The 72,089-nt window shown below is 35.7% G+C and overlaps 1 protein-coding gene across 2 annotated transcripts; it reads left to right on the top strand.

The window, feature by feature from the left end:
- The first annotated feature begins 43,746 nt into the window (after window positions 1–43,746).
- On the top strand, window positions 43,747–49,981 carry LOC121419000 (homeobox protein Nkx-2.2a-like). 2 transcript variants are annotated; one of them, XM_041613260.1, is made up of 3 exons: window positions 43,748–43,947; window positions 44,266–44,735; window positions 48,041–49,981. In XM_041613260.1, the coding sequence occupies exons 2-3, from the start codon at window positions 44,279–44,281 to the stop codon at window positions 48,814–48,816; spliced, it is 1,233 nt and encodes a 410-aa protein (XP_041469194.1). In that variant the 5' UTR covers window positions 43,748–43,947; window positions 44,266–44,278; the 3' UTR covers window positions 48,817–49,981. The 2 variants fall into 2 exon arrangements, with proteins under 2 accessions (XP_041469193.1, XP_041469194.1); XM_041613259.1 differs by having other exon boundaries at window positions 43,747–44,735.
- Window positions 49,982–72,089: the final 22,108 nt, after the last annotated feature.

Raw genomic sequence — 72,089 nt, 5'->3', positions numbered from 1 at the left:
GGATATGATGGATTAGGAATCTAATTACAATAGATAAACAGCAGAATAATGAGATATATATCTTTGATTCTCGGAGTATACCAATCATGTATCTATATATATTTTATTTTAAATATCTATTGTAAAATAAGATTATACCCGACTCTTGTCAATCACTGTGGTTTTGGGAATTTCCCCCAGCTTTCCGTGGTTTAACTGGTTATTGGTTGGGGGGGGGTCCCAAACTGCAATACATAAACCACTAATAAAGACAGTGAACATGGTGAGGGAAAGTTAATGAAACAGATATCTAAAATAAGAGAGAATTTCCAGAGGAAAAGCCGTGCCCACGATATTCTCATGAAGACCTGAGTTGGTTAAAGAGTTTAAAGGTTAAACAAAAGTTTTAGCATCTATTTTACACCGCCATAATGGAACACAGATGGTCTTCGAGCATGACTTTTAACCCATGTCATATGCATGTGTTTCTGATTTGCTGTTAATCATAAACGCTCATTTGAAAATGGTCACGATGACTATCTCGACTATTTAAAAATTCATAGAGATTGACGTTTGAAACAAGTGATTAATAGAACATAACATTCTATTTCGATCCGATTCAAACTATGTATGTAGTTTATTATCAATTACAACTTTTTACTCACTTTCAACTCCAATTTTAACAAGCAGTGGCATACAGATGGAAGGGGGCTTGAGGAGCAAGAGCCCTTTACCAATTTTTCTAGACCAAGCAAAAGAGAAAAGAAAAGGATAGAGAGAAGGGTGAAAATTAAATTATTTTCTACATATTATGTAAAAATTTATCAGAAAATTTGGTTTTTGTAATATATATATATTTTTTATTTTTTCCTCGCTCGCTTCGCTCACTCGCAACTTATTAATTTTACGCGATACGCCATATGGCCCTCTCATTTTTTGGCCTATTACGTCACTGTTAACATTTTATAATTTTATTCCAATAAGGTGAAAATAATGTGGTAATGTGGTTAATTTATTGTCTTTACAAATGTGTCGTAAAGTTGAGGAAATTAATTCGTCGTGTGTAAAGGCGGTTTTCCACTAGGGCGCGGACAAGACCAGGAAGGGTTGCGGAAGCTACTTTTGTCATTTCGGCATGCTGTCCGCAACCAAATTCCGTAAAAGATTATGCAAATGATCTTGTCCTAGGACACAACCAGGACTGTCTGCGTATTGTCGTAGGTCACTCCTGGGACTGTCCTAGGACAAGATTATCTAAATAAATTTGTCGGCGTTCGGTGCGGACAGCATGCAGATCGTATTAGGACAGAACCGGAGACATTTAGGACAACGTCACGAGTGGTAAATTCAAGGACTAGGACAATCGGACAACTTGCGAATACTCCATGAAAATTAACATCCATATATTTTTTTAATGAATTTAGGGGTGTTATTTTGGTTTTCTTCGACTACAAAGACTATATAGGATTTTCTTTTATTTCAAATCAAATTGCATACATTGGTGGACATCCCAGGGGGACAGGGGCGACGCGTTCCCCTCACTTTCTGGAAGGGGGGCATTTGATATCAAATGCCCCCCTCCCCAATATTTGGAACGAGAAAAAAAAATGGAAAGAGAGGGAAAAGAACCAGAAGGGAAAAGAGAAGAGAAAACGAAGAGGAAAAACAAGAGGAGAAAGACGAGTGAATTATATAAGATGGGGGGGGGGGATTTCATGTCACTATGTTAAATTTTCGCTCACGCTTTGTGCCCGCATTGCCTAATCTATGAGATGTATAACTTGCTCAATAGACTTATATTGAGCTTAAAAGATCAAGTTTTGAAGTAAATATACAAAACATTTCTCGGAAATTAAGTTTTCAATTTGTTTGATTTACAAATAGATTTTATAGTTTTCTATAAGATGACTATATTTTATGGTCTAAATATGAACATTTTCCGCTCGCGCTGCGCGCTAGCATTATTTGATTTGTCAAAAAACTATTCTCTTCGTGTATTCCATATTTTTTTTAAATATCCCTTTTTAGGATGGTCTGATTGTGAATAGTATCAGCTAAAGCTGCTCGCTTGCATTTTGATTGGGGAGTTATGTATACCTGTATCAATTGTAACAAATTATTTTAAATTCCTCTTTTATGATAGTTTATTAAAATTTTCGGCTCACAGTTTGCGCTCGCATTATTTTTGTTAAAAATATATCAACCCATGTATCCTATTCATGATTACAAAATGTCCAGTTATCTGACCTTAATATCAATTTCGAGCCCTCATTTGATTAATAAGTCATGTAACAATATTTTCATGATTTCCTAATAATCATTGTCCGATTTTTTTCAGAATGGAATATCGACAAGTTTCATATCTCGCTTAGGAAGATAGTCATCATAGTCATTTGAAGACAAAAAATGACCTTAAAATGTCCCGGTTGCTACTCAAAATATATGTAATGATAAAAATATAAACTTGAGCTTCGCACTCGCATCATTTATTAAGCGAGATCAATATCCAATTCGTAACTGCGCTTAAATTCTTTTTTTTTAGATCTGAAAATCAAATATATTTAGCTCGATCATCGCGCTCTTATTATTGATATTATAATAAAGAATGTAATTGGAAGTTCCTGATTCTAGGTCCGGATCTAAACACACGCACGCATGTTTATTTAGATACGAATCTTGTGCCAGTTTCAGATCAGATTACCAAATATTATTATTAATGTAGGAATATTATCCATCTATCCAATTATCCATCCTTTTTCTGATTTACAAAACGTGATATGTCGAATTTCGTTTCGGCTCGCGCTTCGCGCTCACATCAAGTGTATAGTCATACCCCTTTCCTGTTCATGCTTTTAAAAGGTGCTTAGAATGCCCAGTATTTAGGTAGAAATGTAAAAATGTTCAGCTCGCGCTTCGCGCTCGCATTATTTGATTGAAATGTGGAGGATAAAGGAAAGTGTGTTAGCGGTGTAATGTAGTATTCACTTTTTGAAAGCAGATTTTGTGCATTTTTATACATAACAATAAATTATCTCGGATCTTGATTTTTTTTCAACTAAGGTAACTTTAAAAAGACTGCATATGTTCATAGCAAAGTCGGTGCTCTCTTTATAACATTACTTTCTTATAATTTTTTTACAATTTAATACATAATCATATATTACAACAGAGGAAGAAAACAGGAAGTTAGGATGCAAATTGCATTCGACAGGCACATACGGATCAAGGGGTGAGATGGTCTTGCTCCCCCTTTATAAAAATACAAACAGAAGAAAAATAAGTGAAATGGAAAGGGACACTTAAAAAAAATGATATGTCGGAAAAGAAAAAGGGGGTGCCGTGCTGATGCGGCCTTCCTCTCCCTGCTGCTGGCTTACCCCTCCCAGTATTAAATAGATATACAAACAGCACAAAAGAAATAGAAATAAACGAAGGAGATGAATGAAATAAGGTGAAATAGAATCGAGGAAAAAAATTCGCGATAATGAACAGAAAATAATTGGTCGAGATTATGAAAGTGTAAGATTAGAAATATCAGTTTTAATTTATAGACGAAAATGTGAATCCAGTGTCTAATCGCCTTTGCCTCCTCTTGTACCAATTGAAATAGACTAAGTAAGAAAATGTAAATGGGCAATTCCAGGAGGCCGAATGCGAACGCTACGCCCTATTGACTGCGTAAAATAGGAAAAATGGAGTAACCAAAGAAGAGGGGGAAAAAGGAAGAAGAGTGAAGAAATTGACAGACCTGCAGACGGGGGGAATATCTGCGTTTCAGCTAGTTCAATTTGTAGAAAATAATGGTCCATTTCACGCTTCATACTTTCAATAGTTTAATCATAAGAAGATTGTACACGCTGTTCATTTTTTACGAAAAATACTTAGGTCTTTTCTTTTTCGTCCTTGATGTTTGAAAGAAGTGAGTTCGCGCTTCGCGCTCATATTTTATGTTAATGAGAAACATGCTCTGTGCACGACTTTTTTCAGGAAGGCCTATTTTTTGTAAAGAGTCGTGGTGTAGTGGTTCTGACTCCCGCCTTGTAAACGGAGAGTCGTGTGTTCGATTCTCACCGCGGTCTAAACCGTCCTTTGGCAAGACGTATTGCATACATTGCCACTCTCCACCCAGGTGCTAAATGGGTACCCGGTTGGAAGCGAAAGTTATTGTATGCTTGAATTTGCCAGCGCAATTTTTAGACCGGGATAAATGCAAGGAATGCTTCCCAGGGTGTGGAAATTGTGCACTTTTCATGCGGGATTGAAATGAATCCTGGGTAAATCGTTTTGCCCCTGCTGTAAATCGTTTTGAGCCGTTCTGATAAAAGCGATATTTATAAACTTGCTACCATTTATTATTATTTCTTATTAATGACACCTCATTCATGATCGAACAAAGTGCTTAAAATGTAATAGGAATATACACTTGAATTTCAGTTTGGAATCTACACCTGTATTATTAATTTTGTTATGATATTTGTCCTATTTGTAAAGTCAGCGCTGCCTATAAGGTCCTTTTTTCAGTCGAGTACATTAAAATAATCTAGTTCATAATCAAACGTTGCATGAAACATCTTTTTATGTTCAGTACAGAATAAAATAATCTGCTCACATCATTGCCAGTTTCACTATTGAAAGAAATATTTTAAAAGTCCACTTTTCAGATCAGTAGAAAATGCTTGAAATATTCCTTCTTCAAGTCTGTAGCCCCCCCCCAAAAAAAAAAAAATCAACTCGTGCTTTGCGCTCGCGTAATTATGTTTAAAACACTGCTTGAAATACTAGGTTCTCAGGTTTGTTTAGTATATACTAATTAGGCCCCTTGACCCCGTATTTCTTTACTTTTTGTAATTTTCTTGTCTTGTATTATCCCGTTGCCCCATCTAGTGCTTTTGCAAATGGTTTTTGCTACTTGTGTACTCGTTCCATACATATTAGCATTGGATCAACACATTCCTGAATCACTCCGCTTGCCTTCCTATTCCAGTCCGAACGTTCCTGAAACAGTCCGCTTGCCTTCTTATTCCTGTCCGCACGTTCCTGAAACTGTCCGCTTGCCTTCCTATTCCAATCCGCATGTTCCTGATAAAATCCGCATGGCTTCTTCTTTCCTTCTTGAAGCTGACCTGATTGCGGATGGTTTCCGGAAGACGCGGAAGGGTTTAGGAAGGGCAGGACATCATCAGGACATCGTCAGGACAGGGTCCCGAAGGTGTCAGGAATTCATTATCCGCGTCCAAATTTTGGTCTCGACCAAAATTTGGATGCGGACAAATTTTGATTTCCCGAACACCAGGAAGGGTTTAGGACAGCGTGCGGACACTCCTAGGAATGTCCGGAAAGGTTGCGGAAGGGTCGCGGATTGTAATTATTACATTCCGCGCCTTGTCCTGACGCTGTCCTGGCCCTAGTGGAAAAGGGGTTTAAAGCAATTTTCGAACGAGTTAAATCCAACAACAAAACAGGGTTACTAACTTTTCAGATGGAGGTAGCCTGTATTTACTAATAAAGAATAAAGTCTCATCTGTCAAACATTCTTCTTACCCAGTATTATAATTCACAACAAAATTTGAGGCTTTACCAAGTTTTACTCAACCAATTAATTCAGCGTATAGCAGCATGAAAACTATTTTAAATGCTCCGTATACATATCTATTATCTTAAACATGACATAAAACTGATTTAAATTAATTTGAAGTAACATGCACTGTATAGTGGTTTATGTCTTTGAAAGCGTAGTAATATTTTGCTTACATTGTCGTTGCCAGAACTTCTGTTGCAGTTATAACATTTCGGTTTCACGTGCACATTTTCTCACATTTACATCTCTGGAAAAGTGAATAAAGATTGGATTTAATGGATTTTACCTCAAACATGGTATCAGATTTCGGGAGTGAATAAAACAATCTCAAACTCTTACTTAGACCAATAAATAAGGCGCGAAATCGGAGGTGACGTATCAAATTTAGCTGTCCGATATCTCTTAACGTTGGAAGATCGCTAATGTGCAATCGAAGAATTATTGCACATCTCCCCTTTCTCCCTCCATCTATCATTCTAAACTACCGTGAAAGCTTGCAATGTTTGCCGGACGGCTCCCCGAAAACCAAGAAGCATTTAGTTGGTGAGGGGCTTGACAGTTACCAAAAACGTTCCAACCTTGCCTGTCGCCTGCGAGACTTGCATCAAACCCAACCGCGGGAGAGCTGGCGGGCGAACCCAGCAAGACACTGTTGTATCAACACGCCATCCACCTCCACCAGCTGTCGCTATTATTCTATCTTTCAGCACATACGTGATTTATGTTAGGCACCCAATGATAGGCATAAAGCCCCAAAAGACATTTTAAACTAATGTTTTAGGATGCCTGTTCCTCGTATTTAGCCAGTATAGCCAAAGTCTTATACTCCACACCATTTTTGTTCCCTTAAGCATGGCTAAACAGTCGCTTCATTTAACCCATAATCTAAAAAGACCAGTTCCAGTGGTCAAAATTCGTCTGGTTAATGCCCTAAGGCCAGAACAAAGCCGCAAGAAATCATTTCATAAAGACGATATTTTGGCCTTTTGGGGGGACGATAAAGTCAGCGCAAACCACCACTTTAAATCGCGGGCGGCGCAGCATGACTTTACATCGTTATCCCGCCTGAGCGGCACTGAAGCGCCATTTCTCCGTTTGTTTTCACGGCTTTTCGGCTCATTTATCACCGACAAGTGATAAGGCATGTAGGCCTGCATTATGGTGGGGGAAAGCCTTATTGTGTAGTTTTTGTGCCGGTGCTGTCAGGCGTGTGTCTATGGGGCTGTCACTTTTAACTCAGGTGCAGTCAGTGCTAATTGACGCTTTAATTGGGATTTTGGCAAGGATTTGTATTGTATCCTTTTAAAGCAGCCGTGTGTGAGCAAACACCAGACGCGTTGAAAATCTGTGCGTAATGTCGACTTCATGACGGCTCCGCCCCAAGGTGGTTGGATCGGAAATTCTTCTTCTAATTAAAACAACACCAATGTGAACAAACACATAAAATGTACAGTGCACTCAAATGAATTTGGAAGTTTCATATAGGCCTATACTTTTACACTAATTTATGAGCAAAAAAAGAAGAAGAAGCAAGCTGTCAATCGGTTGCCTGTAAGTGGTTTTAAATATATAAGTACTGTCTTAAAATGGCATTTTCCCCCATTAAATTTGAATTGTAATTGTTTTTTTTACACATCGATGCATTTTGTTGGGGTTTACCATCCCTGAAACAGAGATAAACCTACTCCAATTATACATTCAAAATTGTCAATACGTCTAGAGCTAAGAAGTAAATGCTAAGAAGTAAACATAAGCAGCAGATCTTCATTAGATAGACATAGCGTGAACCAATTGAATAGATAATGCAAGTAATCAACCATTTTGAATTGCCTGTTTTTTTTTGTAAGTTCTTGCTTTCAACTATACGTTGTAAATATTAATCTAGAATTTGTGTCAATGTCATAATGAAGTCATCTTCATTAGATGTAGACTTATTATAAATCATTTAAGCCGATAAAGAATGGATTAATTCCTTTAAAGTACTTTCTCTCTTTTTGTTTATTTACATAATCAAGAAAGTAGAGTAATGTAGAGTAAAAATGCGGATTTTATGTTGTAATGCAATCCTTGCAATGATTTTTTTTCCAAAATAAAAAAAACACATAATGAATCTAATGATGAAAAGAAAATTCGTTCTTAGATAATTATATTGCCGAAAAATAAAAGATGGTGCTTTATTAAAAGGTCGGTAAAATGCAGGAGGTATCTTGTGACGTTCCATGTGAAAATGATATCATGAATGCATCCGCTATCGTTAAGTGTTTGCTGCAAAAAGTGGCGCCAAGTATATCGAACGAAATTTCTTGAAACATTTTAAACATTTCCTCCAATTTCGAAAAAGGCTTGAATTCGTTACATTCAAGATTGAGTCTGTCATTCCTTGGTTTAGATTTTCAGAAATTGGAGAAATCGAATTCTCACTTTCCGTGACAGCCTGGTTTGTTTGATTCCCATGAGGTTGCTCCGAATTTACATTATACCCTCTTTAAAACGTTGCTTAAATTATGACCAAGCTTGGATAAAACAGAAACTTGTACGTTTTGGGGAAATATTTTGTCAGAAAGATCTTTCATGGGTAATTTTCATGTTATATTTATATTCTGTTGGGTGGTTTTACCTAGAAACATACGCGTTCTTTTTAAGAGATATATCTTCCTTTTTTAAATCTGCAACGCAATTTTGAAAATTTGAGTTGCTAAAGGAAATTTGGGGTACACCCTCCCAAACTAAAAAAAAAAACAAAAACAAATGTCGAACAAAAAAGGAGGAAAAGGAATAAAAAAAAGGTGGAAGAATGAAGGTAATGATAAGGAATAATGACAGATTTTAGAACTACTGCATCTTCTTCATTTTTTTTCACTTTTAGTCCTCTTCTTTCCTGCCTCTTTTTCCTTTTCATTTATTTAATTTAATTTCATTTTATATTAGTTTTTTTTTATTTTTTTTGTTTTATATACGATTGGTAGTTGCAAGATTGCTTTAGATCATAGGGGAATCCTTTACTTGTTTTATTCGCTCGCTGTGCTTGCCCGTATTATCATGTATTATCTAGATACAGGATACTTAAGTAAGAAATCGGATTTGTCGAGCTCGGTGACATAGTTAGGGAAACAAACAAAATATTTACCAGATGATGAAATGTATAAACCTCTTATTATCTCACAGAACAAGGGTGTATCCTTTTTATGAAAATGAAACTTCATAATTACAGTTTTATAGTTTTTTACTTGCTCGCTCTCCTCGTTCCCCTGTTTCCATTCTTTTTAAAGGCAAACAAATGCAAAAAGTAAGATAAAAAAAAAGTTTAACAGTTCAACATATTGTGGTAAAAGAAAAAAAAAGGTTAGCAAGACGATCGAATATACGAATAATTGTCATATTGGTAGGGGGCCTACATGATGACGATAATAAAAACGATAGTTACATTGTCATAATAATATGTTTTTTCCTCACGCATTTCGCTCGTTCGTGAAATCTTGGACTTATCGTAAGTAAACAATGGCTAAACAAATCAGAGTTCGGAGTATTTGAAAGTGATGGAAAAAAATAATCTTTGTTATGAGGCTCATTGATGAAAGTTTTTTTTTGTCGAAACAGTTACCATGACAACTTTTAATGGTAACCATTTTTGTTATGGCAAGTTGCCGAAAACATATTATTGATTTTATAATGATCCACTTCGTTAATTTTTCGAAATGTACTTATAGCGTGTATAATGCGCGCAATAAGGGAAGCGGGGAGGGGGTATAGTGCAACAAAATTGTCGGCACCATCGAGAAGATTGTCGTCAAATCTACAATCTTACAACCACCACCAATCATATCGTCTTGACGAGCAACTGGCTAGAAACAGTCTACCATGAGAATCGCCAATAAAAATATGTATATCCAATGAATTCATTTATTTGTAGCAATCAAGGGGTAAACACATCTTCAAACATAAATTGTGTGTACAATTCGTATTTGTGACAACGTTGACAAGCAAAGACATTGTTGACAGTAGTCTCTTTAATTTTGAAAGTTGCAATCAACCTTCGTTTCATGTTCGATGTTACAATTGGGTCATCGCCGCAATATATATAGTTTTAATCATCGTGTCAATTCGATTACACACAGACGTGTTGTTTTCTACTTCTAATTCTCTTGTAGATATTCTCATCGCACATGACACTTAATTTGCTGAAGCCTCGACAGCCATCTCTTAAAACAATACAGGCGAGTTGACGCTGTCGAGATCTTAATTGCATCTCTCAAAAAACCTCTCGAAGGTAGGAAGGAAGGACGGAGAAAAAGAGTTATGAAAATATCGAATGAATCGCCCATTCGTCCACGGTTGAGAAATATAAGAAGAATAAAATAGCCTCCTCGGTTTTTCAACGTTTATGATAAACACCGTTGTAGATGAGTTTAAACACGTATCGTCTTAATGGATCAGGTTGATGTATAGAAGCGAAATATTTTGATAGTTATAGACATAGTTGTTATATCATGGTAGATTATAGAGGTTTCAACATCTTAGTTATTGAAATATTAATTTTAGCGAAAGTATAAACGCATTCTGAAATCGTTATTTTAAGTGGAGCAAAGGCAGAAGACGGCTTTAACTTGTCAGAAAAAAGTGATAAATGGTCTCTAAATTTCACCAATTTTGATAAGTTTAATGGGCTATAGGTGGCAGGGAGTCGTGGGGCAGTGTAAAAACTCTTGATTGAAAAAAGTCAATTGTTACCCTAAATATACGCATGCATGTCCCCTTAGAATTTTAACAGAGCAAGCAATGATATTTTGCACTTAAATGGGCCGTTCATGGAGTGACCCACTTACCAATCATGATGTATTTCTCTTTTCTGTGCAGTTTCCATTTATTCCCCCTAAGACCCCACCCTCTCCCCTCTCTCCATCTTGTTATCTCCCCCCCCCCCTCTCTCTCTCACACACACTTTATAAATACATTCCTTTCTGTTCAACGTTTTCCCGCCGTAATCATATTTTGACATAAATGCTCTCAAGTCGGATAACTGTTGAGGTAAATTTCGAAAAGCTGATTGAGCGTGAAGTTGAAAAGGGTGCTGTGAGTCGGTCTCGTATTCATCTCGTCACATACTTGTGTGTACATTGCGTGTTTGGCGCGCTTACCAATCTCTCAATCTTTCTCTGTATGTAAGCTACGAGGCCGTATCAGCACATCGCTTCAGATTGGAGTACTTCTGCTTCAGCTAAAATGAATAAATAGGACTTAGTTAGATTTAAAGATGAAGGAGAGCTGAAACATGGGTATTTTAATTTATAAAGACATTTGGAATTATTTATCATACATTGATATCTAAGGTAGATGATGAAACAGTATTATGTCCAGTTGTCAATTTCTGACGTATTTGTGTGAGCTTCAATTATTATTCATCTGGCTGAATGTTTAAAAAATGAAAAATTCCTATCATTACCCAATCGTAATTTTTATTTTGCTGCATTTATTGATCTAAGAAGTGTTGACAATATTTTTCATACCATTCATAAGATAATCGGAAAAAAGACAACATGACAATAAATACATTACATTTTAAAGAAAGGAGAATCGACTTCCTAAAAATACAGTATAAAAATCATTTAACAGTTCATGCAAAGACAGGGACCAGATTTTATATTCAAGTAACGTTTCTTTAAACAATAGGAGCAACTTGAATGATATATTAAGTAAATAATTAGATTTTTTCTTTCTTTCCTTTTTATTCCAGAGAATAAAAAAGAACCTTTAGTTCATAATATGAACAAAAACAATAACGAATCAAATTATTTTTACATAATTCTTTTACATACATTAATTCTTTTACATAATTCTTTATACATTTTTTCTACATATTAACATAAAATATTTTATAAATGAAAAAGTACTGGTGATGCCTACTTTATGAAATAATTTTAAAAACAACGACAATTTCTGATGAAATTTCTCGCATTGATTATTTTTTCATCAAAATGTACTTTTCAACAACAAAATATCTCTGAACTTCACTTTTAAGGAGATCAAATCTTGGTGATTTATTATTCATTTTCATTTTATATATGTGAAAGCTAGAGATTAATAGAATAGTATTTAGAGCAACAAAAAATAGCTATCTCGAAATAAACACAATTCTCGATCAAACTGATATTGTAAATCTGTAAATAATAGTATTAAAGTTTGGCGGTGGAATAAATATGAACAAATTCCATGCTAATTTTATTTTACCTGCTAATGATAGGCTCATTATCAAGTACGAGGATAAGAAACCAAGGCTTATTATTATTTTTTTTATTTAATTAAAGCTTTTTTTAAAATAGCTTCATTTTCATTAATCAACTGTAGAATATCCAAAATACTTTAATGATTCTTATAGATAAATAATGAAGCAAGTCAACTGTTATAATAAAAGCAGATACGAAATTAAGTTTGTTAATACGAATGTATAATTCTTGTCAATTGTATCATTATACTAACGAGGTAATAATCTTCATGATTGTTTGTCTGGATTGATATTGCACAAAATGGAAACAAAATAAATAAGGAGCTACCTTTACAATTCAATACTTCTAAAAATGCAATTTCTTTATCAATTTGTTTTTGCCAAGGTTATATTTTGAATTAATTGAATTGATTTTTTCTCATTCTTAAAAACAACCATCGTTTTAAATGAACAATCTTCTTTTAACAGCAACTACACTCACAACTTATCAAATTTAGCTTTAGCAAAAATGCTAAAAAATAATCCCTTTTGATGATCTGAAAACGTGTGCCAAGAAAATTAACTGCGGAGTATAAAAAAATAAATTTAATGTTCAGTTTCTTTATTTCTTATTCTGCAAAAAAATATTGTAAAAACGAACAGGAGAGAATCGGGCTTATTTTCACGTAAAATTATAAATAGAGTGAATAATTAAAAGAAAGGGGTAGGAAATATTCTAGACTTAATACGATTAGCCAAAAATATTTTTAAGACTTATATTGATAACGATTTTTTTTTTCATCATTTTGTGAAGATATCAAAGTTGAACATACTTGTTATAAGATATATATGGTGAAATTTATGGTGAATATAAAACTTTTTTCTCCTTTTAAATAAGAGAATGGAGGCGTAGATCAGAGATTGTCTGTGAGATGGCTCCATAGCAATAAAGAATTTAGGGATGCACCGACATGGTATATCTTGAGTCAGGGTATAGGAGGGCGATCGATGTTCCAACGCTGCATCCTTAATTGGGCCTTTCTCTGACATCCCATTACAGTTCCGCTCTATCGCAGAAAATAGAAGGAGGAAGAAAGAAAGAAGAGAGAGGCCTAAAGAGAAGAAAGAGACATTTTATCAAGGGCTTTTTATTTTTTGTGCTCCGAGCAAATAGCTGGAAAAGTTGACAACCCATTTCCCGGCAGTATCATTTGATGTTAGTAATCGATGGCAGGTTTATTGAAGCCAGCGCCGCATCGCACCACGAAATGAAGTTTACATAGGAGAGATAGATGGTAAGAAAGAATGGAGAGAGAGAGGGGCAAAATCAAATGGATGAGGAGAGAGACGAAACAAAGGGAGAGGGGATGAGATACAAAGCGATAGGGACGAGAGACGTGAAGAGAGTTAGATTCAAACAAATAAGATTTAAAAAAAAACAGAGCTAGATGGATGAACAAGATTGATAGATAGAAATAAAGAAGATAAATAGAGATATAGAAGAGTAGAGACGTATAATGAAATATCAAATAGCCAATTAAAAAAAAAAGATAAAAAAACGAAAGAGATTAACAAGTTGAAATGTTTACCAAAGTTATATCAGAAATGGATACAAAAATACAAAAATTATCATTTATCAAATTAAAAAAAATGTTGGTAAACAACATTGTTATTAAACACACACAAAGAGACCGAGAGACTCGATTTTTTTTCTAGAAATAATCGTTTATATTGATCAAGAATCAATTCCTGCATTTAACAATAAAAGAAAAGGAGCTGATTTGCGAGTTTTATATTTTTTATTTGACCACGCGTTTTCACAGGAAACAGTGCCATAAAAGAAAGGTTAAATTGAAATCTAAAAGAAACATACATGAAAAATCGGCAAGTATGGATTTTCATGATAAAAATGAAGTTCGGGAACCTTAGAATGGAACATTAAGGCAATTTATAAAATAAAACTTATACATTCAGAAAATGTCAACAGTATTATACAGTGAAAGAAGGAAGAAAAGGGCATGACGAACGAAAAACTTGATGAAAAGCTGAGAAAGTTGAAGAGAGATAGAGGTAAAGAGTGTCTTCGGGATGGGGTGAAGGGTAATGGAAAAGAGAAGGATTGTCTGTAATGCGGACAGGTAGAGGATGCCTGAGGATATGGCGAAATTAGCTCCATCGTGTTCGGAAGAAGAGATGCTCTACACCAAAAAGCCCGCGTTCGGCCTCGGGCAACATCATTCCTAATGCGTAATATTAGCCTTGTATCGAATAGACATTAACACGGTGCGAGCATATTAAAACCCGGCTTCGATCAGAAGTCAGGGGGGAGAAGACGGAGAGGGAGAAAAAAAATCGAAGAGTGACGACGATAATTTGAATTCTGAGTGATAATAGAGGAGGAAAAGGAGGTGACGGGAAAGAGAGAGGGAGGAAAAATGCTGAGTATCTTCTTTTATTCGGTGTTTTGGTCGAGCCAAGCCTCCGAAGAGTCTAAATCGTTTTAGCTTGGACGATCAATAAGAAGTACAGATAGAAAATACCGCTTGGCAAAACATTACAGTGAGTGAACAATGCCTTTTTGCCTTAATGATTTGAAAATTGATACCGACTAAGGGCATCAGAGGACAGAAGAGTTCGCTGCTGCCCCCTTTAATGTCGTTAGAGAAAATAAGGCGTGACGAAGAGTGAATTAGGAATGTGTCAACCGTATCAAGAGGGAGCAACGAAATTAATTTGATCAAACCACGCTTTCCACTTGAGATTAGTAATTAATGACCACTGATATATAATTTATCATCACCTTCAAGAAAATTAGATTGAAAAGATTAATATGTTACCAAATTATCTATTTCATGATTGATAAGTGAACAGCATCAAGTGCAAAATAGAATAAAGAGTGTCATTAACAATATTGATATTGATTGCTGATAAAACATTTAATTTAATGAATGTCATCATTGTGTAATAAATTAACATTGCTCTGTAGTAAACATTCCCCTTGTATCATTAATCGAGAACACAGTGAATGAGATAACATGATTCTAACTTCAGCATTATTGTCGACATTGATATAGAGCTTTAGAGAAGATTGAATTACATTTTTGTGAGGCACAACAATATAATTTTTTTTGTCTTAATCATAATCTCCGGGGCATAAGCTACGTTTTTTGGTGCTTGGTATGCACAAAATTAAAATCTGAATATTATGAATCTTAATTTAATACAACTCAAAGTGTTTAATGTTTTACCGGTATGAATGTAAAGTGTTATATAAATGTAACTGATAATATGATACCATCAAACCTAATTTCTGCAGCATTAATATTTCATAACTAAATGCCTGGTGTGCAATCTATTGTTTTATTTATAAAGTACAATCGAGATGAGATAAGATGATAAAGTACGAGATGAGTGTTTCACAAGTTCCTTTATATTGGGTTTTATTCATTTATCGTAATTTCAAATTCGATATCAGAGTTAAATTGTTTTAATTGCATTTGGTAAATAAATTAGAGTATACTAAATGTATCTGAATGCGTAAGTGGCTTAAACAAATCCATATGCAGGCATGTTATTGGAATAAAAGATGTAAGAAAGACCAAACATTAGTAAAGATGACAGACCCCGTATAACGGCAACATGTAACAAAACACCAAACGAAATTTGACATTGTATTCATGGTTAAGTTAGTTAATCGCCTCAATATCAATAGTATGAAAACCAAATCCAGGCGACAAATTGGGCCTCTTTATGCATGCGATTACACTCCGCCCTTCCATAGCCTGAAGATCTGAAACCAAATATGTAATTGAGATGGGTCGTGGAACAGATTGGTCCGCAGTCCTACGTTGATAGGGGTGTAAAAAAGAGCGAGATGAGGGGTGCAAGGTTGGAGTTTACTGACAAAGTATAGGGATAGGAAAATGAAGCGATGGCATTAGCTGTAACATCGAGGATAGAAATATACTTGCACAAGCCTTCAAGGTACGTAGGCCTATATACTTGTCATGCAAAATATTACAAAAGTAATGCCGAGAGATAGTCATACCTGCTCATTGCGAGAGCCCGAGATGTAGATATTGAGGGATACAGGGGTAGAGGGAGGTAACGAGAGGGAGAGAGGGGAAAAAAGTGGGTTGGGGAAAGCGTGCATGGGAAGAGGAAACTCCGGTAAAGAAGAGTATAGGAGGTCCGTCGAGGCGGTTGAACAGATTTTAGCCGACTCAACCAGGTAGCTCGCATTTCTGCCGCCGGCTATTGGAGCTCTAAACTCTTTCAGTGGTTTGGTAAGAAGTTTTTTTTTAAAAAAGAGGAAAGGGAACAAGACATACGAAAAAAAAAGCCCTTTTGGTACTGGTAAACGGTCCCTCATGAAAGTCGATACTGCGACTTAGCCGCATCACCAATATTCACCATCTCGTGCCCCGCAAGAAAATTCTCCATGTAAGTCATATATTTGGTCTTGTATCATTTTCGATTTACCATGGAATCATAAAGAGTGATTAAGAAACTGTCAAGATGGCCAATCATTCCCCCATATTTGCTTTTATGAACAAGATTTAATTTCAATGGCAGATGAAAGAAGGTGCGCCGCTATACTGGGAGACAGTAGCACCCCATGAATTTTCAAGTAGTGAAAAAAGAGAGAAAAAAAGGAAGATAACCCAAAGCTTTAACAAAAGGAAGAAAACAAAGAAATAATTAAAAAGGTAAAATACTCCTATTTATTAATCAAACAAATGAAAAGTATAACAAAATCCTATCTCTACTTTGCAATTCTCTCCATGAAAAAATGGCGCCATCCTTATGTGAAAACAGAAAAGTTTACTTTTGAGTATGTATAATGAAACGACGGGAAGACAACAGTTACTGGTAAGGGCAGGAATTTTGTTACCGATTATTCTGCCTAGAGAAAGTCGTCAATGTGACTCCTAATTGTTAAGATATTTGTTGAATAATAGACGTTACTCTGCCATTTTTAGTTTGAATTTTTGTTGAGTTAAAGCTTTTAACTAATATGACATTCCTTAACTTGTTAACACTTTTAAAATGTTGGTCAACATTATTGTCCACTCAACAATTGTTTTAAAAAATTGTCCAACTCTCGGTAGTTTTAACCATTACTGTAAAGTTTTCTCCCAAAGCACACATTATGGGTTTAAAACTACCCATAATTGGATAAAGTTAAAAAAATGTTTTGTGGACAGTAGCTTGCCCAGCATTTTTAAGAGTGTATATAGTTTAGCAAAAGCTACAAGGAACGATATCTTTAACTAAGGCTCTTACCACAGGAATAATTGTCTACAGTGACATGTAAAATACGTTTTTAGAGAAATTAAAAAAAATTAAGGGAGAAGGATATCTCTTTACATCTATTATCAAAAGTTTAAAGGAACGTATAGAGAATAATGTTGACGATTATCATACTTGATAGGAATAGCAAGAGCAAGATAAGTATACAAGAACATGAAATCTGACTGATATAACTGTATTACAAAAACATATGTTGAATTCATCACTGAAAATGCAAACGACTTCCTTTTTCATCATGCATGTAGAATTGCGACTGAAGTATGAAAGAAATACTTATACAACAGTTTGGTATAAATATGTGATAAATATTACCTATTGAAACAATATTGGTGATTTCATTTCTTTACCAAGGCGACCCTGTGACCTGTCTGAGAACATTAAATTGATATTGTGATTATTTTTTCCTCTGTCAGCGCTGGTATGAATTCAGGGGTATATATGCAACAAAAAGATGGACAAACCGTGCTTTCATTTGCAGAAATTCTCGTTTGAAATGGAAAAGAAGAGAAACACACAGGGGGAGGAGAAAAGAATTGTATTCATAATCGGTGCATTCCCGAGTGACAGTGATAAAAAGTGATTATTAGGGGTTATGAATAGTTGATTATTCGAAGAAAAGATTGGGGTGGGCAATATGTCGCCAGTCTGTATACTGGACGAGCAAAGAGCAGCGCACTGTTTAAACTTGTCCAACAATAGATGTGCTCAATGCGAGCATATGGTGCGGCTTTTAAATTTCAAGTGGCGATCGCACGTGCTGAGATATCGCATCCGAACACGCTAAAATACCCAGCGCGCCCCCAAAATTGTTTGAGATCCGGAAAATGTGGCAGAAATATATCTGGTTAGAAAAAAAAGAAACTGATAATGAAAGGTTTCTTATTCATGTGCGTATAGAGCTTAAAATGGAGGAGGATTTATTTGTGCAGTGGAGTAAAAAAAAAAAGGATTTATTTCGTCATCCTCGCCAGGATTGTCGGTTTAGTACAGGTCACATGAGAGTGTGTAACTTTCTTGTGATTTCTTTATCTCACTGAAATTTAACGAGATAAACTTTGGAAACTTATAAACAGGTACATAGCGAAAAACTATTGAAAAGATTGAAAATTAACAACTTTGACCGTGTGTAGCTATAGGCATATACCCCGACGAAGGTCCATTAATGAGAGGTGTTTTTAAAATCAATATATTAAAGGATTGAGGAATCGAGAGGAAGAATTCCATAGAGAGGAAATCAAATAAAATTACATTCTAATTCAAAGATGTTCATACAAAATTGACTTGCGGGATAATTTACCTGCCCAGCATAGCAAGGAGTTTTTGCTCCGTGCCGCACGACGGATTCAAGAACACAAAAAATGCATTGAAAATGCCCGGTAAATGACAATGAAGAGCTCAGAGATCTTTGTCGACAATTAGTGAAAAGGAAGAGCAGTTTCGTCCTATAAGTTTTGGAACTGACGAAAAATTGCAAATGTGTCGTTTGTTCACTGTTTAGGACGAATGTTATTTAGGGACCCCGGGGAAGAACAGGTTAGCTATTAATAGCCGATCTGAAACGGGTCTGTCACTGCGATATATAATTTTGTATTGCATGCATTGTTAAGTTTGATTATTGTTACATTAATTTTTATAATGTATGTAATTATTTGATCATTTAATGTTTATTTTGTTTATATTTATGTTTTTAAGCGTGAATTAAACCAAGCCAAACCATTCATTATCACGAAGAACCTTAAAATACATTTCGACGTTCGTGAATCCGTTGCGCTGTTGATCGAAAACTCGCAGTATTTTTTTCGATTGACGAAGTCTGAATATACCTTACCTTTTCATGACTACGGTCTACTCTGAAATACATAATGGTAAGCATGAGAGAAATGAATGGAATTAAGAGCTATCGCTTTACGCTTTAACAAAATTATCATCAATTTCTCTCCAGTCTGACATAATATGCTTTATGTCAGTCGAACATACGTCGTGCACGGCTTTAAAGCGATTTTCGGCTTCTTCGATACGTGATGGTTGTGCGCGCATCTTTGGACAGGTCGGCGCGCAGTCAAATTACAAGCCAGATGGGGCCTGTCGATGTGTGTAAACATTTGCTCCAAATTCATACGCTGGCATGTATGTGGAGCAAGCCAATTTCTAGGCGGCGTGCAAACTCGCAAAACGCTATTTGAGCTTCGGCTTACCAGAAATTGAAACAGTGATTTATGCAATATTGCGTCGGAAATTTAAGGAAATCATAAAAGCTCATACGCTGATTTTCAGGAACTGGGCGCAAATTTACATCCAGCGAGATATCGGTGTGTATTCGGTCTTTAGCATCAGAAGATCTGTCTGAGCCATAATCAGTCAGTTGGACTAAACTAAAGTCGAATTCGGCCAAAAGATGAGAAGAAAACCAACCGCCGTCTGTCGGGAAAAGGAAACCACTCCCTCCCCCAAAAAGGGGAATATACGGGAGAACCCATTAGCTACATGCAAAACACTTCCTCTAACTTTCTAACGCATTTAGAAAATCTTCATAAATTTGATACAGTTGTTCAAATATAAAACATACGGGGTTGATGCCCTCAAGAATAAGGGAGGGTGGGGATGTCACAATGGGTCAGTTTGGATTGGACATGTACCACTGGACATCGTACACCGCCCGCTGGACATACTGGACACTGATATCCGACTCCACCATGTCCACGGCAGATCGCCATCACAAAGCTGTCACATATTCATGATCACTCTTACTTTACACGCTCGTGTGACACCGAAGAGTCCATCCCCTACCACCAATCACGTATGCCTCAAGAAATTATTTAAACTCAACAATCCCCCTTATCCGTCTCCAGGGATACGCTTAAATCGAAGAGAATAAAAGTCAAAATGTGTTGATAATCGTCATACACGTCAAACATATGGACTCATTTCATCTTCAAATATGCTTTCCAGTTACGTGGGCATATGGACTTATGAATTTTATTACTCGATATTTCGCGGCAAGACGTAATATTGATACAACCAAAAGACGTCTGAAACTTCGAAGAGCAAATTTTAAGTATCGAAATATGCAAATTTATAAACATGTCGCATGCACTTGTCTTTCATTTGAGTTGTGGCCTATTGTGTCAGACATCATTACCATCATTTTTAGAAAATGAAAAGATTATTATCGATTATTAGGCTTTTAAATGTCATTACCGTGCAATTTCATTTAATGTTCCTCTCCCCTTTAGTTTCTGTTTAATAGAATTCCTTTCGTTAAAATAAAAATAAAAGAGAATAGCTGATCTACGGTAGATAGCAAACAATTAAACTCTGAATGTCATTAATGAAAAAAATAATATTTCAAAAAACTATTAAAATGAGGAACGAATGTAAAATTAAATCTAAAATCTCAAATTTGTATACAAACAATAGATTTGAAATCAAATCAAAGTAGAGGAGGGCAAGAGCCCTCCCCACCCCATCCCTCCCCCACAGCTTATAACCATGATAGCTATTATTTGAAATATGTACAGAGTCTAGTTGTTGAATTGTTTTCAATTCACATTGAATTTTGTCTTATTTCATACTTTCCATGCAGTATCTGGATTCCCTTGACTTCACAGTGTCTTTTTTCGAAATTGTTTTTTTTTAATGATGTCAACCATTTATATATAAAATTTCAGTTAGGCCCATCTTGAATAAGTTTGAATAGGCGCACCCCCCCACCCCACCCTCCATACACAGGCATCGCTATACAATTTATTTTTCATCAGTTTCCATGAAGAGAGGTGTGCGTATCTTTTAATTTTTTGTTTCACTTTTTTGTGTGTTATACATACGCAGAATAAATTAAGCTCTAATCTCCTCCCAAGTTGCCAATCTTGAATTTTCAACTAACCTGCACAAAATTTGTTCTTGTATTATTAGCATCCTCTTCGTTAGCAATACTCATCGTATATTCACGCTTTTATTGCTATGCATGTATACAAAACATTAAATCAGCGCGGACTTCGACCCATCCTTAATCAAACCTTTCTCAAGGATCGAGTCCTCCTCATGAAAAGAATGGGCGGTACGGATCGCATCCCTGTCAAACTCAGTAACCATGACAACCGACACAGGTACACGGGGAAACGCAACGCTGAGATTTTTGACCTGTCCTCCGCTATCTGTTCTCTGTCTCAAGCGCGCGCGCTTGGTCCGTTTATATTGAACTTATGAATGAGAAACGAAAAAGAAATCGTCACTTCTTTGGCTTCGGCGCGCTTTTCCACTTTCACTCCATCTCATCTGGCCGTGTTTCAAAAGGAGCACTCCAGCTACTAATTGTCTCTCTGAGGATAGAGAAGCTTGACGTGGGGACGACACTCCTTCTTAGTCTATCTCTCTCTCTCTCCAACTCTCTTCACGCCGATTCTCCGCCGACTGGGCCCCGGTAAGAGTCGCATGCTTCATTCCAAGTACAATTTGGAGGGTTTGGGGGAAATACCAATTTGTTCAATTTCTTTTGGCTGAACTATTCTCCACTAGTGAGAGTTTTCAACTTAACCGTTTCCTTGTTGTGATGAAACACTTCTCATTATTTCTCAATGCCACCCTTTTTTTATTCTGCCCTCCGATTCTAGGGCCCTTGTTCGATCGCAATTCCTGTTCTCACTTCAGTATAAGGGTGTGCAAGGGCTTTTTGACTTCTATCGAGTTAATTGAATTATTTCGAGTCTCAATTGTCATTTAATTGCATCTTCGCCCGTCATATTGGTGAGATGAGAGTCGTGTTGTCACGACAGCTACTGTAAACGTTTCTTACGTAATCTTTGATTCCTCGTCACCAGACGATCATCACTCATTTCGCTTATTATCGCTGCCAAAATGCAGTTTACCTTTTCCCCTTTGTAGCGAAACTATAGCGATGAAAGATGTTATACGCTCTATTTTGATAAGTTATTATACGATTCAAAATGGAACAGCATTGTTCTTTTAAAAAAGACTTGCTTGTAATGATCTTTGATTACTTAGTTATATTCGTGTATTTCTTTTATTTTCCTTAGTAATATTCTTCTTTTTGAACATTTCTATGTTATGTTATGTGCTGTGTCAGTTAGAGAAATGCAACATTATAACATTAGCAATTAAAACAATATTATTCATTTTCATAGTCGTGATGTAGTCACGAGCATCAATGTCGGTATACGATATTGCGCGTATGGCACAACAGTATTGCTACAAATTTATTTAACTTGAACATTACTATCGACATCTACGATATCTCGTCATCGACATTGCCTTGACTTACGCTACAAGGTTGATCTAAATCACGTAGACATCATGTTTAATAATTAAAAAAATATCATATTGTTTTACTTGACTTTCGATATTACTGTTTATTTACTTCGCAGCAAAGATGGATAATAAAGCCTTTAAAATAAATCATTGATACGGCATAACTTACTTCAACAGTTGTATACGCCGATTCTTTATTATATAAAAAAAAATAGATATGGTTTTTATATATTTTTCTTATTTTCGATAATTTCTCTATACCTAATTGATATGAGACTTTGCAGTTTTCTTATCAGTATTCTGTTTGATAACGTTTGCTGAAGTACGTGATTTCATGCATGTCAAATTATTTAATTGTCAATGCCGGTTCAGTTTGTTGCAATGACCTAATCGTGTCGAGATTAATCAAGATTAAACATGAATTATTTCATCGTCGTGTCAACAACATGACTTTGCACATTACATTTCAATGTCTTGATCATGGAAAAATGTTAACTATTATTTTGTTCGTATATCGGATTATAACAACATTTTACATTATTCTATTAACACTGTTCATGCATTTAACAATACAATTCAATCAACTGTCTCATGTAAACGACCTCACTCTAAAAATAAGATTACTCAATATTCTAAAAAGAGAGAATGTGCATATTCCTTTGGTACACTATTGCCGAATAAACTTTACGAATAAAATGAAACATGCGGTTTACCAATTAATTTACACAACAATCATACATGCCTCATTTTACTCAATATTAGGTAAATTTGTCCACCGACAACATAATTTAGAATGCATGTTTTGCTACACTATAGACGTTTAAAATTGCTTTTGTAAAATTCACGACTGACAATGATAAATATATTGCCAGAGTTTTAGAATATTGCTTTATTTCATCATTTTCAGCTTTTTGATACATTGAGTTATAAAGAAAAATGAATTCTCAGTAATTACAGCTAAGCCGCATGAAAAGGGTATTTATATAACTTGTCAGTTGAGTGTTTCATACCCTCTTTGATTCGGTCGGCAACTGACTAGCAGAATGCAGTGGTCATGGTGGTGTCGACGATACGGTGAGGTGACTGTAAAATCAAATTACGTGTTGACATATTTCGAACTAATGACAATTTTTAGCTTTATGAATTACTTTCGATTTTTGTGGTTTTTTTTGTTTGTTTGATAATTGTAAACCAAATTGTTAGTAAAAGTCAGCGGCGGGTCGGTAATTTCATAAATTAAAATGGGCTTATTAGGGGGGGGGGGGCTAGAATTACATGTATGTTTCAATTTGTGTTGGATATTTATTTTAAACTATCCTCGGTGATATGACTGACATGACATACGTCATTCCCCTCCCCAGCCTCCAAAAAAGGTTTTGACTACAAAATAAAAACCGTCTTCTAGCTGTCTTCCTCAAAAGTAAAAGAAAGAAAAAGCTCATCACGAATCCAGGGACGAGGGCCCGATTCCCTTGCCTTCGAATCCCCCACTCGTCACCGTTGAAGTTACTTTAGACAATGCCAATATTTTCTTTAACATTACTCTGCTTCTCATAATAAAGATGCAATTCAAGATTTGTTAATTCTTACAATTCTGATGTTATCAAGTTAACCTTATACATTTCTTGCTAAATTTTAGTATTTTATTTTCCTTCTCATATGGTAGGTTTATATGCTTGTCAAAAACACATTTTAAACATGATGTTTATAAGAGCTCGAGATAGGCTGAGGAGCGATAACTTTGTTTTTCTCCTAATCTTTCTTAATGTAGATTGTTGTAGCGTGCACAATCAGTTTGCAGGATAAAAAATATCTCATCTTGCCCTCAAACGCATATCATAAACCTCCATTCGAGAAGATACCATTTAAAATGTTTGTCATTGAAACAGGGGCTCATTTCAGTTTATAGGTTGCATTTCAATAGCGGCGTGTCTCAACAGTCTAAATAAACTGAAGTTACGGCTTTCTTATTCCCGAGAGTGGGTCGGTACAGGATGTGAATTTGCGGAGATGTACACGAAAAGCACTCACAGTGAAGAAAATATTTTCCTGTCGGACAATGAACGAAGATATCATGACCGTATTAGCTTACAATTAAGAAAGGACTGTTGCATTCTTCGCAATATCATCGTTATACACTCGATACCTTTTTGGCGCGAAATTGGGTGAAGAAATCGTGTTTGCTCTGACGATATCGGGAGAAGCGCATGCAGGTTTTGAAATTTGGCGCGTAACCGAAAACAAGGTAAACGAAGCTGGCACAATAGACAAATTGTGACTGCTTTATATTACTTGAAATCAAAGCTACCTAAGTATCTCTTTAGATCGGCTGGAAATATGGATCTTTTTTTCTATTCTGATATATTCTTCTCTCAGTTATTACAAATGTTGGTCGAAAGCGGACACCATTAAAATATGTTACTTAGAGAAGAGGACCAGTCGTCTCTTCGCTTCTAAGTTTTCTTACAATGAAACTTCAGAACAAAAACGAATATAAGGAGATACATCTATCTTTTTATCTAAGACGTTTGATATAATGAATGACACTTAACGAACCCTTAACATTGCTCCATTCAAAATACATTTTACCATATAGCCTTGTTATACGCCCGATGAAATTATGATAACAAATTTATCAGCAATCCTTGACGTTGTGTTATTCGTACCAAAGTGTGCTGTCCGGAAACATAACTATCGGAATACGCTGTTAAACACTGTGGAGCGTTATGGCCCAGTGGATTAGTCTTCGGACTTTGAAAACAGAGGGTCGTGGGTTCGAATCCCAGCCATGGCGTAATTTCTTTCAGCAAGAAATTGATCCACAGTGTGCTGCACTCAACCCAGGTGAGGTAAATGAATACCGGTAGGAAGTAATTCCTCAAAAAGCTGTGTGCGCTATGAACGCCTAGCTTAGCCGGGTAATATAGGAGCGCCTTGAGCACCTAACTAGGTGGATATGTGCGCAATATAAATACCCTATATTATCATTATTATTAAAAATAAAACTGTAAAAAAAAACCCAGTAAATTGCGCTGGGTTGTAACGAAGCAAAAAACTGGATAGCTGTATAAAAAAAACCCGCCATTTTAACATTCATTTAACATGAAAATCACCGTTAATTTAAAATACGAATACTATATATATACATGCAATCGACGTAAAAACACGAAAGTTCGTTGGTATTTTACAAAGGTTATTATTATTTTTTACTTTTTTACATTCAATTTGCAATTTTACGTTACATATCACTGCATTAATACGTTTGGTTTGTTAATTCATTGTGTTGTCTGTTATCAAAAGGTAAACATCTTGTAAATTTACGATTTTCTTTGTAAAATTACTAGCATTTTACAGTAAACGCTCCGTGTTGAGACAATTTTGGTGAATATAAAGATAATACATTTTGTTTTTCCTGAAAATAAAATGAAGAAAATAATCAATTAATAAAAAAGATTTATATGAATCAAGTCTAAAACTCCAGTACTTATACAGTCAGGTACTGTATCGGCTTCCGCGGATGACAATGAATGCTTTTTACAACAACCATAGAGCCATAAACAAACTTAATATGCTTCATAAGAGACATCACATTCATTTTTGTGTGTGTATCTGCCGACTTTAGCATTTTTTGTAGAATAGTACCTAAAATGTTCAAAGGAAATCTAAAACAATATGTTCATCGGCGACGACAAATAATTATGCCAACAGATTGACCCTTCGTCCACATACTGTCTCTTTTAGTATTAAAATGGTTTTGTTATACCTGGTTAAGATTGATAAAATATTCCAGAAAGAAGAACTGTGTTTTATGAATATTATTGCATGTAATATGTTTTTTTCTTTCTTGTTATTACATTTTGTATACTTATGAAGTTTTTTGGTTTACTTTAATTCTAAAAAAAAACTGCATTCAGTGGTCATTAAAGTCGGAGAATAGATTTATATTCAAGAAAACTATCCTCATTGGTGATTTTGAAGTACAAGTTATTTTGAGCAGACTATATAGTAATTACTCTATGTACATTCTTAGAGGGTTAGTCAAATAACAACATCGCTTACGTGTAATATAGCGTGTCAGCGGGGTCACTGTATCTCATTTAAATAGTGAAGGATATTAAAGGTCGATATAATATTTTACAAAATAAACATAAGCTTTAATCCACACGCAGGTGCAATTAATATCATATCGCACGCAGGTGGTACGTCCTATACTTTTGAGTATCGGGCATGTCGGGTGCATATCCCTGTCTCATGACCAGCCGTCCCTGGCCCGGTGGATGGTCGTAAGTCAGGCGAAGCTCAGAATCGTAGAACCGCACTACCTGACTTAAAACATGTCTGAGTTTCCGATCATAAAATTTGTTTATGAATTATTATTATACACTCTTCAAACAAAGGATGCATATTCACGTGCGTTTACTTTACGTATAGAGTTCAAATATCTTCTTATCAGCTACACTTGACGAAGAAGGCCTCTTGATGCGAGCAAGCGACTGTCGGGGACGGAAGGCACAAAACTTGGACAGCACTCAAACTAAAGAACAACACAAGATTGCTTTGTAAATGTAACAATACTTGGGCGCACTATAAACTCAGGAGTTTAGCACTTGAATTTGCTGTCGACGCGATGCTGATAAGATAGTGGGCTATGTCAGGAGTGTAGTAGGTTGAATTAGTTTACTCTCTTACATCAACTCCATATGCATACGCCAAAAGGCACGCGTGTGCTGGCGAAGGAAAAATAAACATTTAACCTCGCTTTTGCCTCGGCTTCAAATTTCTTTAAATGCTCGTCTACATGAGATCACTAGTGCGATTGATTAGAGTGACTCTGCAAAATTAAAATATGGAGAATTATTTTCATCTACCTCGATCATACCGTCATCTATATCATCTTTATATGTTATTAGTATAGAGCTAGAATGATTTATAATAATTATAATGATGACGATGATGATAATGATAGTAATGATAATAATAATAATGAAATATCAATATAAAATATAATTAACTATCTATTGGGCATTGTATGATAGAAATTGTATTCTAAAATCCGATTCTAAAAAAATTATTCTAATCACTTTGGTATAAAATTGAATAAAAATGAACGACAAAAGACATTTTAATGCAATCTCTGAGTTTTAACTTAATGTATCAAGATAACATTTTGCAAGAATTATGAAAAAATTCATGATTATACGCAAATTACTCTAAGTCCCTCGAACAATTAATCTTCTCAAACATGGTCTAAAAGGAATAAATTACAACAGATTTGCATCAATTTTTTAGATTATATTTTATATCGATTATTGATTTCCCTTATTGCATTTTTCAGTTAAAAAATTGTTCATCATATATCATTTTCGTTTTACTTCTACTTCATCTAATCTTATCCAATTATTTGATATAATATGGTTCTAATTTCGTTCATTTAATAATAATAATAATACGTGAGGTTTGTATAGCGCACTTTCCATCTTGATTGGATGCTCAAGGCGCTTCAGAGCAGAACAACAACAAAAGCTATTTACATAAATGCATGTCTGAACAATAAGTCAATGTCTATCAAAAAGCACTCTTAAACGGGTATGTTTTCAGGATGCCCTTGAAGGTGGTCGCTGAAGTCAAGGATATAAATTTAAACACAATGGAAATCACAATGCTTTTTTTCCTGCACTGAATACCTTCGAGTTCAGAGGTTCGGATAAAGTCATGCGCCCTCTCTGTCGAACATGTGGGTATAAAAGTTCCACAGTGTTCAAATCACGTGAAAAAAAATGCAGGCAAAGTGCCCTTATTGTCGATTTTCAAGCCAATGCAACTGTGAACCAATGCAACTGTGAATGACCAGGAAAAAAAAAAATTAAAAAAAAAACATAATTGCAATGCAAAATAATATACTGTGACCTCAACCACAACTAAAATAACACTGGAATAATACAAATACAAAACCAGTGCCAAGATTTTTCTTTTGGAAAGAGAACTATACGTTTATGAAATTTAAAGGGTTATCGATCTAACATTATGTTTCTAACTTAACACCAATTAACATAGATTTTGTTTAGAGTGTTATCATTAATCTTCTAAGATGAAAATAGTTGAACTAAAGAAAAGGCATATGCCAGATTTGTTTGCTAGTACGTTTTTCTGTCTTCATGAGAAAAATTTCAAAAGTTATATAGCTTTTATGTGCTTTGCTTTCTTTTGCCTAAGATGTATAGACGTAAGATGCAATCAAATCGGGGAAAAATACACTACCCTTCATCTCATGTCTATCTCTAGAATGCAATATTGGTCCGATGGTGATTTTCTTAATGGTTTAATAGCTACACAACAAACAAAAAAGGGTTACGATGTAGCCCTTGATATCAACAAACCCCGAACTAACTCATTAGAAGGCTAATCAAGATAAACCCCAGGAAGAGAACAGGACCAGAAATTACCCATTGATTGGCGAATGTCAATAAATTAATCGTAGCCCTGTCTTCAATGGAGCAATATAAGACGGAGAAAATTGTGATTTATACCCTGTACTGCACGGCTCTATATCTGTTAAGGGTTCGTGTATGTCTGTAGCATGGCAAAGATGATGAAGTTGGTGTCAGTCTCCATTTCTATAAACATCCGATTCAAATGATGAGAAGCATTAAGAAAGGATGACCTCATTTTGATTGTGGGCAATTAAATGATTAGAGAGATAAATTGATGTGTATAGAGGCTTTGAATTAGATGAATGTCATTAAATTTACGTAGTTGTTTTTTGTAGAAATTGACATGCAGGAATAGAGACGAAAAGGAAGACAACATGATTATTTGCCAAAAACGATGAAAAAAAATTGCCATTGACCTTGAAAAAAAAATCATTAGCTGCCAGAAGAATTCTTTGATGTTTAAAACTGTTTTGATAGGGGTTTATTTTTCCCCATTTTTCACATTTCTGCATTACATTTTTTCTAAACGGAATACCACGTGAAGTGGATGAGCTGGAATCTGATGCATAAAACCTACGTCATTAATAATCGATCGCCACTTGTATATGTTAAAGTAACGCTGTTCCCCAACAAATCAAAATATATTGATAGGGAGTTACCACTAATGGCATAGTTATCATTGATGATATCTCGTGCAACAGGAACATGACATCTTAACAGTTTTTATGATATTATAATGAAGATAGAACAATGGTCTAAGTAATGTTGGTACTGAAAGAGTATGAGTAGAGCTGTAAATCATGTGGGGTCTTTTTTCAGGTTCAAGCTCTATGCAAATTTAGACAGATTTTGGATAGACTATCGGGTCGCAGCACGATATACCGTAATTCAAATCGACCACGCATGCAGGGACCCTGTTAGAAAAAGAGTTACAATCAAATACAACTCCAAAAGTCAAAGGCAACGTCATCTTCAATCAATCAGAAGAGGGCACGTGGGACTTGCCTTTAACTTTTGAAGTTGCGATTCTTTTGGTAAGATTCGGTATTAAGGTCAATGCATTCTTATAATCTGAGGTGTTTCACAAGGTTTAAGTGTGACTAAAATTTCGCTTAAATCATAGTTGCCTACAACGCATCATCGCCTGGTGGTCAGATTAAAACCAAGGACTCGTATTGTTCATATTGGAAGGATATGATATTGATCAGTGAGTGAGAGGCCCCCACCCCCTCAAAAGAGAGAGAGAGAGAGAGATTAGAACAACCCTTAATTTGAGCTAGAATAGTAAGAGACGATATATTATATGATTGGCTGCTGATGTATTGCCATGTTGTGATTTTCTGTTGAAAATGATTTTTTTTAAAATAATTTCTAACCATTATCATAACCAGCATAAGATTTCAACTTTACCCCCATTTCATTGTCGGACTGGTATATTAGCGATCAGACAACAATACTATAGAATGATGAATGATAGGTAAGCTATGGTTACGTTTGTTTTCTCCAATCCACTCCTAGGAGTTTTGTAATCACTGACATAGAAGCAAATATATACTCGACTCCTGATGGTGTGATCACGATTGCTGGATTGCATGCGAAGTAATAAAGAAATAATAGCATTTATGTCAATAGCAACCAGGAAATTATACAGACTCGGGAGTTGTATTTGTAAATAACAAAAAAGATTATCAAGTATGAAGATGACTGAGTTCATCTTTTTTTTAATTTCTTAAAGAAAACGGTTCAGCCAAAAAGTTACCAAATATCGGTAAAAAGAAAAAAGGGGGAAGATATTCGTCAAGCATGAAGTTTGTGCCATTTAGGTGAAATAGAATCTAAAAGATTAAATACTGTTTTAAGTTTCAATGACACATTGAGTATTCAGCACATTTGTGGGTTTTTTATTGTAAAAATGCATGGTATTTTTTTCTCCCAAACTATAGACTTAGGTCTGACGATTACCCACTAGAATGTAATGTTTTTAAGGGACCATTAAATTTGTAGATTTTTCCCATATGACTCATCCTAATTATTATCCAGACAAATAAGATTTTAAAATCTAAAAGATACAATTAGGGACTAAGATTTTTTCAACTTATATATATTTAAGGATTAAGAAATGGATATCGAATGATGTTGAAGCATTGTTAAAAACAGTTCAAAACAGTTGCCTTTCTGGAAATAATAAATTCAATTTTTAGCAATAGGGATTTCGCATGTCCCTTACTCAAAATAACTTGTATTTAAAATTTAAAGTATGATCTAGAGTTTAAGTGACTTTTTTTAGCGTTATTAGACAAAGAATGGCAAAAATATATCTATTTCGTTGAAAAAAAAGATAATTGGAATATTAATGAACATGAGAAGTGAGAGGTACTATTCTACTGAAAAATAATTATTGAGACATACAGAAAGTCTTGTAATTATTTTGGAAGATATTTTACAATATTTTTGTTATGGGTGGAATATATCTCGAATTTTTGAATTAAAAGATGAGTGGAATCATCTTCAATTCGTAATGAAGACTCTCATTAAGTCGGAGATGAAAGGAGAGGCCTTTTTTGTGTACACACGACCTGACTTTTTGTCACAACTTGAGGTATTTAATGACCTTTCAAGCGACAAATTCTAAGTTGACATTAGGGAGAGTCAACAATGAAGGAAAGGGCGGCGGCGACTTTAAGCAAGAAAACCAACTTTGTATTACAAAGGCAAAACATAAAAGGATCGGGAGAGACTGAAAATGCGCTCACCATAAGGCAAATTGACGCAGTAATCAGTCATAATTCGTTATACCAGAGCGATTTCACATGAGTAGTCTACAAACAGACGAGGAGGAGGTGAAATGAAGAAGAAAAAATACAAATCGGTATAATTCAAACAATTTTGATTCCCATCGATCAAATTTTCTCTTGTTTTATCATGTCCATGGTGTGTAATTGTATTACGGTTGGTTTACCAGTACTATAATGCATTTAGCGTATATGTGTTTTGTTTCAAGTCATTTTCATTCGATATGAAACTAATATGTCTTGATATTTTTCTGGGGAAAATGCTGAGTTTTCACCATAAAAAAAATCAACTATAGGTCTCTTTATAATATCTGAATTAAAAACCATGATAAAAAATACAAAAGACCCCCCCCAAAAAAAAAAAAAAAATAAATAAATAAATAAGTTTTTCAGGGATCAAAGTTATTTGTATTTATATTAACTAATCTGAAATAAGTGTATTAAAAGTGAAATTGGGTTTCGTCATTGTTCTTTTTAATCCTTGCAAATTTGAATTTGTCGTGTGTGTGTTGTTGTTTTTGTTGTTTTTTAGGGGGGATATCATAATGGTCCTTGTTGCTACTTGCTTGATCACTGTGTTAAGGTTCCACTTTAAATGCAACAACCGAGATTGAGGAAGAAAGGAAGGGAATGAGAGAAAGAGATGGAGAAATAAAGAGAGAGAGAGGGGGGAAGAGAATCACTACATCTGTGATGAAAGAACCAATCTCAAAGTTGGATTGAATGATACCGCAAGATCTACAGGAAAGACTGCTTGAACAAAAAAAAGGTTTACCTCTTCTATTTTCTAAAAAAAAATATGAAAATGGTACCAGAATTGGTAGGGTGTCGCCCCAGGCCCGGTCTAATGAGCCCCACCTCTCTGTCTGCCCGAGCCTTGTTTTTCAATCGCTCCTTAAATTTATGATGGATGGAGGTAATGACTTTAAAGTAAAGTACGCACCGCTCTTATCCTAATATTGACCAAACTTACACGGATTAAAGTGTGCAAATTTTTCTTAGCCGTCTGTACCCATATACCGGCCACGTATCTCCCTCCCACCCGACCACTCTTTCTTTCCCTCTTTGTTATTTTTTCTCCTTAAAACACAACGCTACACATTCATTTGTTGTGGTGAATAACTTTGCATCATTCGGTAACTATTGTGATTACATAATATTTATATTTTTATATTCAATATCAGTCTCATAGCGTTGTCTTTTCAGTGTAATAGACACATTTAATCCAGAGTGAACAACGTTGTAGCAGGTAATCGCATGCAAATTTAATTCAAATTATTATTATTTTTATCATATTCCTTTGTATTTTCAAGGATCGAGGACTAAGAAATATCTTGATTGGGAGAGATGGAAATCAAAGTGAAATTCAGTATTTAATCATCATCAAATTATATCTGATTTCTAATTGGGATGTTCTATTAAAATGGAAAATAGTTTGACGTTTTAATGTGATGATTTTTTTTTCAGAATGACGAACGTCAGGAGCTGAAATTCATTTCATTTTCGAAGATGACAAGTAACGAGATGTTACATTACCAATGTTTACGATCCTTGGTTATTCTCGTGTCCATTTGGGTCTATTTTACAAATCGTTGCGATCATGTCAAATCAAACTAAGACCAAGATTGAACTTAAATTGCAAAATTAAGAGAGAGGAAATGAGGAATTTGAATGTAAGTATATCAGAACTCTGACGGCGGGGCCCTGGAGAGTTTCCCTGTTTTTTCCCCAGTATTCCATGTTAAAATATAGTAAATATTTAATGATTAAAATTCTTTATACTTTCTTTACATAAGATGTTTGAAAGACATAGGGTGTATCCCTTGTCTTGCCCCCCCCCCCCCCCCCCCCCCCCTCTCTCTCCATATAATCCATAGTTCTCATCGACCTACTCTTTATTTTCATCGAAAAATAATCTTTAACACAAGAAGTAGATGACACGACATTATTTTGCTCCAGCGTCATTTGCCCGGGTCTTTATGCCTCAGATGGGATAGGGTTAGGAACTGAAATCGAGTTTCCGGTTCAGCATATGTAAATATATAAAAGATATTGTTTATTGGTGTGACTATCACACCAAGATCGATCTGCTTCAATGTTGACAAAATAATCTTTATATTCTACAAGCACTAAAACTAAACTCGATAGCCAGTTAGCTATTTATACAATATTCATTTCACGTTTAAAACTCTATTTCACGAAATGGTGGTAACTAGATTTTAGAATATTATTATCATGTCCACAATAAATTAACTTATTTTTAAATTTGATCTAATTTGGATCTTTGACTATCGAATCAACCATTTTCGTGAATGAAGTTGTCGATATTATCACAAAATGTTATACCAGTTATAGAGTAGCTACCAAGCAACCAAGAGCGAAAAGAAAGGTCCTCCAACCTATGTGTACAGTGCAATTGTGTTTGAAGAGTTAACTTCTCCAACAAGAGTTTATGACAATTTACAAGGAGAGGCCACTCAGGGACCACTTACGTAAGCTTATTCAACTACTTAGACATCTCGCTTTATAATAAGTGAAGTTTCGATTATCTAATGAGTGTCATCAGAGAGCAAGTCTCGCCGCATGTAATGGTATTACAAGCCGAGCGCCAAGTATACAACAATATTAATGTATTAATCTGTATTAATCAGTATAAATGTCGATGGAAGGGTTGTTTTTGTGGGGTCTTTTTTTAAGTCTACCATGTCAAAGATGTATCAGACACTCTGTATTTGCATCATCATTTTCAGCTCGTTTTCTTTGACATACACTTGTTTATACCCCCCCCCCAAAAAAAAATCTTTAATTTTCAAAAAGGAGATTGATGCAGGGCTCTTTCATAATTCATCAAAATAAAAGAAAGAAAATGAAATGTAGTGTAGTGTTTAGAATGATAATCTGGGAATATATTCTTTCAAATTGTCCGTTCATTTTTCAATAGTTCATTCATTAAACACTTGATCAATGACTGTTACTACGGTCGCTCTGGAATAGTTATGGGTTTCCACTTGCTGAAAGTTTTTATCATTATTATTCACGCGTACTTCATCTAATGCCAAAGTCAAATGGATAAATAATCGGGACACGTGCCCAAACTTAAATCGGATAAAAAACGAGAAAGCTCGAAGGGCGTCAACGTTCTCACCAAATGTGATACTGTATACATTTTATGCACTTTCTTCCGCTCAACAGCCCCCTTTTGATCGCACCCTCCGCCTGGCATATGTCCTCTCTGCCCGAGCTAGTTGGGCGAAGAGCGGAGCGTGCGATCGCCGAATCAACTTCGGTTAGCTGGAAAACGCGAGATATTGAGCATCTCATCGGTGCGTGGGGAGGGAGAAATATTAAGTGGAGACTTGATACTTCGATACGTCTTGAAAAGACGCGTGGACTGAGTAAACAAGAGATGAAAATGTCCAGGGTAATATGTAGAATAGTGCAGTTTCATATTATTGTATTGGCAATCTGCTTCGTTTTGAGGTTTTCGATGGTGCACTGCCGCAGTTCTTTATCGATGTGTGTCCTTACGATCGCACACCATCCCCCCTGAAAAGATATCCTTCATTTTTCAACATTTTTTTTTGCAGAAGAGAAACGTAACGAATTCTTATAAGGTGAATCCACGGAATCGAAAATAAAATAGTATTAGTGTTTCATGCTCAATCAACGGTGTCGAAAGAAAGGGTCATGTTATAGACGGCGCAACTGTTGAAAAAAAGATCCAGTTTTAATTCAGGTGATATCCCATGCAAACAGAGTATAAACAGATGTAGTAGACTCAGACAATGACATAGAAAGTAATATTCAACAGGGATGCAAAAGAGGGGCGAAAATTCCGATTGGGGGAGTGGGTAGCCCACTTTCAAGGGAATGTGAATTTTTATTTTGAGTTCATGCCATGAAAATGATACTTATTTCTACACACTATCATGGAATGTGAAGGTTATAATTTATTATGCGGACAAGAATAGTGGTGGTGGTTATCTTTTTATTTCACCGGATTGCTAAGAAAGCATGAATGCTTGTAAGAAAACAAACAGAGGACCGATGGCATAAAGTCCTATCCGAGGGACCTGTTAATTAGGACAAATGCCTTGCCAAAGGGCACTAGGGCACGAAGTGGGAATCGAACCCGGGTCACCGGAATCCGTAACCCCCGCTTTACCGACTGAGCTATATCGCGCCTCAGATTGGAACATATTATTACGGCATCCTTAAAAAAAAACTATGAAAGAGAGCGTAGCGACCAAACCAGAACATGATTATTTCAACAATTAAAACCAAGCATATCGCTCAACAACTCGGTTAGGTATACAATATGAGGCAATGCAGTGAGGGGAATGTGAGAGGACGCTTAGCTAACGTCCGAAAAAAAAACAGTTTAAGATCGCAACACACAATAAGATCTAGAAAAGGGCATTGTAAGTGCAAGTCGATTGTCTGTTTTTCGCAGTTGCCCCCCCCCCCAAAAAAAAAAAAAAATACTTAGGAAAAAATTCCCTTTTTCAAAATGGAAAATGCCCTTTTTCAAAATGAAGCGTGCCCTTTTCAGGATAAAATACCTTTTTTGAATTAGAACAAAGTACATATCAGATTAGAAAATCACATTTTTTTTGCTCGCACTTCGCGCTCGCGTCACTATTAAGTAGGAAGGTACTTATCCTGTTCATGGTTTCAAAAATGCTTAGAATATCCAGTTCTCAGATTGGAATATCCCCCTTTTTTTGTGCTTCGCACTCGCATTATTCAATTGATGAGATATGTATCCTATTCATGAGTCACTAAATGCAGTCCTTATAAGGTTCCTTTTCTGGTCAGTATATCAAAAAGTTTAGCTAGCGCTTTGCGCGACGTTTATTCTTTAGTTAGGGTTACACTTCGTTATTCCGAAGGTTCGTAATTCCGAAGGTTCGTTATTCCGAAAGTTCGTAATTTAGAAACACTTAAATTGCTTATACCTCGATGTTCGTTAATCCGAAAACGTAAAGAGTTTGTTAATCCGAACATTTGTGGCGTTATTCCGAAAGATTCGATAATCCGAAAACGAAATAAAGTTCGATGTTCCGAAGGTTCGTTAGTCCGGAAACGAAATAAGGTTCGTTAATCATTTCGTTTTCGGACTAACGAACCTTCGGAATTACGAACCTCACTTCGTTTTCGGACTAACAAACATTCGGAATTACGAACCTCATTTCGTTTTCGGACTAACGAACCGTCGGAATTACGAACCTTCGGAATAACGAACCTTCGGAATTACGAATATATGCGTTTAGTTAGATGCACATCTTTTTCATGATTACACAAACTGTTAGGAATTTTTAATTTTCATGTCTTATTATATTATGTCCAAGAGTTTGACATGTTTCAGTTTGGCTCACGATTTGCACTCGCAACATCTCGCAAGGATACCCTTTTAACAGTCAATAGCGCCGTAATTGACCAAAAAGCGAGTTTTACAACTTCGGATTTGAAAATTCTACAAACCGCTCACTCACTCGCTCGCTCGTACGCTCCCTCGCTGAAAAAATAAAGCCCAAATATATATCATCGATCAGAAATCACTTCAAAAAGGTTTTTCCCAACTTAATCACGACAAAATACAAAAATAATTTACGCAGATGATAATCTCATGGTGAAAATATCCGTTGGCACCAAAGTGCCTATTTTTACATAATTGCCCTTTTGGCTTTGCCCCCCCCCCGCAACAGAAATACGTTCCGCCGCCTCTGTGTTTTCACCAGTAAAACTAACAAAGTATTTTCATTTACTTTAGGTCAACAAAAAATAATGGTTTATTGGAAATTGATTTTATTGCTTTAGAAACATAGTGAATTCATAAAAAGATATACATGTTAAGCACAATATCCAAACCCAGATAAAAAGAACACATATAAATGGAATTGGTTATTTCATAATTGAAAATGACTCGATTTTAAGGTGATTTGTATTTACTTTGAAAAAAGTTAAAATCACATGTTCTTGTGGTAACAATACAAAATCTCAATGTATTGCGAATCGAAGCATACATTGATGATAATGGGAAAATTAAAATACACAGACAATACCACCAATATCATAATAGACGTTATAGGCGGCGCCATTAGTTTTACCCTCATTACCAAAGATTACGATCAAGTATTGTATACTTTACTATGTTTATATCCTGTCATACATGCATTAATTCAGTGCATGTCTTATCGCTAAAATATAAGCCATAAATTATTTCCATTCTGAAGAAAAATCAAGAGCTTGCGTGCTCCCTCGTCTTACAAGGGGAAAAGTCAAGTAACGTGTCATGAATAATATAAGATCTTACTAAATAATTTTCATTGTTACATCTAGTGGTTATTTGTTTGTCGTACATAAAATAAGATAATGGTGTACTTCAATCTATTGTTTACTATGGAAGATAAAACTTAGAAAGGTGTGTACATATAAGGGTATACAGTGTGTATATAAAAAAGAAATAATATAAATAGAAGGCTTGCGATCAGAGATTACTGCATATTAGTGTACTTATAAAACTTACCAGAATGTGAAAAGTAAAACTGTTCAGTCGATCATGTATAGGTGAATTTATTGTTCAGTCGGCTTTTCTTTTATCAATGATTGTACCTCTGACGACATCGCACATGAGCATGTCGCATCTAATTAACGTTGGAAACAACAATTTTTTTCTCCCTTTTTTTCAAGCAATGTTGAGATGAAAGTTTCACTGGTACCTCAGCCAATCAATTTGCCAATGCTCATTGTCAAATTCGATAGAGTTTGGTTGGCTATGCTAAGAACTGAAGAAATGAGCGACTGACTGATCAGTCAGTCGCTTTTCCTTTAGTTTCTCTCATGTTACCAAATAATTACAAAAAATAAGGAATATAGCTGTTGTCATGGTTGTCTTAAATATTAATTCATTGTCACGCGTGACGTCAGAATGTAGGAGCGACGCACAGTGGGTCAGAATGGGTTGAAAGTGCGCCAAAATTATATTCCGTGTTAGATTTTTACTTTAATATGTTGATTATGGGTAATTTTGGGCGTAGAATCGACTGCACATAATTTAAAGCCGATATGACGTCACATTGATACCAAATTTTGATTGGCTTCTTGAAATATCTGTGAAAACACAAATTACATAGTGTAGTATATAAACTTTGTGTTATGTGCGACTTTAAAGTTGGCGAGAGTGAATGTTAGTTTATGCCTAAAAAGTGTTTTAAGAGATGCCGAAAATAATTTTTATTCCATCAAAATGATTATTAATTACATTTATAAACAAAAAAACTTTAAAATCTGAAAAATATTAACCGTGCTTTATCAAGCTGTGTTGACTTGTGTAAAACGCAGATTATATAACACCACGAATGTATCACTATTACGAGGGTTTGGGGATGAAATTATTCTACAAGTAAGTTTTTTCCCTGGAGAGTTGTGGGTATAGCCCTTATTTGCTTTAGAAACATTTATTTTGTTTAAATTAAGCCCGGAATTCATGTCACTTTCATGGAATGGAAAGGGAATCGTCCTCGCCGCGCAAAAGCGAACGGCATGTACCCCCATGCGGTGCGCTAAAGATGACTGCGCGGTATAAAAATGACCGTTTTTTAACAGGTTTTTGGTGTGTTGTGTCAAGTTAAATCGGCTCTAATATAAAAACGGGCAAATACGGGCAGCTAAATTTGGTATCGACTTAAAGCTTAGACATCGGGAAAAATGATGTTTATAGAATTTAGATGGAAATCCACGGAAATCTAAACTATTCTATTGTAAATGCAAAAAACATGGATTTTTCAGCCTATTTCGAGGAAAAATTATCCTATAAACCTCTTAAAATGTGTCTTTTATCTTCTTTGAACCCTTTCACACGAAAAAAGAATATATCAGGATTATGTGGGAGCCATTTCAGATTCCTACATGAAAAACCTCCTGTGAAATGGCCTGTTTTTCAACTAGGATGTCATATACGCGACATTTCGCAAAATTTCACATTTTACGATTTGAGGGAGGAAATTAACAACTTTTAAGCAAATTCCGGAATGAAATATTTTGCTGAAATATTCTTCAAAGTATTGTCTTTCAACTGGGCATGACAAAAATTAAAAATCTGAAATCGACCAAAATGACTTTTGGCGCACTTTTGTCTCGCCCCGGCCCACTGTGCGACGTCTCCATCAAAAGATTGGAAGTTGTACGTTTGAGTGTCGTTAGTTTAACTGTATTGTTATAAGGAAATATAGATAAATTTAATATATTGGATACATGAAATAACCTTTGAATATCAGCCCTCTGCATTCTTTATCTTGATACGCTCTGTATAAATGTGACAAGCTATGTCAATAATGTCTATATATCTTGGGGATGTCACTATAGCGGTGAATCATTCAAAGAACTAACAATTGCCTGATTAGGTCTCGATGTGTACGAGAGAAATTGCACGTCTTTCCCGAAAATATTAGGGAAGGAAATAATCATTTGCACGACTGAAACAAAAACTACCCAAGACCTACAGATGTCAAACGTACATTAGGAACAAGGCGATACGGTTAACCGGCTGTCAGTTTCTTAAAAAAAGAAATTCATCATATTTTTAACATCTTAAAGCTATATACCGAGATAAGTCATGCTGAATTGCAGAAACATATTATACTTGTAAGTATTATTTCATATCGAAAAGAAGATAGAGAATATATCTTAATACTTTTTTTTATATTATTTTAAATAATATACATCATATTACATTCATGGCAGTGTTTTATCTAACAACAACATAATCATCTCCATATCATATTCATTCTTATGCTTTAGATGTTTCATAGCATGATTTTTACCGAATTTAAAGTAACTTCAAATCACATTATCTCTATACCCCCTCAAAGAGGTAATATTATTTCATTTCTCCTTCATACATCTTATGGACAAATTCATTCACAAACTCAATCATTCAGACAACCATGCTCTTAAAGTGAGATTTTAAAGTTCAGAAACACTATAAATGGGAAGAGTGTTATACACCCAAAATTTAATATGGCGGAATCAAACTGCAATGGTTTAAATGGTAATAAGGTATATATTCAAAGATTATAATGACCTCAGTTTTAATAATTTCTGTCATTCAGTTTTTTTACAATGTAATTATTTTTTTCATTTTTTACTGTTATGAGATTGTTGTTTCGCATGATTCATGACCGTTATTGAGTTAAACCTGACCTTTTCTGAATAATATTTAAGTTTGGAACATTTTCTTGTGTATTTAAGTCATTGTTTCTTATTAATACAGCGTGTTGTCAGATATAGATATCTATAATGAAATCAATATTAAAAACAATAAATATTTTTCCCATTTCATCAGAAATATGTCAGTTCTTTGAATGGAATCTTATACTAGTTAGTGCAGCCGAAGGGGCGCATAATGATGTTGATATGGTTTCGAACCTCAGATATCCAGTAGCGAGACCACTTTCTCCTGGGCATCTAAGCCACATTTGAATTGATGAGGGAGTGTAGTCGATTTCGTTGTAAACAAAATGTTCATTTTGATTCACAGTTGCGCAAAAGGGCCTTTATTCGGCCTTTATATAAAAGAGATATCCATGTCGCCTTCCTCGTGCTGCTTTGAATAAGGCGTGTCTGGCTTGAAATTATAAGATAAGATGAAATAATGGGAGTTCCCAAAGTAATCAAACCACTGAAAGGTTTTACGAAACATTCATTTTACACTAAGACCAGACACTACGCTTGACCGCCACGCTTTTCAACAAAGACTGCTCGGCCTCAATGACTCCTGAACAAAAGATGAAGAAAATAGATTTTGTGAACCATATTGGAATGACATTCAACGTCATTTGACGTGTCTATGAGAAATTAAAAGCCCTAGAATGTACTGGATTCGGACTTATCGATCCGTAGGTCCAGGCCTTTGCAAGGAACGGGACCAGAATAATTAAGGAACGTATAAGCCGCTGCCGAATAGGTTTTAGGTTTTAAACCCGTCTCGTCTTTTTGATTTGCCACGAAGCGTGCTTATCATTTGCTGTGACCGCTATGTATCAAGGGATTTAAAATGTGCTGTTAAGCTTAGATGAGACACCAATATGGTCTCCTTTGCCGATTAAATAGGTAGGATTATCGAGGGTATAGCCGTGACTGCTCAACATGTATGAGGTATCATCAAACATGGGTGGGATCACTATATATATATATTTTTTTTTTAATATTGACTGGCCTCGGAACCAACCTCAGTAATCGCAAGGCCTCAGAGACAAAATAAAAATATCCTTGAGAAGAGTAAAAAGTCTTCAGTGATGCCCCGATAAATGCCTCACGACTTTTTGAATTACATTTTTATTTGATTGTCTCGAATCCTAACCTTTAACATAATTGGAGTCAGTAGAACCCCCCCCCAAAAAAAAAAACCTTAACAAACACAAGATCCCCCTATATACGTGGTGGCAAATCGACACTATAGACAATGCGTTTCATTAAAATCGTTTTCTTATATAAATACGACTTAATTGTACCATGGACCTATTAGGTCCATGATTGTACATAATAATTGTGCGTGAAACAATAATACTATTAAACTTCTCTTCGTGATGACAACAAGTCTTTATTTGTGACACGTTGAGATATCACGACGCACACCTGCATATTGTTGATCGGAAGTATATTTTGTTTCGAGAAAAGAGAGTGTATATATCCATGCATCCTAACCACCGTCCCACCCAACGCAGGTGGGGGAGCAAAGTTTTTATCAGCTTTCTTCAAAGAAAAGAAAGGGAGACTTAAGCTCCATGGTGTTTTGATTTCGCACGAACACGATATCTAGTAGAGGCCTTGGTCATTTTATGCAAATCGAAACTTTCCAATTATTATTCCGAGTCGGTTACGTTAAGGCACGAGATCCGGTCGATCGTTATTTTACATTCTTTTTCTAAAATGTTGGCGTTAATCCTGCACTCTTCCCATCAGCTCATGACTTGTTCAAAAAACACGTCACTGAGTGTTCTACATGTACTTTGTTTTATATACAAGAAGGATTGCTTTCCTTACTTATTATTCTGTTTAATGAGAAATAACTTCTATTAATAGAAAATATGCTATAAGAGCGTGAGCGTGATGGCCCAGTGGATTAGTCTTCGGACTTTGAAACAGAGGGTCGTGGGTTCGAATCCCGGTCATGGCGTAATTTCCTTCGGCAAGAAATTCACCCACATTGTGCCGCACTCGAACCAGGTGAGGTGAATGGGTACCCGGTAGGATCTATTTCCTGAACGCTTTAGCGCCTATTAATTAATATGGCGGCTCAGCTACAGCTGGGGTAATAATATGATACCAAGTATCAAAGCGCAGTTGAGTATATGCACATAGTAACTGCGCTATAAAATGGACATATTATTATTATCATTATTATTATTATAACCATGATATTTATCTTTTATCAGAATTTCTAATTGGAAGATTTGATTCTTAGAAAGAGCAGAAAAGTGGGAGTTTAAAAGTCCCACTTCCCAGCTGGAATGAGGTAGTGGAAGAGTTGAAATAATATTCAATATTTCTTCCAGCTTCGTTGATGTGTAATAGTATGTTACATGGCATGCAACAGTGATATTTAATGTTTATTAAAAAGATATAGGCATATGATAGGATTTCCACTGATTTTCATTTCAAATATTCAATTGTTTTTTATCAGCAATGATTAGTAATGTGGACACTTTGTATCCACAATATACTTGAAATTTATTTCATACATACTATCGAAAGTAATATGCATGACAAACTTGGTGCTTTTCAATATGTCTAACAAAAATGGGAAAATGTATAAATGAACTACAAAAAGGAAAACAAGCAACCCAAATTTTGTTTTATACATAACTATGGAAAACGAAATAATAATCAATTTGAACACATTTCATGGATTGAATTTACAGCTTACTGACCGTCCTATTTTAATCTGCGATTAACTCTTTAAAAATTAATCTTCATAATGAGAATTTGAATAAAAAAGACAAATAAAATCCCCATTTACACGAAAAAGGGCATAATTTGCTTGTTATGCGTGGCGTCTAAGATCCCACTAGACCACGCCCCTTCACTCGGTCACTGTGCCAAAAACTGCCAATAGACCCTCTCTTATCTACCCCGGACTCATACGAATACCGTGCGTGTGTCTCCTCGCATAAACCCATTACCGTATAAGATGGTGCGTGTGTGTGCGTGTATTTATCGATAGAGTTCGTCGCCTCTGATTATTACCATTGGGGGTTTCTTTGAACCATTGAGGCGATGAGCCGAGTCTTTAGGGGGGCAGGGTCACATTTTATCGTGGCTTCGTGACACTTTACCTTCAGCGCTAGTGGCGTTCGCACTGTCTCTCATCAAGTCGTCTCGAAAAAGGTTTCTCATTTCAGCTACCTGCTCTTTCGTTCTCGATCTCACCATCCTCGATTTTTTTTGTTATTGCATCTCAACTTAATTAGTGCATGATTTCATCACGAACCTGATCTAATTACTTATTCTCTGGATACATGCTAAATAATTTCAAAGTGGATGCATGCAATGTTACTGTGATTGTCTTCATTTAGACGGATACCTACATGAATGTTATTTCTTCATCACCTGCAAGAGATTGAATATCTATTAAATGTCTGTGATATCACCTCAAACTAAGCCAGATTCTGGTTATTTCTTTTCTTCTCCCGGTTTTCCTACCAGCCGACACGCCTATATGAATAGCCAAGCTCTAGACTTCGGCTCTGTCGGTCAGCTCCAGAGCGCCAACAAGCATGCTAAACTCTTCTCAGCGGACCTCCTCAACTCCGCCATCCTAGAAGACTCGGATGCTGCGATGAATGCCGCCAAAACGAGCTTTTCAGTCAAAGATATCTTGGACCTACCACACGCCGCCGTGGCTGCCGCCGCTGCTGCGGGGGTGACCGGAGCGACTCACCCGATCACCGGACTGCCGCTGGATAAGGCATTCCTTACAGACTCGCAGATGGAAGCATTAAAACAGACGATGACTAACGGGACAGACCAGGGAACAGGTGGCGGTGGTGGAGGAGGACGAGTGGATACAGGAGTGGTCTCTGGACAGACGGGTGTGGATTCGATCTACGATCAGAGTGATAACCCGTATACCAGATGGCTTCAAAATCAAGGAGGCGATGCAGTCCATTATCCATGTGAGTTCAATTTGCTCTCTCATATTTTCATCTTTATGAAGTATAGTATTTCATTATAAGATTAGTGTTAGATTACAAATCCTTTACACAAGTATCACAGTGTGACTAATTAAGCTATACAGTCACTTAAAGTGTTTGCGGTGTATTATCGCTGTTATTCAATTCAGTTTCTTATCATTTTTTTAACATTTCTTTTAAATTTAAGTATAGAGATTGAAGTATCGTATTCATATCGCTTAAAGAAAAAAAAAATGAATTCTTTGAAATCAACACAATTTTACCATAACAATGATATCGGTGACAACAAAATTAAGTTAAAAGGGAAATCCGTGCTCACGATATCTGTTCAATAATTTCAAACAGATCAAAACGCTGTTGATATTTATAGATGATCGTTATGATAAATCGGTAAAATGTTATTTTCACCTCTTCGGAAGATGATTTTTTTTCACCACAGAATTGAATCATTCAGACGGCCTTGACCTATGTTCATACTTAAGAAATAACTCGAACATGAAATTATTACAAAGTTTTATAGACGTGCGTAAACACGAATGGGGTAACAACCTTTTCATGTTAATGGAATTGTCATTTTTGGCAAACGGTATCTGTATATGGCGTTGTGAATTATGTTAACTCAATTATAAATCATGTTTTTTCTCATCAAATGTACATTAGGTATATGTGTAGAAACCTCAAAATTATAAACATGCCATGCATGAACTCTATTATAATTACTTTTTTCATTGAAGTCACTTGACTTTATAGCTCTTTATGAGCTACGAATTCTCTGTCGTGAAATATTTAAACTGCCTTTTAAAGGAACAAATGTCACATCATTGTTTAGATCAAATGAAGATTTAACATTGATCAGTGATGATAATTATATTCGAACATCAATTATTAAACAAAAGGACAAATTTGCCATGCTTCATGCGAAAATTCGACTTTGAATCATGTTCTCTTGAATTTATGATATGAAACAATCAAGAAAATCAGACATAAGTGGAATAAATTAAATTACATAATTGTCGAATGTCGATAATTGCAGTATGACAAAATATATTTCACTTTCATTATTTCAATCTTCAATATGCATATCTAATTTGATGTAGCATTTTCAATTCATTATGTTACATGTGCAAGCATGTATTCCTCGATTTCGTCGTAAATTTATCTGGCTTTAAAGATAAAACATCATTTAACTGCATATGCGATAATGCGTTGACACGCACACGAATGTACATGATTAATTGCCCCAATGTAAATACATCGCAGGTGCAGTTTTTGCCTTATTCCCGGCCGGAGTGAAAAAGGACGGCATTGTTGCCAACAGTCATTACCCGATCAATTATCATGTTCACACCTCAAGACACCAGCAAACCTATATTCAACAGGGGGTGGGGAATATAGAAAATTATCCACCGGGACTCCGTGACATATCATTCTAATCCTTACCTCAAATAGGATTTAATCTGGGAAGTGTCATTAAACCACGTCTACCGATTCCTGTTTTTCACACCTAAGTCTCAAACCTATCACGATTGATACCTTTATCTTCTTGTATTCATACAATCAATGGTCAAACTACAATTGTTTTGGTCGATTAAATATGCTGATTAAAACATATACAGAGCTATTTCACTATAGGTTTATCGTTCTGCCGAAAATTGTGTCTCACAGCTTATGATAAATTGAGTTCATCTATATATACACTCCGTTCACAATATGACTAGTTTTGAGTATCAGAGAATTATCCCTTAAAGTCCATTGCATCTCCTAATGACGTGTTGATCTCGCGTACAAACGAGCACCTAATGACCTAAACATACAATTAGCAGGTCGATTTGTAACAAGTCATTTGAGAATATACAGCCGACCTCAAATTTAAAGGACACTGCACAATTTACATGGAAATGATGATTTTCGATATTATTTTTTAAGATACTTTAACCGTTGTCAATACATTTCTAAACAACAATACAACTTTAATATTGCACGTAAATGCATTTGTGCTTTATATTATCTGAATGATAAGCAGGGTTAATCTCTAAGTCTAAGGAAACAAGACTTTATAAACACATGAAAGATCAATTAAACTCAATAACCCAATTAAAGTTCATAAAAATTCGTAATAGATTTATGGTAATCCTTATGATTTTGATGGTGATAATGATGATTATGATGGTATTTATGATACTGATGATTTCAGTATTAGTATCATTATTACTGATATTATTTTTATTATTATCTTTATAACCATACTCATCATTGTCAAGATCATTCTCTTTATAGTAAAGGTTATAACAATGATGATGATAACAATAATGATATTGATGATGATGATGATACTTGAAATGAAAATGATATAAGAACAGTAAAAAACACAAAATAATAACATTGTCTACAAACATTAATGTTGCAGTTAATTGAAAATATCAATCACAACAAACCTTCAACCTATATTTGTCATAACTATATCTACACAAAACTTTTACCTCAGTGAGATACTATTTAGAAATGCTTTTCGCATAATATTGAAATAAAATAAGGAATTTGACATAGGATTGTCAAATTATACTATTTCTATATCGTTTTCTTATAAAGATAATTGGAATAACTTTACGGAAACATTAATATATTATCTACACCTCAAGACTGCAAGTGAACAAATAAATTTGGTCTTAAATTCAGTTGAATATTTGATAAAATATTAACCTCAATAACCACGTTGCTGATTTTCTTAGAATGACATAATATACCACCACACAACGCAACCTTTAACACGCAACTAACTAATCGTTTCATTTTGACTGATCATAGTCCAGAATAGGTCTACCTCTTACTGTTATATACTAAGATATCAGCGGGAAAGGACTGACTGACCTATCTTAATAGAGATTTTTTTCTATTTTCTTGTTTACAAACTTGTATGACCCCAGTAAAGCATGCTATATTTCCCCTCTATATCATCGTAATATTGTTTGTATTGGAGCAATTAAAGCCAACAAAACGACAAGCCTCTCATTGCACTTGTCCCACTCAATTTGGCTTATCACAAAGTAAAGTTTGCCTTTATTTTATTACTAAGGGTAATGCTTGGTGTTCTTACTAAGACTTGATTTGGTAATCAGGTAGACTATCGCAGATGATATGCAGAAAAGTTGGTATTTGGTTCTTAAAAAATTAAAGAGATATTTCTACATATTGTAATTATGTTTTTACGTCAGTTTGAGTAGAGAGTGTCATCGTATAAAATGGTAACCATTTACATTTTCTTGTTCTTGTTTTTGTTTTCTTTTCAGCGTTGACACAGAACACAGTATCCCACAACAGCACCTCATCCACCGCGACATCACCTACTTCCACGACGGCATCCGCTCAGGTTCACGAAGATGACGACGACGACATCGACTCCATTGCTTCCGATAAGGACGGTGACTCGGCGAGTCGTGACACGTCATCGCCGTCATCGGGTGATCCTCCGAAGAAACGAAAGCGACGTGTGCTGTTCTCCAAAGCCCAGACATACGAACTAGAGAGGAGATTTCGACAGCAGAGATACCTATCCGCACCAGAAAGGGAACACTTGGCGAGTATCATCCGACTCACGCCAACACAAGTCAAGATTTGGTTCCAGAACCACCGCTACAAGCTGAAGCGTGCCCGCCAAGAAAAGGGCCTAGACTTGAATCCATTACCGTCTCCTCGACGCGTTGCCGTTCCCGTTCTGGTGAGAGATGGCAAACCTTGCAACGCTGGTATGGGTGGTATGAATGGTACCAACATGGGAACACATGGAGCTGCAGCAGCAGCGGCGGCAGCGGCAGCATCGGCCTGCATGTCAGCAGCAGCCAAGTCTCACCATCATCACCATCACCACCACCAAGACTCGTTGTTGGCGCCCACGGCAGCCGTGACGGCCCCACCACCTCTACAACACATGCAACATTATCCGTCACCTTGTAGCTATTCAACAGTGACAGCACCGTATAACAGTAACTATAGTTCATTTAGCAACATGTCAATGGCAAACAACATGCAGTACACAGGTTCAATGGCACAACCTTGGGCGTGGTGAGGTAGGCCTACAAGAAAAAAAAAGATGCCATGAACTGTTCTAACTTTTCAACTCTGCTCGTTGGGTTAAACAGGACCTCAATTGAAATAATTATTAAAATCTGCTTTTGTTTTGTGGATTTGCCGTTTTGATCAAATCAATTAAAAAAATACGAGGCCGCGACCTGCGCCCCGCAACGTAAAAGTTGGTGATGAATTGCAAATATGAAAGAACCACCCTGATTGGTTCTTGGTCAGTGTTTTGAACAAAGTGCGCATGCAACGGTGATCTTGATTGGGCATTGGCATTTAGCGATTGATTGCAAACCTATGTTAGAGAGTTCCGGGTCCCTTAACACAAAGGTTATACGATTAATCGCTTATTATTTTGAAAGAACAGTTCTGACTGGTTCTTAGTCAGTCTACTGAGCATGCAACGATGATCTTGATAGGCCATTTCATTTAGCGATTGATCGCTAACCTTTGTGCTACCGGGCCAAGGTGGGTGTTTCATAAAGCTGTTCGTAAAGTTACGCACAACTTTACGCACGACTGGAATATGTTCTTAGGTCCTACATCAATCACATATTGATATCACTAAGCGCAAGAAAGGATCACCAGTCGTGCATAAAGTCATTCGTATCTTACGAACAGCTTTATGAAACACCCACCAGGACACAAGTTGCTGGATATGACATTTTAAAGCGTGTGTGTGGGTGGATGTATGTGTGTTTTTTTAAAGAGAGGGGGAGGGGCTATTCCAACACCAAAGTAAAAGACGGTGGGATATGAAATGTAAGACTGTCCCATTAACGTCATCGCTTACCACTGAAATAAGTATTATGTAAGAAAATTCGACAGAGGAAAGTATAATGGAAATAGTTTTAACACTCAAGATGGACGGCATGACCGATTCATGCGTTGTGTTTATGATAAGCTATATACTAATGAGATAAGCTGTAAGTTATACCAAAGAAGTGAATTTAAGAACAATTGCCACCTACTTGAAATGTCATTAACTACCTGATGTATATAGGTGCTTTTTACTTGAAAGAATCACTAAATGGTTTTTTTTAGAAATATATCGTTCTTTAACAATGTATCGTGCTTGATTAATTGCGGTAATTGGATTATTTTACTTCAAAGACATTCGGGATTGTCGTAGAATCTGATATTTAGGTAAAAAGGAGTCCATAGGCGGCGGAAGCGGGGACGGGGGGGGGACGTGTCCCCCCCCCTAAATTTTAGATGGGGGGACGGTCCCCCCCCCTAAATTTTTTTTTGATAACTTTTTTTTTTTTTTTTTTTTTGCTTGTCAAAAAATTTTGGGGCGCTTGTCCTATTTTTTACATGAGTCCATCCCAAAATTTCAGGTGGACACCCCCTAAATTTATCGGCTTCCGCCGCCAATGAAAAGGATCCGGTCTTTCGTTTTCTCGAAATGAATAAAGAGATTAAACTTCTATTTTTAATGTATCCCAATTTAAAGTTTTTGTTTAAAAACGTTAATGACTTATTCACTCATGACATTATAGATGATAATTCAAATTTTGGATTCATACTTTTTATTGAGTAAATCAAATATAGCTTCCTACCCTTTTTTAACTTATTCAAATAAAAACATTTAATTTTATCCGATAAGACTTTAAAAAGCAATATATTCATTTACAAAAAAGGTTATTATTTCTGTTTTTCATATTATCGCAATCACTTATCATTATAATCGTTATTTTTATTGTTGTTGTTGTTTTTATTAGTAATATCATCATTTTTATTGTTAACCAAAGGAACCATTTCTTGAATTTCTTGTTCTTCGAAAAGCTAATCCTAATTTATGCCAATTAATACATTAGGCCCACTTTTCCTCTTGCTATAAACATGATAAATGTCAAAATTGTTCTTGTTGTACTTCTCCAAATGCAAGTGCTAACCATTACATATAGAAATGTCATGATCTAAAATGAAAGCTCGAAGCAAATTTACCCTAGGTTTTTACGTGGTTTGTGACGTCACATGCAGTAATGTTTGTACCAAGAAACGGATCATATTTACAGCAATGTGGAAGAAAAACATATATGACGTCGATATCAGCAACTTTGACAACTTTTGAATTAATTTATTTGCCAGTAGTGACGTAAGAGAATGAGAAGTGGACAAGACGGTAAATACGAGATGTGTAAAAATACTGAGACGATTTTCAAAAATGAAACAAAGACTTGTCTGTCTGTATTGAGCTTTCCTTTGAAGGCTTTATGAATTAAAGTTTGTAGAAATATACATGATACTAAATTACTAATATGCCGTGTTTGCAATATGGAAACTACGACTGTACCCTCTGATAAATGGCTGAAAATTGACATCGTTTATTATATTATGCTGCTAAATTAACCCTTTGATATTGCGTACTCCAAACACAACAACCTTGTTAAACAAAATAACAGTCCATCTTATGAAAAGAAATATATATTCCGCTATCTTGACAGCTAGAGATTGAATATAATGTCAGTGTAGAAGTATGTGTGAGGTCACAGATAACTTGTGTCTTTACATAGATTTGATTGCTCTGAGATATTGATTTTTGTATTCTTTAGTGCACTAAATTATTAGACGCAGTGTGAGATTAGATGTACCATTATTGTGTCAAATTGTTGTATCTGTATATTTAGGTGAAATGGGATATCAATTATTATGAGGTGTATCATATTAAAACATTTATTTATTTTGTACATTGATGAAGAAAACGGACTTGTTTGGAACAAGAACTACAGCAATTGATTTTTTTCTTGAATATTTGATCAGTATTGAAAGATATGCGACGGTATGATTCCAAAGATATTAGAAATAAAAGGAAACTTGTATATACCGAAAAATATAACAAATTATTCGAGCCTGTTTGTTTTCTTTCTTTTCAGTTATAGTATTGATGGTGTAGGTTGTAAAGTATATTTGATAATAGTAATAATGGTGATGATGATGATGATGATGATGGTGATGACGATAATGGTGATGACGGTATGACAATGATGGTAGTTATGATGATGATGCTGCTGCTGCTGATAGTGGTAATGATTATGATGATAATGATGTTGTTGACGACGATCGTGATAATTATTAAGATGTTGATGATAATCTCGCTGATGAGAATGTTGCTGCTGCTGATGATGATAAAGGTGATGGACAGGTGTTGATGATTATGATTACGTTGTTGTTGTTGATGATGATGATGATGATGTTGTGGTGAAAATAAGACTGACCAGGGTATTGACGATGATTGTGGCGATGGTAATGGTGGTGATGAAGAGGGTAATGATGATGAGGGGGATAACTAATGATAATAATATTAAGGCTGATGATGACGACGATCAAAGTGGAAATAAAAAAGCAATATTGGTGATTATGAAAATGACAATAATGACAATAGTTTGTAATGATCTTAAAATTGAAGATGATGATAACAATAATAATAATGATAACAATAACAATATTACTACTACTACTACTAGTATACTACTACTACTACTAATAATAATAATATTGATAATAAAAATAAAAATGATAATAATTGTTTGTTTGTTTGCATTTATTTCTGCGTTCAAAAACACAATACAAAATTATTTATAATTGCAAAATACAAAATAATTCACAATATAAACAATGTGGTCATATTACATAATAAATACAAATAAGGATGTGAGTATAAATTAATCTTTTATAAATGTAAACATAGATATATATAATGTAATAAATGAACGCAGGAGACTGCCATCGTGAGCGGTTAGGCTTGAATTGATGGCGGCCTCATAAAAGATTCGTGACTGAGATTGATATTTACTGACCAAGTGGGTGCATTGCAAGTGCAGGTGATGGTGCTGTGTATAGCAGTTGAGTAAAATCAGAATATTAAATAGCGAATGTGAATATTTGAGTGAATGTTTTAATTTGGAGGGTGGGGTTAATAAGATTGAATGATAGTTTTCTTTAGAGTGGCTTTTAATGAGTATATGGTTGAACACGTTTTAATATTGTTTGGAAGACCATTCCAAATGTCAGGACCATGGTGTCGAATTGATTTAGAGGCAATAATGACAATGATTAATTCAATAATAACATTTATGTTGATGTTAATAATACGATGACAATTCAGAATGAAAACACAAGAAAGTAAGAAGTTAAATGATAATAAATCAATCATTCCTTAAGACATTTCGCTCAGTAACTGCACTTAAACTATATATATTTCAAGTTAGACCTTCTTATATGCGAATTAAAGCGTTTAGTCAATTGCCCGCCCTCTAAAATAAGTATAATATCGGGAGACCTCCTCTTAACTGCTTGTCCTTCTCAGACCGTGTACTATCACATAAGGTCTAACAAGTGTCTTCAAGAATGTGTAGGACCATTGGAAATCGTGCCAACATAAAGATGACGAACAAGAGCCCCAAAATGGTGTTAGCGAATTAGCAATGTACACACTCACCTTGCCTCTTTCATTCTACGTGTTGAGTGTAATTACTAAGACAACTTTGCCATCGCTTGAATTTGGTCTTCACATTAAGAGGTTTTTGTGTTATCCTTTTGACTCAAGCATATAAAAGCCTGTTTGATTTTGAAACGCCCGGCCGATGGGAAAGTGGTTCTCCTTTATCGCTAATCTCTAAAGTCTATTTGGGTGGGAACGTTTGTTGATAGGAGGTAGTCAACATCGAAGAGAATGGTTGGGGTTAGGTTAGATAGTTACCTGATGTGCTGTAATTCCTAAGCAACCGGTAAACTGAACTCCAAAAACGGCCTTAGAAAATGTTAGAATTTGCATGAGTAAGGAAGACAAGAATAATCCCTTGAATTCATACGACCCAGTCAACTTTCATCCATCCTAAATGCAAAATTCAAAAGTCGGATATTGAGATGAAATAATCACACAATTTTTTTTGGCGGTCCTTGGCAGAGTACTTGAACCCTATCCAGGACCCTCAACGATTCGTGAAATATTTTTGCCGCGCGATTTTTGTTATGACTGCGCTGCTTGCAGATTTTTTACTTTTAGTCTTGCGCATCTTTCGCGACCAAATTTATGATGCCCGGGTACGCAGTTCCCAAATTATGCAACATTTCGTAAGTGCCGTTCAGACCAAAAATTACTCAAAAACGTTTTTTCGTGTACAAAGTCAATGCAAATCGTATTTTCAAACAAAAATCATAGATGTATGATTTGTTTTTAGTTTTGGTGCTCTAAATGGATTTATTTTAGGCTGTTAATGATCTCAGAGTTCATCGAAAAAAACAATGAAAAACGAAAGGTGAAAATTAAGAAATACATTAATAATAAAAAAACCGATATGATACAATAGAAATTGATCTGATATCGCATTTTTTCACGCACATTTGCAAACAACACAACAGAGTTTCTACACTGAAAATTAGAACATTCGAAGCGTTATTTAGGGAGTTAGAAGAAAAAGTATGATATGCATACTAATTACGCTTGAATTAGCACAATCAATCAGTAGCAAATTGTATGACATAAATTAATCTACAATATTGTAGATTATATCCTAGACAACCTGCGTGCCAATTTTCCGCACGATCGACAACCGAGAGGGTCATCTAAAGGTTAAAACAATCTTTGAAATCATATCTTCTTTCTACAAAGAAAATTAGTCTATACTCACCTAACTTGAAATAAAATGTGATGAATACATTTTAAGGCAGTTTTTGGTAAAATGTAAAAGATAAAAAGTGCAAGAGGCGGATGTATTGGAGGAAAAATTGTCAGCGGAAAAATTGATAGAGGAAAAACGTCAGATGTACAGATTTCAAAGGGAAAACAAAAATATCTGCCCGATAAGAGTCATATTCCAAAAACAAGGCAATTATTCCATTAATTTTCATGTTCGTTTTTCTTTCTTTCTATTTACATTCTGGGGGTTTTTTTGCGCAAAGTTCTCTCGTGGTTTCTACTGGCTGGATGTAATTTCTAAGTAGATCGGCCAAAATACTGTATTTTTGTATGTGTGCATGCGTGTGAGGGTATGCAATCTTAATGTGTGTCGACTTTGTATTTTGTACAAAAGTGAAAGACATTTTTTCATTGGAAATGACTTGCGTTTCATTAGATTAATACAGATCCTGTCGCAGAATATCGTCAAGCAAGCAAAGCAAGAAAGCCAAATATTTTGATATGAAAAAGTTGTCATTTCTAATTTTGCAACAAAATGTGTGCTGAATAGGTCAAAATAAGTTAGATATGTTCCTATTTAACGCACAAGAAGGAAAGAGAAGCGCCATCAAATGTTGTAGGTTATACTGCCTTCAAACTTACTAATTTTCTTAAATTGCTTTGAGTAACCATTTTCAAATTGAAAATTAAACAGGAAAGCTTAGCTTATAGCACAAAATGAAAGTTGTATTTAAAGATAAATGAAAGTATTTGCAGTAAACACTGATTTTACGAGAAAGTCAATAAAATCAGGCTAAATTGTCACTATGTTCATGATGTCATCGAGGATCTAGATCTGGTACAGTTACATATACTGAACTTTGTGAAATCTTGAAATCTACGCTGTAAAATGCGCTATTACTGCATGTGATTGTGACATACAAGTAGACTGCTGTCTGAAAACATGATTGTTAACAAAACTATATGTCATTTGTATACTATCTAAGGCTGCGTTTATGCGACCTCGACCCAGAATCATGATTTGAATGACAATTTGAATCATGATTCAAAACAGCAGCATGAATCACGAACCGACAGAATCAGCGTTTATACGACCACCTTTCTAACGCTGTTTCTCCCTGAATTCGGGCCGATCCAGTGCGCATCACAGTGCGCAGTTTTGACCCAGGAAGTATAGGTCAACATTTTCGCACGTGTTTCTAACTTCACGTCGGCTGCTAGATTTTTGCTGCCGCCGGAGCTAACGAGCAAACGTTTGTGCAAGTGCAACGCTTACTTGGCTTCCGAAAAATAAATCTTTTACTTTCAGAATTCCGTGTATTGTACCTCATATTGTTTTTGATCTGGAACCAGAAGGGGTCATTATCCTCCCTCCCACCTCCCGATCGATTTTTCTTGTCTATGATGGTCCTGTACTGGGCACGAATTCTGTTAATTTTGTCTCGACAGGCGGTGCCACATCTCCGTTGAAATCCCTCCCTCGCAAGCGCCACTGAAAGGATCGTCTTATTTCTGTGAATCCCGGTAAGGGATGCTTGTGCTTCAGGCTGAGCCCAAAGCACAAGCAGAGCCCTGAGTTAATTCATCGTCGATCAGTCCAATTTGTGCCTTTGGAACTTGAAGAAATGATTGATGAAAACAATGAAATATACAAATGACGCTACAGTACAACCCCGGGGGTACAATACACAGAATGATAATTCCTAAATGCTGGCAATACTGCTACACGAAAATTAACCTGCATGAAACACAGCGCGCGCCTTTGAGTCGAACCCGGAAGAAGCACGACACAATGACGTCATAGAATCATGATTCAAATCACGATATCGTTTATACGACCTTTTTCGTTCGTGATTCTACAGAAACGTCTTTCCAAACGCCCCTTTTTTCGTGTTTCATGTTTGTGATTCTAATCATGATTATATTCAATTTCGACTAAACGCAATCGTGATTCTGCAGAATCGTGATTTGAATCATGATTCTAATCATGATTCTAGGGTAAAAAAGTGTCGAATAAACGCACCCTAATGTGATAAATGCTGTATTATGATATTCAAAATGTCTATCATAGACCCCTTTTACTGTGTACAATATATAAAAGGGGAAAAATAATTTTCACATTTGAATTTGCTTGACTATTAAATGCCAATAATTGCGAAATATTGGTGTAATAATGTATGACAACATGATTTCGAAAGAGACATACCATTTCCCTTGCCATTTCCGTAATTATGCTGTATTTTGACATTCAAAATGGCTGCCATAGGCCATATCTGTATTGTGAGTAAAGCGAATGAAGAAACTAATTTTCACAAGAGTAAGAACAATAAAATGAATGTAATTATAATGTACGAGTGATATTGTCTGAAAACATGTTTTCTAGCGAAACATATCTAGATAAGTTTAAAGTTTAATATAAATGGCCCCTATAGGCCATAACAGTATTATCTACAGTGTAAATGGGGACATGTAATTTTGTAAGAATTAGGATTTCTTATTATGAAATACATGCATTTAATTCTGTTATGTGGAAAATATTGTTTGAAAACGTGATTTTTATGAATATTTTGTTATGAATATCATGAAAATAAATATGTTGTCAAAAAATCATTTTTTTCAGAGTATTTCACTCCGGCAACACAATTGCAGGTACTTTATAGCCAATGTGTGGACAATTTTACGATTTTCATGGGTAAGTTGAATATTGCAGAAATTTGCAGAAAATGCTTAAGGTTACACGGGTGGCATCATTAAGATTCGGAATCAGCACCCTCGAATTGACAAGAAACCATAGAAAACATTGTATATCTTAAAAAAAAAACAAGGTTCGACCCCTTCTATCCTGGACTATGTTTGTTGTACAGCTAAGTGAGCATGGTGAGTGAATAACAAGTTCATTTACACTGAAAAGAAAGAAAATCCGTATTGCATCAGAGTTGAGAAGTGACCCGTAGCACAAAGGTTAGCGATTAATCGTAGGTTTGATTTTCAAGATTGATTGTGTGTATTCAATGCAGTCAATCATAGAAAAATATTCTACGAGCATTGCTAAGTTTTTTTTACGGGCCACAGGTTTTAGCGAAGATCACTGAAAGACAGACGAGAGATCACTGAAGAATCATTGGGAGACGTCCACAGAAAGATTACCCAGAATGGCACTCACAACTAAATCAAACTTCGTCATGCAAGCGCAAACAGCGAATATACATTTATATTTTTTATGTATAAGGAATAAGTGCCTCTTACTGATGAAAAATTCGAGCATTCATACAGACAAATATAATATGAACACATTGCAAAACATACTGAGGGACTATAACGAGTCATTTATTATAGTAAAGATTTGTATCGCAGAGCCCCGACAAAATTATTCCTCTTTATTATTCCAGAGAATTAAGTTGCAATACCCAAATTTTGAAAATAAATTCCAATTTGAAAAAAAAGCTAATTAGACTAGACCAATATAGCCTTGGCTTACGAAGAGTTGAAAAAAGATTTAGATTAAACTGTAAATGAAAATATATTTAAACTCGTATCTCCTTATAAAACAAATCTGGATTAATCTCAGTTTGAGATTTGTTTTTTTATTATGTTGCACCTCTTTTTAAGACTAACCCAAGAATATATTGGACCCTACCTTGGTTTGAAATTATATTGACCAGAATTCTCGTAACACATTCTGGTTGATTTAACCAGAGTTTGGTAGATTTCGTTTATGTATTTTCAATTCATCATTCAAATTACGATTTCTTTTGTGAATGGGCGGTAAGTCATATCTAATGAGACTAAAGTGTGAAAATTGAATCACTTTTGTATCATTCCTTCGATGTTCTAATCTTTGTAAATTATTAAATGTAAATATTTCTATTAAACAGGGAATGTCAAATATCTGAAAGTTAGAAGGCAGTGACAAGAAGAATATAACGAAGGTTTCCGGATGCACAACGTTTTGTTACGAGCAAAATAAAGATTATTAAGATTAGAAATTTGTGATCCATGCGAGAAACCAATCAATCGAAATGGTCATAAGGATTCCTCGACAACACCTTTCTCCAAACGGAGATGACAAAAAAAGAGATGCAGTATACAGTTGATGAACTCGAACATGATTGATTTACATTCCAATCCCCACACCTGGACAGCATCTATGCCCGATGACGTAAATCTCTTTATTCGAAAAGAAAAGGATTCTGGTCGCAGTCTTTGTATCCCTACCACCCCATCCCCAAGAGAATAGTATCGTCACACCTGGACGTGCTACTTAAGAACCAACACCGATCAAAGAACGATTGTTATGGCGAGGAGATTTGTAGTCTAAAGACCAACGTTAGGCAGTGGAAGTTTTCACTTCTCGCCGCACCATTCCAATTTATTGTCAAACAATAGAGCGGCGGTCACTTCAAAGTGGTATTGGTGTCCAAATTTATTTCTTCTTTTCAACGATTTCAAAGAGAACGTAAACCATCCCGGCTTTAAACTGCCTAATTCTGGTCTTGTTTTTACGACGAACCCCTTTCTTGGATGGGGACAATGCCTTAATCCCAACAAGGTAAAATGATCCAAGAAGCTTCCACATGCTCTGGTTTTTATTTCGTCATCTATTGTCTCGTGCACGATGTGTTTTGAAGAGCAATTCTTAATTTAGAGGTGAATAATGAGGCTCTCAATTGTTGTTTGTAGTCCAGGGGTGTTTGTGAGAAGTGGTTCTAACAAAAGGGGGTCATGCAGGCCGCTTTCTATTTCCATCCATGCGAGAAGATGCAGTAAAAAGATAGTGGATTAGAGAAGTACTTTGAAAATTGACGGTACTTCTGAATTTTGCTTTTACTCCTGTAACTGTAAACAATAACTTTGATTTTAAAGAATTTTCTCATCCTTGCAAACACTTTTCATGAGTTTGTTTTCAACATCGGGGTCTGTATAAGAAATTGCGAGCACTTTTGGGGTTGAATATTAAATAATGTATATATAGATTATAATTACCAGCAGTCTCGAATATTAAAAGGATTTTTAATCTTCATTTATGTTTAGGTATTGCAAGAACGTATGAAAAAATTCTACCCCTAAAACGCTTCAAAGGCAATAATCTAAACAGATTTATCACTTAGAATGTCAAATTTTGCAAACATTCATTCAACAGATTAATTATTAATAAATATTGTAAAAAGAATTATGAAAAAAAATAAAAGCAAAATTGTTTTATTCCTTACACTATACAGTGCGTATCACAAAAGTTTACACTTAAAAAAATACTGTGAAATTATACATTTGTAATATCCTGAAGATTTTTCCACATTTTAACATTGGTAAAGGTCCATTTAAGCAAATGACGATACAAATGTCGAAAAAAATTTCAACTTGAGTGAGCACCACTTATTTTTGAAAAATTAATGAAAAATCATTTGCGCAGAACTTTGAAATATAGTTACGCGAATAAAAGTAGAGCCTAATCATGAAGAACACGTGGACTTTAGCTATTAAAATTGATTTGAAGATATCTTTTACCTTTTTAAACTTGTTTCCTTGCCCAAAACCCTTCAAAGAGTGCATTGCGCCCCATCCACTCCCCCACACACCGAGGCCAACTTGATGATATTTACCTTACACTGAGCTGTGGTTTACATGAAATGGCTTAGGCTTGATTTTTATTTTGTTAATCATGTCACGCTTGGGAAAGGTGTGGAGAAACAAGTATTACATTAAATATGAAATATAAACCCACTTTAAATGATAAAAACATAGTGAAAAATGATGGATATGTCTCCTATAAACTTTTCTTCAGATTCAGTTATGTCCTCAGATCCAGCTGGCACAAAAAGGGTAAGGGTTGTGCTTACTAAGTGTTGAAATTTCAATTTGGGTGGCAAAATTGTTACAAAATGCTTGAATGTATCCTTTTTATTTCAATTGACTTAAAGTGCAAGGGAAATGTATGAGAAATGTTTCGCATGGTAAGTTTGAGTTCGTCCTTTCCTCTTGACAGAGAGTGAAAACGAGCATTTCTGCGCAAACAGATTTCTGCGAGCTTTACAAAAATGGACAGTGCTCACTCAAGTGTAACATTCTGTCATAACTTCTACTTTCATTGGATAGATAAGACCCAAACCCAAGAATAAATGTGAAAAAAATTACCCACAAATTGTAGATTTTTAAATTCCCAGAGCTTTTTCAAAGTGTAAACTTTTATATACGCATTGTATAAACAACCGTAAGGCTGAAAAGAGAGCTTCTCTGTATTACATATTAAATAGGAGAATTCTTGTTAAATAATGGCGCAAGCAAGATGCAGAAGCAATTTGGAAATAATCGAAATAAATTTGAAATGGTCTACCGAAAATCTGCGATCAGGGAAGTTTTAAATACATATTTAACACTGTTAGTGCAATTGGATTTATGAATATCTCATATCTTACACTCTCTTTATCCATACAATATTTTGTTATTTTTCGTCTCATTTATTTTATTTTCAACAAAAATATAAACCAAGTAAATGTAATCACCAAGGTAATTAAATGAACTTAAAATAGACATATTTTTTTTTAAATGTCAGAAAAAGGGATTATGTGATTTATAATTTGCGAAAATGGAGGATCCCACTCGAAGGATCCCTCCATTTTCTCAGAACTTTATTTTATAACGATATTTTACTTACATATGATACTTTGTTTTGTTTTACTAATGGAAAAATACATGCATCAATTATATTGTCTGTGTGATTTCGTTGTAATTATTTCGACCACTTTACTTTGTTCTGTTGAAAATGAAATTAATTGAAATTTAAAAAAAACTTAACTTTTATATTGTGGGCTCCTCGAAGTATGACAAACTGAACAAAATTATGAAAAAGACCCACTCTCAATCATTATCTTACAAACTGAGATAGTGGCTAGGAATCAATATTTTCAACATTCCAGATAATGTAATACACAGTAGCCGTGTTTCCATATTCGTATCTGTTCTAAGAAATTTAAAAATTTCAGCATCTTTGAATGTAAGAAGAATAAATTATCTGGCGGGGTTTATTGGGCATGACGCTTTTTTTGGGGGGGGTGTCAGAATTTCCGAACTTTGAAAATGTAAAAAAGAGGGCTGGTAGAAAATTCAGCTTTTTTTTGTTAATCTTTTCTTTCTTTTCTTCTTTCTGTCACAAACCCGAGAATCTCGGAAAAACCTTCTTGTGGAAGTTTGCAAGAAAGCGATCATTCTCTCGCAAACCTCCTTCACTCAGTGTCACAATAAAAATGATTTAAGGAGTGACATAACTACACAAAATTTGCAGAGATGGTTTCTCTGGTGACGAGTACTTGCATTAAGGGGGTATCTTGCTCAATTTAAGGACCATTTATACATCGCGCTACTTAGGAAGATAAACGCCTCTGTGAAGAATCGATAAAAGTACACACAGGCGTGCTTCAGCACCAAGCAGACCTCGGGGATCTATCCTTGCAGGCGATGAAAGCGATTCAGCATCGATCTCTTCCCGCCAAAACCTGCTAAACATTTGGACGATTGCATCCAACATGCGTGCCGCGGAATCCCAAAACACATCCTATGATGGGATGCAGTTCCTTTCAGCCAAGGAAACCTCGTGTTCAATTTACTTCGAAGATATCGATGAACAGGGATAGACAGAGGAAGAGAAAACTCCCTCCCGCAAAACGTTTTCTGGCGATAGGTAATCGCGCGATCGCCATTTTTAATCGTCTGCTGCTGGTGCAGCATCACTGACTAGCCTGCAGGGAAAGTCTCGGAAGACCTGACCTACACAGCATCTTACATCTTGGAGATTGAAGTCAATTTGCCTTGTCGCTCCGCCGGGCACAACACTTAGCATGACTATAGCAACTGATCTTAGGACTCATTAAACCTGATGAATATTAGCCAGTATGAACACGATCGTGCAAAAAGTCCATAATTTAATGAAATTAGATGACTGTGGGATGTAGGATAGAGAAGTCAGAGCTAACATTCCATTGTCAGCAATTCTTCTGTTGTCGTTACGGCAATAGAACCCCTTATTATATTTCAATTCATTCCGAAAGAAACATCTGAAGTACATATCAGGAGAAAGTGAAATATGAATTGCTAAAATCAAAATTAAAATCGTCCAAGTGAAAGAGTGTGATGGGATTCTAAACAGGAAAAATTACTTGTTGGTTTATAACGAGAATTTGTTGCTGTAATTATGTCGGGTATTTATGTCCCCCCCCCCCCTCTTTCTCTCTAACACACACACAAACTTTCCCTCTCTCTTTCTCTCCTCCCGTCATCTTTCCAACTCTTCTCTCTTTCTGGATTTATCTGTCTCTTTGTTTTTTATTTCACTCACTCTCTCCGTTTTCTGTTTGCTTTCACCCCTCTTCCTCTCTCTTTCTCTGTCCCTCTCCTGCTTTTTTTGTCCAAGAAGAACGGGGGGAGGGGTAATCAAACAATTGATAGCTGGCTTAGTCCCTTGCAATAAATTTGACCAATTTTGAGCCTGATCAACTTAAAACACACAGACTTCCATTTGAAAAGCAATGAACTTCGGTTTTCGACGTGAAGGAATAAAATCGAAATACGATCCATCAAAAAGCGAAGTCTTCGTGTACGTTCAGATTAATTAATGACCGTTCTGTTATACCTAGTTACGGCCAGTGAACCTATGTTGAAAGAGATGAAATTCATCTAAAATTCTTAGCATCAGCAAAGAAATCACTGTTATCGATTTTCACTCTAATTTTCTTTACTTCTCTCTCCTCTCCTCTCTGAAAAATATCTTTCTTTCGTGCTTTTATCTGTGTACAAGTCTGCAACAGAGGTATATTTTCCACCCTTCCCGAATACAGGTATAATATTACATGCAGTATATTAACAGAATATAATAATATAAAAAGTATCATTGAGATACAAACGTGTGTTGTGTTGTGTATGTGTGTGTGTGTGTGTTTGTGATGATGAGCGTGTGTGTGCGTGAGAGAAATACATGCAAATCAGCTTTGGCAACTGGTAGGCGTAGCTTAAATCAAGGTTCTCTGCCGGGAATCGAACCCATGCCCCCATCTTAGAATGCCGGTGCCTTAACCACTAGACCACATGCAGATACAGGTTAGTGGCTAGGACGTCCCCGACCCAATTGACCGTCAGGTACACAGATTTTTGACCCATCAATTAAATTCCTTAGTCGGGTTTAGATGAGTTTATAACAATCACAAGCCACCATGCTTCAGATGGATCAACGCTAATGCTTAGATACAGTACATGTATGGAACAAATTATACAAATGAAGTGAACCCGGGCCCCAAGCTTAGAACGCCGGTGACTTAACCACTAGACCACATAGACTGGTTAGTGGCTAGAGCGACCCCAATCCGATTGATTGTCAGATAAACAGATTTTTGACCCATCAATTAAATTCCTTAGTCGGGTTTAGATGAGTTTATAACAATCACAAGCCACCATGCTTCAGATGGATCAACGCTAATGCTTAGATACAGTACATGTATGGAACAAATTATACAAATGAAGTGAACCCGGGCCCCAAGCTTAGAACGCCGGTGACTTAACCACTAGACCACATAGACTGGTTAGTGGCTAGAGCGACCCCAATCCGATTGATTGTCAGATAAACAGATTTTCGACCCCACCAAAGAACAATGACAAACCACCATGCCTATACACTGTTCACTACACTACTTACTGCTGGATAGACAACTAAATATTATCATTATTTATTGCTTCCAATACACCATTTTCTTCTTTGATTTTGTGATTCAATATTGATTAATTGCAACCCAGTATTCAATTTTATTGCACTCTTACTGTACTTGTTATTCTGTTATAATTTATTTGATATGGTTTCATCTATGTATTATTTTGTACTAAATGCTAGGGTGGTTAGCTCGGGGTACCTTGATTTAATCTACGCCTACCATTGTTCTCTTCATTCATTCCTTTCAGTTTATATACATATATATATATATATATATATATATATATATATACACTAAAAACAAATCAGTCGAAAATGACTAGTTTATAGGGTCAGCTGGGAGCAACTGTTATTCTAGTCATATTGGACTATTTTCTAGTTATATTTTACTAGAACAGAGTTATTTCTGACTAGAATGTATGTCAGGAATTCGAATATCAGTGATTGCCATATCAGTTGCACCCAGCTGACTACTAGTCTAGTCAATTTGACTGATTTGTTTTAAGAGTGTATATATATATATATATATTATTTTACACGCATATGGTTAAGGGCGTGTATGTAAGCATCAGTAGACCCTACATTTATATTCAAAGGCACCAAAGAAATACCTTTTTAACAATTGTATGAATTTAACAAAATATAATGAAAGGAGTGTATAAAAACAAAGCATTCAATGTGAAGCCCGAATTCGAAAGAACAAATTGCTTACCATTTGATTGGAAAGTGAAAAAAGTGGGGAAAATATTATGATTTAATGAATTTTTAAAAGGTATCTAGATACATCTTCTGAAGATTATTACTATCACTAGAATTATTATTTTACTCTACTTGAATGCCTGTGTTATATCAATCGGGTCTGATGGATTCATGTAATGACAAACTGGCCATATTCTGTTGAAGTATCAAACAAATTTGCGTTTCTCAATCCAGATCAATTTGCCTATTCAGTCACTTTTATTTTCCTGTGATTTATCCCTTCCGATTTTATGATTTCCAAAATGTGATCACTAGTCGTGGCTGGATGACTTTTATCACCTTTTCTGCATTGAGTAATTGTCATCCGTTTTCTCGTTATTCAATTAATCCGGTCCTGAAAGAAATCTTCCACCAACTAATCCATATTGAAAGTACCGACACTGAAAACTTTTATCTATCTGCAATGAATCTGTTTTATTTGCTCGAATACCACCCACTTGTGAGTGAGAGGTATAAACGAGGGGCGATTTATGGTAGCTTCTTGTACAGCACACGAGGCCCCACTCAATCTGTAAATGGTCAATTAGTAGACGACGCAATAACTTTTGAAGATGTCTGCTGTTAGCATTAATGCTCCATTTATCATTCAAACATCCGTATCCTGTGTGATAGAGTAGGCTCAAGTACATCTGAAAATAGAATTAATTTGTTAAAACGGACCTCATGCATGTCACGTGCATTTTTATCTGCATTTTATCTGCATGAAGGTAATGTGCCCTGCATCCCCCTAAAAACAAGACACCACTTTACACCCAATTTCATAACAGAAGACATAGGACATCAGAGTAACATGTTACCGATTTAAGGCTAGATGAGCAAGTACCCACTCCCCCGAAAGATGTCATCATTTAGAAATATCTAAGAAAAAAATGTTACTTCTCTACCTATTACATCCACTTTCCGTAATTCTGTCCGGTCGCCTTTTTTTTTTATTGTAGACAAGTAACAAACCAGTCCAAAGATTCTCTGTCTTGCACCTTGCTACTCATTAATGGGTGTGTGTTTCTGAGTTTGAATGTGAGAGAGAGAGTTGTGTGTAAAATTACGACGTTACGTTGATGTGTGGGTGGGTGCACGCTATTGTGTGCAGGGTGCGTTTGTGAGGATGGATGTGTGTGTGTGTGTGTGGCATCGCTTATTTCTCTGTCCCTGCTCCCTCCTGCGTGCTTGTATCTCTTCAAGTATCCTTCTTATACACCCTCACATCCACACCCACACATTGCGACACACATCAATGTCTCACGCACTTTCTCTTAATCGTTAACCAGTTGCATTTCTATCTGACTAATCCCTCATCCCTGAAGCACCCCTCCCGTACTCCAACACCTTCGCTCTCAACAGTTGCCATTTTAACTTCAATTGTGAGCCACTCCATCTCATTTTCGGTTGTTTTTTCTTCATAATAGACTGCCAACAAAATGCAGGCGTTCTCCATGACACTTCTTGAGCACTAATCATCAAGTGAAGCACACCTTTTCTTTCTTTTTCCCTGAGCCTAGGAGTAGATCAAGGGGGTAGTAGCTCTCCACGGTGATGCTTCAGTTGGTGACGATACCCAGGATTTGCTCAAGAGCTTGCAAAAACACGAGGGACAGACTCACTTTGGCGGTTTAGATGGGAGGGCGCGCGTGGCTCAGCATACAATCTTCACTTCCTGCCTTGGTGCGTGGCGCGATGTCAATTTGATAGGCGACGCCACTGCATGTAAACCAGGTCGTGGAAACTGATAGCAACACGTCTGTGCTTCAACAAAAGAGAAAATGGCATCAACATATTCAGAACATTAGAGAGATGGAGGCAGGGAAAGAGAGAGGGAACAGGATGAAGACAGAGACTGAGGATGAAGCGAAAATGTAGGCATTAGAATGATGAGGAATCATCACGCCGTAGTCGCTTTTTAGTGATTCAGTGTCGGGATTTTGGCGCTATCAGTTTCCCGCCGATAGTGGATGCGTTCGTGCCTGCTCACAAGACGGGCATGCATCCAACTGCAGCGAAGCCTGAGCGAAGCTGTGCCGAGGCTCCGGGGCGAGCGCGTGAACCTGCCCCTGCTCGCTTATCAATCGATAACCTGATCGTGTCTCTGTGTACCAACACGCAATCATTTTCTGGCGCTCTGACTGTCCGCATTAGCATGCTCGTCTGCTAATCGGTCATTCATACCCATCACTATTTTCATAGCTGGCGGAAGGTGAGACGCCACTGGTTGACATTAAACGCGCCATCAACCTATGCATCCCATAAGCTAGGGCACGCCAGACTTAAGCAAGCGTGGACCAACGCCGCTCTAATAGCCCACAAATCACATAATTCCAATCATTTATCTTTCTTTCTCCATGAAAATGGACACAAAAATCGTTATTCCTCTGACTGATGTTGCACTGTCAGCAGTCTGTCATGCCGATATTCAATACAATAAAGGTATGAGAAATTCGGATCAGGTATCGTATGTTATGCAGTGGCATGTTCTTATTCGGTCAAGAGTCTCTCTTGTAATACGCAAACTCCTCGTCATCTTGTTTAAGATTACTTCTAAAACATAAAGCAGTCCTACTCACTTTTGTTACAAAATATGTCCGGTAATATCACACATCAAACTTATAACAATATAAAAACAAGAAAGTAGAGTTCGAATTAACATCAAATACCGTCAACAGAGGACCTCTGTGTTTGGTTGACCTACAATAGTAGCCCTAACCCAGGACATTCACCTCCTATTGGTCCACAATTGGTAAGAACTCTCTGAGGAACCCTTAACACCTTTCTTGAAGTAAGCCACTTGTGATTCGAGAGGGTCTCAGGAGTTACAAAACATCAAATAATATGAAGGACTTTCAACACCGAAGTAAACTTTTATTCATGACGAATATTGCTCTCATTTTTTAATGTATGGAAGTACGAGAAATGGCAACAAGACTTTGGGGATTTCACAAGTAATTTGTTTACCAGGCTCCTTAAAATGACTTGTCATAATCCGTGTAATGAGATATAGATTACCGTATAAAGCTGTTATAATTGTATTTTAAATCTTATAAAAGGATTTTGATAACAAAATTAAAGCATTTGTGGACATATCCATTATACTCAAGAGAGATTAAGCTGCATAATCTCAATTTATCTCCAAGTGTTGCTAGATGGACGAGCTTTGCTTTTTAGGTAAAATTGTATGAGAATCTTCCGGAAGGACTTAACACATTATTAGGTTTTATTTTATAATATGCAAATAAATATACCATGATAATGTATAAAATAATCCAATATCGCTAGCTCGTGTTTAAATGACACATAAAATTATTCCGAGATTCTGAAATACATTGAAAATGCGAGGTTTGTTTTTTTGTACAATTTCTAAATCAACACACATCACTATGGATATGCAGTGTACTAACATAAATATGGTGAAATCTTTTAAGTATCATTTTACATTGCCATTTTACGGACTTATTAACTTTGCTCATCTAAAAATGAAATGATAAAACAGCAATTAAAAGTTGGAGGAGGGACAAGCTTTTATATATTATGTTATATTCAACCTTCTTGTATAAAGCTGTCTCCAAAAATTTCAATGGATTAAAGGTGGTAAATGCATAATTTGGAAAAGTTTATCACTCCTCCAACCTTTCAATTGATCATCTAACATTTAAATTTTAGTGTGTGACGACGTAAAATTGGTTACAGGTATATAAGGACCTAGCAGCAATCCTGGGGGAGGGACACAGTGCCCCCATACACTTCCTGAAGCACTATAAAAGAGTGCCCTTTTTCACGCCAGAAAAATGCCCCCTCCCCCCCAACGAACGTGTACTGTGCCCCTTTCACCTAAGGATCCGTTTTAGGCGTAACCAAGCACCTTTCTCGCAGAAGTGCCAGTTTTATTTTTATTTTTTGCCAAAAAACGCACCCCTTTCAAATATGTCCTGTGACCATTTCACCTGATAAAGACCCGCTTTATGTGTTGCAAGTGCCATTTCTCGTATCAGGGCCAATTTTTGCAAAAAATGCCCCCTCACAAACGTGTTCTGTGCCCCTTTCATACCTGAGAAAGACCCGTTTTATGTGTGGATTAAGTACCCCCTTGTCTTCTTGTAAGTGCCCTTTCTCGAATCAGTGCCCTTTTTTACCCAAGAAAAGTGCCCCTCATGAATGTGTTCTGTGCCCTTTTGTACTTGAGAAGGAACCGTTTTATGCCTTTGGCAAGTGCCCCTTTGCCTTCTTGAGGTGCCCTTTCTCAAATAAGTGCACCTTTTTACCCGAGAAAAGTGCCTCTCTCAACTGAGGACCCGATTTATGTGCCTCTTTGAAACAAGAAAAGAATATTCTCATTTCTATATGTTAGACCTCCTACTTAAGAAGGAAAAAAAACTTGTAAGAATAATTCTACGTGCCTTAAGTTTGATGATTCATGTGAGTAGGGAAGATAAGCAGTGGCGTACAGATGGGGGGGGGGGCTTGGGGTTCTTGCCCCCCCCCAAAAAAAAAAAAGAAGAAAGTTACAAAAAGAGAAAAGGAAAGAAAGAAGGGTTAAATATGATATTATTTTCTAAATATTATGTCAAAATCTTTCACAAAATAGGATTTTCGTTATAAATGTAAATTATTTTGCTCTCTCACCTTTTCTTTAAATTTTACGTGATGCGACATAATTTGTGGTGAATTACACCACTGTAGATAAGTATTTTTCCCCTTTGTTTTAAGATAGTACCCTTTTCGAAAGAAAATGTGCCTTTTTTTTTCTTTTTGCCCCCACTTTCAACTTCGCTCGGCCGCTATATGTTTTCTGGGGTTTTTTTCTTCAAGAGGACATGGTAATAAGGTTTGAATGGTTTAGTAGTCTTAGAAAAAGGATAATTCCATCTATCACAAATATTTCATCCGCTTTGGAACAGGTTCTCGCGGTTACAAAACGACAGGAGCTAATCAAATAATTCCACATCCTGATTTAAAAAAAAAAAACAAGTGAAAATGAAAAGTACGACATCAAATGACTTTCTGCTGTTAGTTCGACCTACAGCTCAAGTCGGTTTTATTTCTGGAGATTTATTGAGAATATTTCTTCGCAATAAATGTAACATAATGTAATATTTGGAAGGAAATATCAGTAACAAAATAAAGATTTATAAAAATCATATAAAATAAAGTCAATCGTCAGCATAATTCATTAACGCGGGGAACCGACATATTTGGCGATCGTAGACGTCATCAATAAGAAAATCGAAAAAGTTTTACAAGCGTGATTATGCAAAAACCTACACAGTAATAGGGTGTTAATAATGTTTTTGCTTGAACCAAGACATTTTAGAACGACTAAATCCATTCAAATAAACGCGAATCCTCCAATGTTATAATTTCTTATATTCTTACTTATACGCTTCAATACACATATTTAAATAATCATATTTTGATATTAAGGAAAGGACAATTATAAAAAATGTGGTTTATTTTTTATGGTTAAGGGCATATTCCCCTGTGACAGGCCTAAGGGAATACAAAAAATATCACACTATTGGCAGAAAATCATTATATATAGATTTTTTTCTTATTGGTTATATAAACACACACCCTCACATATTTATCTATATATATGGGCATGTGTAAGGGTGTGTGTGAGCGAGAGAGAGAGAGAAATTACACATACAATATCTTTGATAACTCTTGTTTTTAAGTATATTGTGAAAGAAATGAATTAAGATAATAATGGTAGGCATAGCTTAAATCAAGGTCAGCCAGAGCTATATGTACCCTTTAGAAAAATTATGGTAGGTAGATAACAAAGGGTAGATAGTTCTGGGGAACCTTGATTTAAGCTACGCCTACCATTGTTCTCTTTACATACATACATTCAAACATACATGATACATACACACTTACATACATAAATACATCCACACACACACACACACACACATACACACACACACACACATATATATATATATATATATATATATATATATATATATATATATATATATATATATTTGTAAATATGTATACAAACATATACATAATAAATTTTAAGAATTACAAAGACATAAAACCAATACACTACCAAAATGAGTTTGTGTTTAGATAGAGTGCCGCTTCCATTGATTGATGAATATGTAAACCATTCAACCACCATTCCTAGTCAATTGCTTGTCTTTGGACCAACTATAGTAGCCACGATGGTGCCTATATAGTCTCGCCGCGGTACCATCGAAGTTTGTTTTGATTATAAAATAGCTTGCATTTTATATTGAACGAAAATGAAGTATATAATGTAAGTACTCATACAGTGTATCACTTTATCAGATTCTAACATAAATTCATAAATAAGTAGTGTTCACTATAACTTGTTTTTCTTATTGAGTTAAATTTGCACCTGAAATGGTTGATTGTTTGTAAAGCTTTATGACTGATTGTAAAAAAAAATAAAATTACTTCAAGTCGTTACATATTCGCATAATCGTATGTAATCATATTTGAATTTGTGTTTTTTTTCTTTCAGAGTCTTTAAATAAGTATTCCGATCAAGACAACCGGAGGTAGTATCATACCCATCCTGGTAACACTCTGGCGAATCATTTTTTTTAACTGCATGGGATTTAATAGTAAGAAATGCTAACACGCGTGCAGACTTTTCAGAATTATCTGATAGAATTCGCTTTGAAATTGAGGAATAGCATACATATATTTCTGTTTCGATTGATTTGACGAAGTTTTATATAAAAACAAAACCTGAAAGAATTTTGTGAATGTTAAGTTAATACAAATCAAGAGGTAGCATAACATAGAAGGGGAGACTCGTTTAGACTTCTAAAATGTCTACGTTTGCTTAGTTATTTAAAAAGGCAAACATTGTGATCTTGTTGAGAATGGTCAAGTAGATCTGAAGAGAGTAGCTAACACACAGTCCTTCAGACCTAAGCGATGTTGATCTTTAATGAATAGCTTCCTCTATTTCTCGAAAAGACAACAACCGCAAACAAGGGATTTTAATGAAAAGCTTTATTGGATAGAAATGAATCCAAAATGCCCTTTGTGGTGGGTGTTAATGAGATCTTATGAGGTATTTTGCGTATCGAGGGGGATGCTTGGTTTTAATTACTGGTTGGAGATAATGAGGTATTATCCCACTTTAAGGGGAATTAGCATTCTGGGCTGGGACTATGTTCGGCCGCATTTGCTA

The sequence above is a fragment of the Lytechinus variegatus genome, chromosome 7 (assembly GCF_018143015.1).
Source record: "Lytechinus variegatus isolate NC3 chromosome 7, Lvar_3.0, whole genome shotgun sequence".
Classification (NCBI taxonomy): Eukaryota; Metazoa; Echinodermata; class Echinoidea; order Temnopleuroida; family Toxopneustidae; genus Lytechinus; species Lytechinus variegatus.
Note: the sequence above shows the minus strand (reverse complement) of the source record. Positions and strands in the feature narration are given on the sequence as shown.

Bases quoted from the DNA above. Each gene is read 5' to 3' on its own strand.
- LOC121419000 (XM_041613259.1), top strand. From the start codon at position 44,195: ATGTCTGTGATATCACCTCAAACTAAGCCAGATTCTGGTTATTTCTTT. The intron at 44,736-48,040 runs GTGAGTTCAATT...TTTTCTTTTCAG, and splicing joins CGATGCAGTCCATTATCCAT to CGTTGACACAGAACACAGTA.